Below are 52,860 nucleotides of genomic sequence, written 5' to 3'. Positions count from 1 at the left end.
TGAGGGAGGACTTGAGTAGAGGTCCAATGTCCATGTGCTACCTTAATACTTAACATATAAATATATGTACATAGATCTATTTCCCTATCATTATATATAAATATATTCGCATATGTAAATGCCTGTATTTAGACCTTTATAAATGGCCTTTGCCTCTTCATTCTTTCTTCTATTTCCTTTTACTTTCCTCTTGTCCTGCCATCCTGTTCAGCCTTCATTTGGGTTTCAATAATTCCTCTAGGTTACATTGCCCTTGATCAAGCCCTACCAGGCATCCTACGCCCTCCTCACCATCGATTTTAGATCACTTGCTGTTCCCTTGTCCCTGGGTTTATTAACACCCACTTCCTTTGCCCTGCCTCCTCCTTTTCCATGTCCCCCTGGAACCATCGATCCTATTGTTTTCTCCTCTGAATTATTTATCCAGTCTCTTTTTTTTTCTTGTAATCCAGCCAATCTTATCTAGATAGACATGCAGAGACAATAATAAGCACAAAAACAAGACAAAGCAAAACACAACAACAACAACAAAACAACAGTAAATACCAATGACAAAAACAAAAAGCCTATACATAGTTCCAGGTTTGTTTGTTGACCTTTAGGAGTGTTTTCCAGTGGAATCAGATGGGGTGCCACGCCCTGGCCCCACAGTCTATTTTTGGTATTCCATGGGGACTTCATTGCTTTGCTCCCCTTGCTGCCCTGTTGCATGCCATTAGCATTTCGCCCCAGTGTGGTGGGGCCATCGGCCACAATTCCTGCACTGTGCCTCCTCCGGTGCTGTCCCTCATGGCGCTATGGGTCAGGAAGCTATTGTTTCTAAACCTCTAGTTCTATACACTTCTTTTTTTATATCTATAACAGGTTTCTTAGCACATAAATTACATATCATACAATTCAATGGTTCGATCATTCAACCATATCAAGAATTGTACAAGCATTACCATATCAATTTTAGAACATTCCCTCATTGCCCCCACCCCACCCCTTGGTTAAATTGCAATCATGGTCAGGTCGAGTGCTCCCTCCCCACTCCTGCCTTCATTTTTTTATTCCTAAATTTCCTTTTCCCTCCCATGTAAGTTTTCCCATGGAAATTCTCATGAAACAGCCCTTGTTACCACAGCTACCAATAGGCAGGTAGTGATGGAAAAGCAGTCCTCTGTGAACATTTATGGCTTTTATCTCATCAAGAGAGTTTAAAATTATCTGAGAACCTCACAATAAGCCTTTAAGTAACTCTGTCAAGATCACCCCTTAAGAATCATGAAAACCAAAACTGTTGCCGACACTTCTGACCGGACCCTTTTGCCTTGAATTGAACTGGTCCCACAGATCCCCTAGGAAACCACTGTTTCAATTGGACCTGTTTGGGTTGAAGGTGCCCTACCTAATGTGACCCAGAGAACTCGTCCACAGCCGTGTACTGATCAGATTGAAGTACACCTTGTAGGGAATATACCTGCGTGCCTGTGCTGGACCCCTAGCAGCAATACTCTGGACTTACCTGCATATTTTGAACATGAGGCATGTCATTATATGTGAATTGCACCTCAAGAAAATTGATCCTGAAAAAAAATGTTTTTTAAGGAGAAGAATTGGGCATAAGCGCTTTTCCCCTCAGCCCTGTCTGTTCTCTTCTTTGACTAAAACAAACTTACAAACACTCTTAGGTGCCTAAGAAGAACAGATGTAATTTAATTTATACCTATCGAGGACACTGCTGGCTGCTGCTCCATATACTCAAATAGGCATGCAGCAGTTTTCCCCAAAACACAGCGTGAACAGGCAGGTTTTCATAACCACACAGTCAGCGGTTCAAAGCTACCAGCCGCTCCACAAAAGAAAGCGAGGCTTTCCATTTCAGTAAAGAGTTACAGTGTCAGAAAACCGTAGGGGCAGTTTTAGCCTATCCTATGGAGCTGCTGTGAGTTGGAATAGACTAGGGGACAGTGAGTTTGGGGATTGAAGGGAGCCCCTAACCCACATTCCTTTCAGTAAGGGAAGTGATAAAAATAAAAGCAACATCAACTGACATCTTGACACTGGGTTGACAGTTGGCGAGGGAGAGAGGAAGGAGAAAGAACAGGAAGGGCTTAGTGGTACATGAAGGGTCTCCCTCGTTTCTCACTTCTTCCTTCTCTATCAAAGGTCTCATCTAACTCTCTAGAAAAGAATTCTGGTTTCTAGGTCACTGAGGTAGGAGCCGCCTTTCCTGTGCAATGAATCGTGGGAAATCCGCACAGGCCCTGACTTGACGAGTTCACATCTCTCCAGTGCTGCGGAGGAGACAAGGCAACACGTTCAATGTTGCTGCTACCGCCCTCTGGGCTTCTCTTGTGGCCAAGTCCAGAAAGGTAGAAAAGAGGCAGAAGAGCAATCGACATTTTCAAACAATTTAGAATTCCCAAGACAGAATCTAGTAAAGGACTGTCAGCATGACCGCAGAAACCTTCACAAAGGACGCGACTGTCTCCCCCAGTCCATCCCACAATGCTCGCGCTGAGCAAATCGTGCAAACCATCTTTGTGAGACTTTTTACTTTAAATGTGTTTTCCACGTTAATCATTTTTACTTCGCAAGAAATTGCTGTGTTAAAATGGGAAAGGAGGAGATGACCATGCGCCTTCAATTACGGAACTACAAATCCCCTGCCATGCAGAACTTCTGAGGTTCTAAATCATTGTATTAGACAGATACCCTCAACTTCCTCCCACTCAGCTGACCCAGCACCACCACCAGAGTGCCTTATTTTTAAACAAAAATTTAAAAACGCATTGCCATCAGTCTAGTTTGACTCATAGCAACCCTTTATTGGCTTTGGCATTCACAAAACCCAAACTCATTGCCATTCTGACTCAGCACGCCTGTAATACAGGAAACCCCTGTGGGTTGCTAAGGCTGTAACTCGTTATGGGAATAGAAAGCCTCATCTTTCTCCCAGGGAGCAGTTGGTGGTTTTGAACTGTTGACCTTGTGTTTACCAGCCCAACTTGTAACCACTACCCCACCAGAGCTGCTGTAATCTAGTGTCCATTAAATGCCACGTATTCTACTTGATAATCTCTACACCATTTCCATTTCATAAATTAAGCAGTCAGATGAGAAATTGAGGCTTAGAGAGCTTATCCAAGCCCAAAGTCACTTCCATGGAGTAACTTCAGATTTACAGTGCCCTACCCAGGGTTCCTGAGACCGTAACTCTCTACAGAAACAGCAGCTTCATCTTTCTCTCCTGCAACCATCAGTGGGTTTGATCCACTGCTCTTGCATTTAGCTGATCAGCACCTAACCCACAGGGCCACCAGGGCTCTTTAGAGAACTTCTAATACTTTCCAAATGTTACACCACTGTGGACGAAACCCAACAAGTGAACTTATGTGTGCTCAGCTCTAAAACACAAGCTTCTTCCTTCTTAAGATGATCTCCCCTTAAGTCTAAACTCCACAAAAACCTATCTCCTTATGTGGTAGTTACATAAATTTCACGTCCACTTGATAAGTCTTGGGCTGAAGTCTATCTTAGAAATCAAGTCACAGCCTGATGATGTCTCCTTGTGGGCCTGGCCTTCTCATGGGGATGCTGGGAGCTCCCTCTCTTTCGCCCTGGAAGTGGGCTACACTCTCTCTCTGCTTCACCTTCCTGTGAGGAGCCACGTGGAGACCCTCTCCTGCACTGAGAGGCTTCCACTGCCCCTGGATACCCCTGACTTTTCACCCACCGGCCTGTGATCTTCCTGTATTTGGCATCATTGCATGTGCTGCAGGAGTGTGAAGAGGAATTTATGGACTAGGATCAGACATATAGGCTAATATTATACTTATGGACTTGATCTGGACGGGGCTGGGATGTTTTCTTAATATAAAATCACTCTTTTATATGAAGCTCTCTCTTATACACACATGCGTGCCGCTGGATTTGTTCCTACTTGTCAACCCGGACAATGACACTTTAAAACTAAACTACATAGAAGGCTGAAATTCAAAATAAGAGGGAAGGTGGTCTGTCTAGGTGGAAAGAGCAAATATTTAAAGGAAATGAAGCGCTTCTCTTCAGAAAAGCTGGTCAAAATTCAGTCCAAGTTCAGCAAATCCCAAAGGCTACAGAGAGGAACGCATGTCTGGCACAGGGGTGCCTGGGCTTGGGGCTCTCTGCCTAGTGTTGGGCGCACACTTATATGAGAGCATAACTCTCAAAAGAGCCCCCATAAAGCTCTTCTCATATTTCAGCACATAGACCACAACCCGAGGAAACCCACTTTCTGCAAATTGTCCCAGTCCAACTGGCGAATGTTCCTGAAGGCAAAACCCAAGTTTCCTTGACTTTCCCCAGACTTGATCATGCTTCATAAAGACCCTTAAAGATTGTTGGGACTCGTGGGAGGTTGGCGGGAATGTGTCAGGACTATTCTTTCCATGGAGAGGGGAAGAACGCAACAAGACCACAAAGTCGTGCCTGACTGCTGTTTACCAGCTAGCTCTAGCTTGGGGATCATGGCAACGGGAAGTGACTGGGAAGTGGCAAGAGAGACGAAAGAGAGGGGACATTCGGAGGTCTGGATTTGCTCCCCTGCATCTGATGACTATAGGTAAGAATTAATCTATGCGTCTAGCAGGGTTCGTTTTAGTCTGTGACTCCACAGCCAGTGCTCAGTGATGCGGGTGAGGTAGAGCGGCGCCCGGCGCGGTCTCCACACTCAGGAGACTTCAGAGCAACTAGAGACTCTGTGCTCTCCTGTCTGACCTCGAGGGTTCGAGGACTCGTCCACATCTAGCTTACAAGTGCAAAGACGGAAGTCAGTGGGGCTGGAATGGTGTCGCCCCACAAGCGGAATTTAAAAGAGGAATGGGATTTGCAAAGGACAGAAAGAGAGTGTGGTCGGCACCCCCATCCTAGTTCCCAGAAACTGTGCGTGTGCCATCGCACAGGGTAAAGGGGATTTGGAAGATGTCATTAGATGAAGGATTTTGAGATGGATAAATTATCTGGATATGCACAAGCTAATCACAGGGGCCTCTCAGAGAAGAAGCAGAGTGCGTAGCAGGAAGCAATGTGATGAGAGAAGCAAAAGGTGGAAGGACGCTGTGGGCCAAGGAATGCAAGAAACCTCTAGGCACTGCAAAAGACAAGGAAATATGGTCTCCCTTAGCGCCTCCTGGCAGAAGCAGCACTGACTTTGACCCAGAGAGCCTGATTTGGGACCTCCGACACCCAGAACTGTAAAATGAATGCCAGGTTAAGCCATTCCACTTGTGGTGATTTGTGACCGCGGCAATAGGAGACTACCACACCAGGATGCTCCACTTGAAAAGACACCAAGGTCAACAACCCAAAAGGACAGTGACTCTCCTAAGTGATGACAAATCCACAGCCTGATGCTGGAGAGAAGACAGTTGGAAAATGTGCTGCCATGGGAAAAATGAGAATTTAAGTTTTCCAACACCACCTTGTCCTGGCGCTTCCCTGATACACTAGACGGATGAAGTTTGTAAACGGCACAGAAGAAAGGACATGACCTTCAAGGACTCACTGCTCAAAAGGAGGTCTGTGACAGACGAGGGGGGATTAGATTTCTCATGGCTTCAGGACTGAGGCCAGACACCCAGACTTGGGACAGAGGTTGTGCTGGCTTGGAGGGCACCACTTCAGAGGCATGCCTCGTGTTGTGTGCCGACTCACAGCTGTCCTGTGGGACGGAGTGACACTGCAGTGGTGGCCAAGGGCTGAAGCAGGGGACCATTCTGGAGCCTCAAGGGCACAGTCTAGCTCCTCAGAAGTGGTTTGTGTTTCCTGCAAATCTGCCTTTTACCCAGATTTTGATTCTCTGCTTTATTTGAATGACGTGTGTCCTGCAGAGGTGATTGGATGTGAGCCCTTGGCTATTATCAATAGCTTCTTCTGGAAGTGAATACACAGAACAGCAGAAAACATTGCCCACACAGATGGAACCACTGCCCTGGACCCAAGGCTGACTCCTACGACCCGATGGAGCAGCAGTTCTCAACCTTCCTAAGGCTGCGACCCTTTCATACAGTTCCTCATGTTGTGGTGCCCCCAATCATAAAATTATTTTCGTGACTACTTCATCACTGTCATGTTGCTGCTGTGATGAATCGGGGGGCCCCTGTGAAAGGGCCATTTGATACCCAAAGGGGTCGCGACCCGCAGGTTGAGAACCACTGCAGTATGGAGGGTTTCCAAGGTTGTCAATCTTTACAGGAGCAGATAGCTTCTTCTTTCTCCTGTGGGTGCCTGGGGGTTCGAACTGTCAACCTCACAGTTAGCAGGCCGATGCTTACCTGACAGCGCCACTAGGGCTCCTTCGAGAGGGCGCAGAGTTATAAAATAGCTCAAACGCAGTGGAAGACATAGACCCTCAGGAAGGATGGCAGCATGGATACACAGTAATCTTTGGGGCTCGTTTCAAAGACTTTAATAAGTTGTCCTAGCATGGGTCAGTGCTCTAGGAGGGAAGGGTCAGGCAATGACCCTTGTCACTCATGACCCAGGGTCAGCCCAACAATCGTCTTCACCCCCTCCTCCCCCTGCTTCCTGGCTCTATGTGTTCTTTGTAGGGGAGTCAAAATGATATCCTTACCGGTGTGATCACAGGCATGTTACATCTCTGAGGCTCACTTTCTTGATCTGTAAAGTGGGAATAATTTGGTGCCTAACCTACAAGGCTAATGTGGAGATTAGATTATGTTCTACCTGCAAAGCACATAGAACAATGCCTAGCTTATAGGAAGCAATATTTGGTACTTGTTATTATTATTTGGGGAGGTTGAAAATTAAGGCTAAAGAGGGAGGCAAAGGTCAACAGAAAAGTGGGTGAAGGGAGACATTGGACAGTATAAGATATGACAAAATAATAATCACTTGTAAATTATCAAGGGTTCATGATGGAGGGAGAAACAGGGAGGGAGGGGAAAAAATGAGGAGCTGATGGGGGGGGCTCAAGTGGCAAGCAGATGTTTTGAGAATGATGATGTCAACAAATGTGCAAACGTGCTTGACACAATGGATGGATGGATGGATTGTGATAACCGTTGTATGAGCCCCAATAAAATGATTATAAAAACAAAAGAGGAAGGCAAAGACTGGATTGTGAAAGGATTTTGAACACAACATTTCCGGGCCTCCTTAAATCCCTAAAGGTGCTGTGATTTGCATTTTAGACCTGCTCAGTCACTTAGCAACGCAGCTTTATTTGCACAGGAAATACTCCACTTCTCTGTACTCAAGGAGACCACTGGACCTGCTTGTGTGACATTTTGCCACCAAACCAAAGAAGAACCTAAGAGAAACCTGGTCATCTCCCACAGCGTTACCCCGGGGCTGGGGCATGGGGGGAGGGGGCGCAGGATGGACCCTGGTGAGGGCCCAGGTCAGGCTGTAGATGAGTTCATCTCTCTGTGCACGTTTTCTCATCTTGGGGGCAAAGGAGCCGAGCTGCAATCATGGCTTTAAAAGTTTGGGCTGGTTCTTAACACACTGTGACTCTTCCCAACTTTCCTTAAAGTGACAGGTTTTCACATTGATCAATGACTTACATTGGGGTTACACTTTTACCTTTCCTGTTAGGAGCTGCTAACTGCAAGAGCAGCAGCGCCCAGCCACCAGGCGCAGGAGAAGGAAGAGGCTCTCTGTGCCTCCGAAGAGCCACAGCCCTGGAAACTCAAAGGAGCCGGCCTGCTCCGTCCGACAGGGTCTTTCTGAGTCCGCATGGACTCAACGGCAGTACGGGTTCTGATTTTTATACCGACTGGGATGCACATTACAATCCTTAAAGGAATGATGAAAACTCACTCATGAACTGGGGTCTTCAGGGTCGCTCTCTTTTTTTTTTCTAAATCATTTTATTGGGCGTTCATACAGCTCTTAGCACAATACATCCATGCATCCATTGTGTCAAGCACATTTATACATTCATTGCCCTCATCATTCTCAAAACATTTGCTCTCCACTTAAGCCCCTGGCATCAGGTCCTCATTTCCCCTCTCTCCCATTCCCCACTCCCTCATGAACCCTTGGTAATTTATAAATTGTTATTTTGTCATAGCTTGCACTGTCCAATGTCTCGCTTCACCCACTTTTCTGTTGTCTGTCCCCCAGGGAGGAGGTTATATGTAGATCCTTGTAATTGGTTCCCCCTTTCCCACCTACCCTACCTCCGCCCTCCCGATATCACCATTTCTCACCACTGGTTCTGAAGGGATCATCCACCTGTGTTTCCAGTTCCTATCTGTACCAGTGTACATCCTCTGGCCTAGCCGCATTTGTAAGGTAGACTTGGGATCATGATAGCGGGGTGGGGGGAGGAAGCATTTAGGAATTAAAGGAAAGTTGTATGTTTCATTGTTGCTACATCGCACCCTGACTGGCTTGTCTCCTCCCCACAACCCTTCCATAGGGAATGTCTAGTTGCCTACAGATGGGCTTTGGGTCCTCACTCCACTCCCCCCTCATTCACAATGATATGATTTTTTGTTCTGATGATGCCTGATACCTATCCCTTCGACACCTCGTGATCGCACAGGTTGGTGTGCTTCTTCCATGTGGGCTTTGTTGCTTGTGAGCTAGATGGCCTCTTGTTTACCTTCAATCCTTTAAGACCCCAGACGCTATCTCTTTTGATAGCCGGGAAACAGCTTTCTTCACCACATTTGCTTATGCACCCGCTTTGTCTTCAGCAATCGTATTGGAGAGGTGAGCACACAATGATATGATTGTTTTGTTCTTTGATGCTTCAGGCTCTCTCTTCAGTGCTCAGTGAGCCTCACCCCAACGCCTACCTCTGTAGCTGCAGCACTCCAGGGTAGACGGAGGTGAGACACAGGCCTGGGCAATGGCGGGGGAGCCCTGGTGGCATAGTGCTTTCACAGTGGCCTGTGATCTGAAAGGTTCACAGTTCAAAATCATCAGCCACGGGGCTTTCTACTCCTGTGAAAAGTTACAGTCTCAGAAAGTCACACGGTAGTTTTCCAGTGTCCTATAGGCTGACTATGAGTCAGCGTTGACTCAATGGCCGTGGGCTTTTTTGTTGTTATTTGGGCGACTGTGGGCTCTATGGCTCTTGCCCTGTCGTTTTTGTTTTGCAGATTTTGTTGGTTATAAAAGAAACCAAATCTACCAAAGCTTCCTCTCGGGTGCTCAAGTTGCGCTCTGCCAGGGTCACTCTGAGGTAACACAGGCAGCTGACAGCTGGCCTTTTGGGGAGATGTTTGCTGCTTCCTCCCTGATGGAAGACTTTGTGTGAGGCAGGCCCATACCCATCTGTTCTTTCAGAGTTTGGGCACGTGTGTCAGCTCCTTTAGGCACTGTAATCTCAGCCTCATTCAGGTTCCCTGCATCTGATGAGAGGCTGATTCGCTGTCTCCAGGTTTTGCGGAGACTTCCTAAGCCTCCACATCTCCTGTCAGGACTTGTCAGGCTTCTTGAATGCCGGGACGCCTCCATAAACCAGTGGCTTCTGAGTTGATTCAGACTTGTGGCGACCTCCTGTGTCCCAGAGAAGAACTGTGCCCCACGGGCTTTCCGTGGCTGGTGTCTCAGACCTCAATCACCAGCCTGCCTTCTGCTGAGGCCCCTCGAGGTGAACTTGAGCCCCAAACCTTTCACTTGTCAGCCCACTGCCTTAAACAGCTGAGCCACCCAGTAAATCTGAAGACTTCAGAGCCCCCCCCAAATAAAAACAAAACCAACCACTGTCATAGAGTGGATGCCAATTCATATGGGCCTGTGAGGACCCAGGAGACCTGCCCCACAGGGTTCCCCAGGCTGCACATCTTTAAAGAAGCAACGTGCCCCATCTTTCCCTCAGAACAGCGGATGGGTCCACCCTGCCAGCCTCTTAACCTGCAATTGACAGTGGAACACTCAACCTCTGTGCCAGCAGGACACCTGCAGACTCCATAGCTCTCACGAAAACAGTTGAGTCTGGGCAAATGTCTTTAGGAGCTGCTTTCTCAGTCCTGCATTTACATGAGGAGTGGCAGGTGAGCCCACAGCAGGGAGAAGCTCCTCACACACAGAGCCCACCCCCCACCCCAGGCTGCTCCTAGGGAGGAGAGCAAATGTCCACGACCCTCAAGTGTAAGTCCAGTGCAACTGAAGGAAGTGCACGGTACACTTCAAACAGGAGGCTTATTGGTGATGGAAGCCATACCTAATTGGATCGGCGTGGTGCTGCCCCTTCTGACGAGGCTCCCCTCCTAATGGGTTTTGGGTGTGGCCCCCACCCCTTCGCCCTGCTCAGCCCGTCCACCCTCCAGCCTGTCCATCGCTGAGAGAAGGGAGACCGCACCACTATTGGAGACTGAGAGAAATAAGACATGGTCACCAAGACTTAACAGTTATTCTGTCCAGAGACTAGGCTTTCACACAATTTTTCTTCTCTTCTTCATGCTTCTACATACTGTCTGATCTTTGGTACAATGGGCATATATTCGTTTTCAGGAAAAGCAATAATGTGGTTTTCATTTGGGGAAAAGAAAAGAGAGATGTTAAGACCACTCTTTTTTTTTTTTTAAGACCACTCTTTAAGAAGAGATCTACTGACAGGGACTCTTTCTGGTGCATTGGCAGGCCTTTTCATTTCGAGGGAAAGTCTGTTTTCTCATCAGTACCTTCTGTCTGGAAGCACACTACCTCTAAGCGGTGGAGAGCTAAGCCATTCTCAGGCGGAAGCAGTAGCCTAAGAACACAACTTCAGTAGCCTGCAGGAACGCATTCATGGTTATTTGGAGGCAAATTTCTGAAATTTGAGACAGGCTGTCACTTTGATTTGTCCTTATAAACAGGAGATCCGAATATCAAATGAGAATATCCTCATGATATCATAAAATTGATCAATAATCTAGCAAACCTTTTAAATGTATTCATTTAAAAAAAGAACACCCTACCCCCAGTACTTGAAATACATGTAAGGAGTTTATATTTTGCACACTAATTTTAAATTTTAAAATAAATGTATATTTAATTAAAGATAGACCCACCAACAAAGCAAATGCACAAAATGAAAAGTCACAATTTGACTCAACTTCCTGCTGAACTTTCACTTTAAGAATAAAACGCTTCTCCTTGGTCTCCAACTCTCTGAGCGGGTGCTCTCTGGAAGCTGCTGAGTCTTCCGGAGAACTGAACCAAGGACCTCAGCAAATACTGTGGGAAGGTTCGAGCAGGTTGGTCCAGAAATGAAAAAGGCCTGGTTCCTATATTCTAAGAGTTTTCTTTCTAGTCTCTCGTAACTGAATTGATTGATCTGATCTGTAGGAAACAAACTTTAAAACAACAGTGGCATGGACTCAAAACAGAGAAGTAAATACCTAACTAATAAAGCACAATTAAATAAAAGATTTTTTTTATCTAAAAGGACTTTGGGGTCTTAGTGTTTGGGGGATATTTATTGAATCTGTTCTCTGATTGGCAAATGACATAGTAGTGGAATGGGTCCCAATGATACACTTCCAGGAAATTGTAGGATATTTCTTTTCAAGCAACCATTAACTTGCCTAGTGAAACTGCCTATTAGATTAGAAATGGATATTTACTGACAGATAGGGAAAATTTAAGATTCAGCCTTAGTTACATTCCTGCCCTATGAATCTTCTTTGCAGGAGAATGAAATTACAAACCACATGGATTCTCAAATCCCTTAAACCTGCATTCCCCACAATGGAGATATTTGCAGCATCACGTGGTCAGAGACACTAAAAATGATCCTGAGCCAGGCAGGTCCTGGCAGGGCCTTGAGAAGCCTGGGGAGAAAGGTACCCCATCCGGTCCCTGCAAGCCGGCGGGGATGGAGGGCGGGCTGAGAGAAATCACTGCGCAATAGTCTCTCAGTTCTCAGAAATCGCCCCCTGATTCCACGCAGTTCACAGCTGATAAGTATCAAGTTGCCTGAAGATGACCACTGAAGCATGAACTCAGGCAGGGACAACAAAAGAAAGAAAGAAAATGGGGAACAAAGTGCCCCCGAGTTATCCCTGGCGATGAACATTGCCTTTAGAGAAAACGAGAAGGTCTGAGAGGAGAAAATGGAGAAGGCCTGTTACAGCAGAGAGAGAAAGGAAACAAGAGAATACGGCATTGTGGGAAGAGAGTAAGTCCGGCGGTGATTGAGGGGAGAAATAACAGTTGACTTCAATGGCACGCGGGCCCATCTGAGTTATTGGACACTAGAGAATGGTGCCCCTCACTAGTCTGAAACGTTTTCCTTTCTGGGCGTTTCCTTCAATTGCCTTCCTGTGCCATTCACTTTGTTTGAGAACCTATCTGAGGTAGTTTATTGTGCCAACCTGGCCGATAAACACATGTGTGGTTAAATGGTAAATGGCTCTGGGAGTGTTGCCGTTAGAGTTCTTGGGTCTCTTGCTTTGTGATGGTCAGACCAAGGTGCAGCTGCCTTAGCCAGTTCCCTGCTTCAGCTGGCAAGGCTCACTTCCTGCAGGACATCCCTGAGGAGAAGTCGCATGGACCTACCCGGATGCAGCCCTGGATGTTGGAGCAGCCATGTGGAGACCCCTGCCAGCGCTGAGATGCTTACACGTTCACTGACTCAGCTTTCCTCCTGCAGTCAGTGTCATTGCATCTGCTTTGTGAGACAGAGGAGGACTTTGTGGATTGGTGTTGGACATATGGGTTAATGAGTTAATGTTGGACTTGTGGGCTTGGGCAGCACTGGGTTGGGATGTTTTCTTGATGCCCACTTAATCTTTACATAAAACTCTGATACATGAGTTTCTGTGGATTTGTTTCTCTAATGTACTCAGACTAACACATTACCACACCTGATAGAAGCCAACCTAATCCAGTTCAAACCCTATGTGCTTGGGTCCTGAATGGTAGAATGTAGCATAAAGATTTAGGGGTTGACACTTGTCTGCTCTACACGTTTGCCAGTACTTCTGGTGCCATCTAATCAGTCATGATCCACTGGACTCTGTGCTCCACAATGGCTGGTTCTCCAGAAGGAGATCACCAGGCCTGTCTTCTGGTTGCCTCTGGGTAGACTTGAACCATTGACCTTTAGTTTGGCAGCAAGTGCATTCACCATTTATACCACTCTCCAGGGAGGCTCTCCCATCTCCATATGGGTGTGTGTGTGCACACCTATATATAAAGGTGAGTGGGTATACACCCACTCATATAAAGTCTAGCGTTGCAATAGGGAGCGCAGCTATACCACTTAATATCAACCCGTGTTTGTTTTGTCTTTAAGCACCTGGGGTGTACATTGCACTAAGCTGGACATTGGAAGAGACAGGGTGACACATTTTAGATCCTTGGGGAAACACCACCTTCGATCTAATGGGTAATAGGGTGGAGGGCTATGCCCAAGTTTGTTCTTCCCAATGGGTTGAAACTAAGCTGGCCTAGTACCCAAACTGGCCGAGAGTACAGCCTTTCAGACTCGATTCAGTTTAAATTCTAGAAGTGTCCAACACTGTTGGAAGGGAATTCCCAGCAGTGGAAGATCTGTGAGACTTCAGCATTGAGGCTCTGCCTACAGTGGGTGGATCATGAGAAGAAGCTGGAATAAAGGGGGAATCTAGTGCCAGAGGAAAAGACAAAGTACCAGAGACCCAGGCAGAAGAAAGGAGGGGTGCAGGGTATAGATAGTAAAAGTGGCCTCGCGATGCTGGACAGGCTACGAAGAGAAGGAAAGGGGCCTCGGCCAGAAACACAACTTAAGACGGAGCCAACAGGACGAGAAGGGAGAAGTGTGAGAAAGGAAATCTACTGCCCCTAGTGGCCATTAGACTACCTTGAGCATTCAGAGAGCACCCAGGAGCTTACCATGGAACTGGGCCATTGGCTTCTGGGCATGGGGCACAGTTCCCGGGGGGCATAGGGGAACCACAAGGAAGGGCCACCCCTGTGCGCTTTGTCATCTGGTTTCTCACAGTCAAGAGGAAGCCTGACACCAGAGCATCGTTGCAATCCAGAGCCCAGCTAGGACTGCATCCACCATCCCTTTACCACCCAGACTCTTCAGTAGAGCATCCTCCCCTACGCCAGCCCCTCCTTTCGTGCGAGGGCATGGTGCCCCAGTGTCTTTTGTGAGCCCTGTGGACGTCTGTTCTTCTTCCCCTTAACTTCAGGCTGCGGAAGCAGCTGCACGCCCTGGACCTTTGTGATACATTCAGGAGGAAGGGCTCCTTAGTGCCGCAGACCACATCTCAACTGCCTCACTCTCCGCTCTCTGGAGCTTGGCAGGTAAAGGAAGGACACTTGGGGCCAGCACCAGCTCTCTCTCCCTCCGGATGCAGGGTGTTTACCTGCAGAAGTCAACTCCTCCGACAAGTAACGTAACAAGTCACCTTGCTGGCAGCTTTTGAAACACTTCATATCTTTTTTTTTCTTTCCTACCTGTAGGTGCCTGGGGCAAACGTTTTCTGTTTAAATTGAATCTCACTTTCAGGTGTGCCTTTACCTGCCTCACTCATCGGCACCTGTGCCTCCAGCCACAGACCTCAAATCCCGGTAAGTCTCATCTTCGCTTACTGTCAACTTGGCATTTTATGGATTAAATGGAAGTATTTGCAAGTTGGGATTTTGTTGAGTATGTTGAAAGCCTTCAGACCGTACAAAGGAATAGATGAGACTGTGGGATATAGGCATTACCTTACTCACTCACTTACTCACATCAGGTCAATTCCGACTCATCTAGACCCTACAGGGCAGAGTTGAAGGGCCCTGTGGGTTTCTGAGACTGTAGCTCTTTACGGAAGGAGAAAGTCTCATCTTTCTCCCAGGAAGCATCACCTTAGGGGAACAATAAATAATCAGATGACACTTTGTATAAATGCTCACGGCCGTGGCTGTATAATATGCTCTGCTTGTTGCATTGGTGAGGGGCAGGCAATGTTTTGAGCCTCTGAATACTGTCAAGAAAACTATCAATGTAGTGTTCAAAGGAATAATCTGACATTGTGTATTAAATGAATGCTTAGGTTCAGTCTATAATTTATGATCATTTTAGAAAAGGTCCAGATTCTATAGGAAGACCACCCATATCTTCAAAATGTGTAAATACAGCATTCAGTTGCTGTTTCCACCCACCCCACCCCTCCCCTTGGGGCAGGGAGAGAGCATGATGCATGATGTCATTTCTTAAAATTAAACTTTATAGCTTTGCATTCTGCATTCTCACTGCAGTGTCACATCGGTGAGATATAGTGGGAAGATCTAATGTTTACAGATGCAGTGGGAAGCAATAAGTATTACACAAAAGAGGGAAAGTTAAAACACAAGACTTCTATTGAACATTATCCTTTAGATGCATAAAGCTGTCCATTTCACGGAAGCGTATCAAAAGAGAATTCAGGACAAACATGAAAATTGCACTTTATATGTGCTATGAATGACAGAAGAGCGCCGTGGGTGATGCATTGGGCTGCTAAGCACAAGGTCAGCGATTCAGATGCACCAGCACTCCTTAGGAGAAAGAGGAAGCAGTCTGTGTTCTGAGGGAGCCGCTCTCCTCTGCCTTATAGAATCACTGTGCCCTACAGAGTCACTGTACCCCCATAGAGTCACTGTACCCCATAGAGTCACTGTATGTACCCCATAGAGTCACTAGTACACGTGATGGCAGTGGATTTGATTTTTTTTTTTTTGGTTCATCGTCAAACAGCACTTCTTTAACAACTACCAGAATGCATCCAGTGCCTTTGTGCATACTTTTGCACGCCTTTCATCCAAAGAAGAGATCATATTAAAAAGAGAAAGAGAGACAATATTGTGTTTCCAAGTCCTAATGAGCTTTAAACACACCAACTCAAATTCACCAAGGAATTTAGTAAGGGAAAAAAAACTCAGCCCCAGTGAGACTTCTCAAACGTCAACTCTGTGAAACCAACCGGAAAATGAGTGCAGCGACTGTGTTCATAGCCTGACAAAGGACAGGCGTGGGTAAGATTACCCGGGTTTCTGAAGCGGTGGTCATAGTCACCGCTGTGGGTTCTCTAATGCCTGGGTAGGTGATCTCTAGTCACAAAGCTTCAGAAGCTAGCAGGCTTCATAAAAAGCTCATCGAGCTTAAGCTTACCTCGCAGCAAGTGTGAAATAGCAGCTGGGAAGGAAGGGCGGAGGTCAGCCACCTGTGGAGATTATGGGGGGATCAGATCCAGACACCTGCCTTGGAAGAAGGACGGGGCTGGAAGACTCGCTGCAGACAAGGATGGTGAGACTTTGTCTCACGCACTTTGGGCGAGTTGTCAGGAGAGACCAGCTCCTGGAGCAGGACATCGTGTTTGGTGAGGAGGGGCCGTGACAAAGAGGAAGACCCTCGACGAGATGGAGTGATGGGGTGGCTACAGCAATGGGCTCAACCATAAGAGCGCTTGTGAGCATGGCTCAGGGCAGGGACCTGCTTCTTCCGGTGGTAACTAGGGTCCTTGTGAGTCAGAGCTGACTCAATGGCACCTAACAGCAGCAGCAGTTCGGGTGATGGCTCAGGGCCTTCAAGCCACTTACAGAGTTTCTCAAAGTCACAAGCTTGGGTATTTTGAAGGGGATGATTCTTCGGGGGTGGTGTGTGTGTGTGTGTGTGTGTGTGTGTGTGTGTGTGTGTGTGTGTGTGTGTGCGTGCAAGCATGACCCTTGAGGGCACAGGAGAATTGTGCCATAGGGTTTCTGAGACAGCAGCAGACAGCCTCAACGTTCTCCCATGGAGCTAGTGTTGTTTTGAACTACCAACTTCATGGTGACCCGTGTAGTGCTTAATCAACTGTGCCACCAGGGTTACATGTCCTGTGCCTTGTAGAACGCTCATTTAGCAGTTCTTGGCCTCTACCCACTCGATGCCAGCAGCATGCTTTCCCGCTATGTAGCAACCCAAAGCCTCTAACAAAAGGTTCACTCACGAACCCCCCTGTAGCAGTAGACAGCAGGAGGAGGCCTCAGTATTTTCAAAATAGATGCAGAGATCAGCCATAATCCATCTTCTCTGAGACCCGCCAGGTGGTGGAATGGTAGGAGGGGGTACACAAGGAACTCCTTGGTCACTGGGAAGCCCAGAGTTCCTTTGCAAGATAACATAGACAAGTGAGAAAATCAGGGAGGGCTTATGTCCCTTTCGCACATTATGCTGGGTCCCGTTCAGAGAATATTCTTAGCAGCCCAAAGTAACCAGAATGAGCTCACATTTCATGGCTGTCCTCAGAGATTTCAGCCCGGTGGAGACAGCCAGGCTCAGGGATTTTAAACCTCAGGGCTGGCATTCTGTGGGGCCACACTCATTAGGTGAGAAGAGGAAATTGAAGCCAGGCATCAAAGCCTGTTTTCCACCCAGCATTCCACTGGGCCTACCGATCCCCATAGTGGAAATACTTTAGACCAGGGGTCCTCAAAGTACGGCCCGCAGGCCGGGCCACATGCGGCCCACCGAGGACATTTATCCAGCCCGCCGGGTGTTTTTGCCACCGCTGCCTGCTTAGCAGCCCACTTGTCCAGTGTGCATAGGAATGTGTTCATCGTTTTTTAAAAACTATAGTCCGGCCCTCCAGCAGTCTAAGGGGCAGTGAACTGGCCCCCTGTTTGAAAAGTGTGAGGACCCTGCTTTAGACCACCAGTCAGTTCTTCCGGCCTGAGCAATGTCAGTCCTTCACACCACGTGGGTCAGAATGGGCTTGTTTCTCATCAGATCATTTTAAGAACAGTTCTAAAAGGAGACAAGGGCCTAGAATGAATGCCCTTCAGAGTTTTCAGCGTTGTTTCCCCTCAGTTATAATGTAAGACATTTCAAGACTGGCTAAAGGGAGTACATCTATCATTCTCCTGGCCTACCAGTGCTTCTTACACTACTGAACTCTTCCGCTCACAAACAGCCCTCGTTCCCCTTCGGGGCTGTGAAAGGTAAAGAAAATGGGGATGAGGACGAAGCCATTGAACATAAAAGCAAGGAAAAGACAACCGTCGACTAGGCTGTGGGCAACTAGCAGAAAGGGCCAGCGCCAGGGTGAGCAGTCCTACCTGTTGGAGACAAGGATCTCCCTGGGGGAAGAGACGCCTCCGCAGGGAGGAGCCACTGCAGGGCACAGCCACCTTCAAGTGCGGGCAGGTGAGGTGCAATAGTGAGCATTTAAAGTCACGGAAGTTCAGTGCGGGACACCAAGCTCCAAGGTCACCTTCTTATGAATCCATGACTGGTTTTTATGGTTCTCTAAGTACTTCCGAAGAGCAAAGGATGGCTCCCTGCTTCCACGTGTTGCCAATCTGGGAGAGAGGGTTAGACACATTCATGGTTTAAATTTTCTTTAAAAGAGGTAAAATGTTTCTTGCAAACTAATTTTTCCTAACAGTAGAAGAAGCAACCCCAATGCCCAACAGCAATCAATAAAGAAACCGTGGTATATCCAGGACCGTGATCCGGCCCTAAGAAGCTATGACACGGGGGAAAGGTGCAAACATGTGTAATGAAAGCAGACCGCCCGAAGAGCACAGAGCATACCTGTGTGCAGAGGAATGTCCAGACAGGGAAACCCAGGGACAGGAAGACACTCGTGGTGGCTTAGAAGAGGCCACGACAGAGGAGGACAGCTGAAAGGTGGGGGTATCTTTCTGGATACTCTAAAGTGAGGTAGGGATGGCGGCTGCCCCTTCTATAGCTATACTACCAACCACTTTAAGGATGAATTTTCAACTATGTGAATTGTATCTCAATAAAGCTGTGGGGGGGGGTTGTTCATTTGGGTTTTTTTGTTTTTTAAAGCATGTAGAAACTGTCCAATGGGTGTGTTCTGCTCTATATATTCTCAACAATAGCATAAAGTGGCATATGTCATTTAAAAAAAGAGAGAGAGTGGGTGCGCACAGAGTGTGCCCAAAGCCCTAAGCAGCAAGGACAGCTGACGGGGTGGGCAAATGCAACCCAAAAGAGGAGAGCGTTCCCAGGAAGGACCTCAGGCTAGATAGAAAGGAAAGAGTCTTTTGGCTGTTTTTCCCTCGAACTTTTTATCATCAATAGAAAAGGTTTCTATTTAACTGGGAACTCAGTTTTGAACACTGAGGGGCTAGCAAAAGAAGCCCCCCACCCCAAATAAGCTAGGACAAGTAGGTGCTTTCAAAGGGCCATGTGGAGCTTTGGCTTCTGCCTCCAAGGGTCCCGAGGACTTGCTGCTCCACCTGACAGTCTGAGGATTTCACATCTCAGGGGCACAGCCTCTCTGCTCTGTCTCGGGAGGTGTGTGTGTGTGTGGTGGTGGGGGGGGTTGTCCTATGCTGTGTCCCGTGATCTCTGTGCTATAGTCGCTGGTCTGCGTCTCATTGAGGCAGACATCTCCAACATCCTCTGTTCCTGGGTCTAGTCCTTTGATGGTTCTGCGATTTCCCTCTGTTCCTGCTTCTGTGGCGGCTCTCTTATACCTAGAAGAAAGGCAAACCCAACTGGCTACTCCCTCTATGCGTGTTTTACACCCCTGATTTGCATGGTCCCACCCAAGCATTATTACGAAATCTCACTTCCCCACAGCAACTGACAGAACTGTGTGTCTGAGAATAGGTAACTAGGGAGCACTACTGAAAAAGAGGGCTGAGCCGACGGGGATTGCACCTTCCTGGAGTTCCACCCTGGGTGTGCCTGGAGGCCTCCACAAAGTTTCCAATCCTTTGGGTTTCTGAGACTGTGAATCTTTATGAGAGTAGAAAGCCCCTGTCTTTCTCCCTGGAGCAACTGTTGGTTTCAAACTGCTGACCTTGTAGTTGGCAGTTCAATGCATAGCCTACTACGCCATCAGCTAGTGAGAGTACTGCTCAGCGTGTCCTTTTCTTAAGACACTGGATTTCCGATACGGACACTGGACTGCGTAAAGAGCTTGAATCCCAACACGGGAAATGTTCTAAACGCAGGCATTTCAAATCATTCCAAAATATTTCACACAGACGCTGGCTTTGGGTTTAGGAGAGTGGAGTTCAAGGCAGCCAACGACTCACCCCCAGCATGAGGAGAGTATTCAGAGAACAGGAAATAGTGCACTAAGGTGGGAGGGCGGGGATATGGCATGAGGGATTTTGATATGGCATGAGAGGGATAAATGAAGAATTCAGTAGGAAAGGTCTGGAAAAAGAGAATATAAAAGTTAACTGACTTGTAAATGCATAATAAATAACACTCCCTGCTATTCAAATAAAAACAAGGATGAAGTATCTACTTGTTCTTGTAAACTGCCAAAATATTTTAAATTCATAATACACGGCATTGATGGGCATTCAGGTCTACCACGGTCCTCAAAGGCAAGCATATACATTGATTGAGTCAAACCCTCCACATGGCCGTGTGACAATATGCACCTTTGTCCCCAATTCACGATGCCATGTGTTTCAGGGTAGAGTGTGTGACTTCGGAAATAGTTCACCAAGGCTTTCTTTGGGCACATTTAGATGACTTCAAACCACCAGCCCTTGGGTTCATACTTGGTTGGGTTCTTTTGGTTTCTGGTTGGTGCAAATGGGTGGTGCTGGACTACTTTTAGGTACTGGACTACCTAAAAGGTGCCCTGGCCATACTGTGGTTAAAGTACTCAACTGCTAACTGAAAGGTGGGCAGTTCAAACCCACAAGCTGCTCCCCCGGAGAACTACAAGCAGTCGCTTCTGTAAGAATTTACAGCACTCGCAACCCTCTGGAGCAGTGCTACTGTGTCCTTACAGGGCCACGGTGCGCCCGGAGAGCCTCAGAGGCAGTGTGTTTGGCTCTGAGGGGTTGGGTGGCACCGTGGGATAGGGTTTGGAATGCTAACCATCAGATCAGCAGTTAACAGCAATCAGCCATTCTATGGAAGAATAGCAAGAGTCAGCTTTATAAAGATTTTTAACCTTGAACCTGATCATTACTAGAATCAACTCCACAGCAGCATGCTCATTTTCCCTGGTTGACTAACCAAAGTTTGGCAGCTCAGTCCTCCCCAGCAGCTCCGGGCTGAGCAGCATGCTTGGTTTGGGTTTCTATGTGTCTATGCATAGACACATAGATATCTGTGTGGGGCTTGGCTGTGTATGTGGCGGGGTGTGGGGTGTGCATGTGTGCATGTATGAGTACATGCGAGGGACCTTACACAAGTTCATGGAAAAGTGGAATGAAAAGTAGAGATTTCCACAAGCCTTTTGAAAGCTGGTTGGCACAAACAGAGAAGTGCTTAACTACTAGTTAAAAAGTTGACGGTTTAAATTCACCCGCAAGTGCCTCAGAAGACAAGCTGGCGATCTGTTTCTAAACGATCACAGCCTTGAAAAATCCTGGGGAGTTCTATGCACATGGAGTCGCCATGAGTTGGAATCAACTTGATGGCAGCTAACAACTGTGTGTGTATATATATCATATTTATATACATATATCATGTTATATATATGCCAAGCACAGCCATCAAGTTGATGCCAACTCATAACAACCCTATAGGGGAAGATAGAACTGTCCCTGTGGGTTTCTGAGACTATCATTCTTGTTTTTTATGTTTAATTTTGTTTTATTGATAATGCAAAGGTATCAATGGTGGGGATCATGATAGCCTTGAGAAGAATGTACTCATTGACTTGTGTGGAACTTGCACATGAATCAAGAGGCAGTTGTACAAACAGCACAAGGGGGTGCTGCATGGTTGCAAATCAGGAAAGGTGCGTGTGATGGATGCTTCCTCTCACCATACTTATTCAATCCGTGTGCCGTGCCAATCATCAGAGAAGCTGGGCTGTATGAAGAAAAATGCAGAACAGGATCGAAGGAAGGTTTATTAACAGATGACATACCTTGCTTGCTGAAAGTGAGGAGGACTTGAAGCACTTGCTGATGAAGATCGAAGATTACAGCCTTCAGTATGGATTACAACTCAGTGTAAGAATACAAACAGTTGGATCAACAAGTAACATCATAATAAATGGAGAAAAGTTGTCAAGGATTTCATCTTGCTTAGATCCACACACAACAATGCTCATGGAAGCAGCAGTCCAGCGTGCAAGGGCAGTGAATTCTTTATTGTGGCTCTTGTAGTCAAAGTTTAACTCCCATCAACTAACCTTTCCCTGATTGTCTGAGACTAATTTTTTAAATCGTTTTATTAGGGGCTCATACAACTCTTATCACAATCCATATATACATCAATTGTGTCAAGCACATTTGTACATTCATTGCTGTCATCATTCTCAAAACATTTGCTCTCCACCCAAGCCCCTGGTATCAGAGACTGCAATTCTTTACAGGGGTGTGTTAGTCTGGGTTGACTAGAGAAACCAATCCATTGACATGTATATATGTATATAAGAAAGAGCTTTATATCAAATAACTGTACATTGAGAGAACATCCCAGCCCAGTTCAGATCAAGTCCATAAATCCAATATTAGCCCATATATCTAAGACCAGTCTATAAATTCCTCTTCAGACTCATGCAGCAGATGCAATGATGCCAAATGCAGGAAGATCACAGGTCAGTGGGTGGAAAGTCTTGTGGGTCCAGTGGCAGTGGAGGCATATTAGCGCTGGTGTGGGTCTCCACGTGGCTCCCCCAGCTCCAGGGCTCTGGCCTCATCAGTGCAGCTCTATGTGTCTTGTCAGCAGGAATGTCTCACAAAGAGTGTGTGTCCTACCTCCAGGGAAGAAGACAGGAGTTCCCAGAATCCTAAAGCATGCCCACACAGAGGTTTCATTGGCTGTGACCTAGTTGACAGGCTAGACTCCACCCCTTCACAAGTTCACAGATTATGTCACTGCCACAATGGGTATAGAAAGCTCATCTTTCTTTGAGCAGCTGGTGGTTTTGAACTGGTGACCTTCTGGATCACACTGACAACCTTCCAGATCACAGCCCAATATGCAACCACTATGCTACCAGGGATATATGATTTCCATTCTGTTTTCCATCTTATCCTAGGAGATCATTAACAATATATATTTACACAGATGTAACCAAGATATTTATCACAGAAAATATTAGAAACAAAATAATGAGGGATTCTTGAGATGAATTCTGGTTGCTGGACTCAAAGAAATACTATTCAATAGTTAAGAACCTTAGTGTAGAAAAGCAATTTATCTTCTTCTTTCCCAAACCCACCGCAGAGAATACTCTCCTATATCAAGGCTCCCCTCAGTGACTGGGGCGGGACGGACGGCCAAAACCACAAAGGGAAGAGGTGCAGGCTTGACCTGGAGCAGCCCCAGGCAACGCTGATGCCCTTCCCTAGTGGGAAATCACTGCTCTAGGGCATTTGTGCAGAAAGATACGTGATTAAAAGGTTCATGTAAAAAGGTTCCATTATCTTTTCATTCCATTTTACCATGATTTTTTCTTGGAAATCCTCTTTATCTATTAACCAATATACAGTCTGATAACATTTTTGAAAAATATGTATCTGTAAGAAAAAAAAAGGTTAAAAAAACAAAGGAAAAAATGGTATGGAAAGCACTCAGCAAGACAGTAGTAACCCCTGCCCCCCGTCAAGCTGTCAAACTATGGAGGGATGTCGTCATCATTCGCCTGGCTAAAATGTCTCTACCATGAGTACATATCAATCATGCGATTTTTTTTTTTAGGAAAAACTTAATGATGATAAAGATGGGTGAAAAAGTGGGTGAAGAGTAAATTATTGGGAGGTTTGATTAGCAGTTTAAACTGTTAAATACAAAGCTGATGATCTATAATGTAAACCCCCACCTAATTTATAGTAAGTTATTTAAAATACGTAAAAATGAATTAAGATAGGTTAAAGATATTACATTTGTTTTATACTATTTCCCCCAAAACATTGACAAATTTTGCATTTTTGAAAACTTGTGTTTTAAGGAATAGAATAAGAACCATCAGACACATGTGAGGGCTGATAAACACTGTGTGTTGATAGCAGTCATTACCTCTACCAGTAGCTGACTTTGACATATTTTTTAGCCTAGCAAAATTGAAATGAACCATTTCCTGACAAAGAAATGTGGTTTCAACTGACCTTTTGTTGCACGTTGGTGAGTATTATATTAATTGTCAAAATTCATTTTCTGTCTGTGTTAAATTATCTCAGAAGATTTAGTAGAAGCAATTTTAAAATAGAACCCAATTTTAAAAAAATCATTTGACTGGGGATTCTTACAGCTCTTATCACAATCCATCCATCCATTGTATCAAGCACATTTGTACATATGTTGCCATCATTAGTCTCAAAACATTTGCTTTCTACTTGAGCCCTTGGTATCAGCTCATTTGTTTCCCCCTTCTCTCATGAACCCTTGGTAACTTATAATTTTTTTTTCATGTCTTACTCTGGCCACTGTCTCTCTTCACCCACTTTTCTGTTATTCGTCCCCCTGGGTGGGGGGGTTATATGGCGATCAATTTTTTTTAAATATAATGTCATATGCCTTTAAAGGAGCCCTGGTGGTTTTGGGGTTAAGTGCTCAGCTATTAACCGAGAGGTTCATGGTTCAACCCACTCACCACTCCACCAGAGAAAGATGTAGCGATCTGTTCCTGTTAGAGATCTTTTGGGGGAGAGACAGACCTGGGTCCTTGGCTCCACTCTAGAAAGAATTCACACTGTAGCCTGGCTTGTGATCCAAGTGAGTTTTATGAAAGTTAGAAGTTTCAGGTTTACACAGGGCCCCTCAGGGCCCCTCACCCCTTCCGCCTAACTTGATAAAGTCATGCAGTCCGCTCTGGGATCCTGCCCTTATCAATTATTCCATGGGAGGCGTGGTTGAAGACCCTGGTCAACCCCATTGGCTGAATTGAATTCACCTGGCCCAGGTGGGCCAATCCAGGTGCAGCGCCCACCCAGGCTGTACCTCCCCTTCCTGCCCGGAAGCCTGAAGCTCTGCTCACGGGCACTGTGCTAACTACCTAACTCTTCCATGAAGATTACACCTTGGAAGCCCAAGGGGCAGTTCTCCCCTGCCCTAGAGGGTCATTGTGTCAGAGGCCAGTCTCTAGCAAGAAGTGGATATCTCTGCATGGCGGTTCTGTTGAATCAGGAGCCCTGGGGATGTTGGCCAAGATCTGCATAGTCGGCAGCTTGGAATCAGCAACACCTACGGACATCGACGGAATATCTGGGGAGACGCACGGTAATGTAGTTATTGTTATGAGTTGCTATCAAATCAGCTCCGGTTTATGGTAACCCCACACAGAACGAACGGCACCTGCTGCCCAGTCAGGCACCATCTTCATGGCCACTGACACTGGAAACCACGGGAGCAGCCACGCTGAATCAGAACGTCTTCCAACCTTGGTGGCTCATCTTCCAGCGCCAGTGTCGGACGATGCTCTGTGGCGGCCCAGAGGGTTTTCATGGGCTAGTTTTCAGAAGGATGTGACAGGACTTTCTTCCTCGTCTGTCTTAGGCTGGAAGCTCTGCTCAAAATCTCCCTCCCTGATGGTATTCGAAATACCAGTGGCATAGCCTCCAACCTCCTAGCGATGTCCAGGCCACTGAATTGTGACAAACTGACAGACAAGTGGTGGATGGCTGAGGGACCAATTCACCCAATTATGCTCCACACCCTGGGACTGTGGTATGGATGGGGATTAATGCAAACTTCCATTGACCTAAACTTCTGAAGTACCAACCAGAAAATGCCCAAACTTAGGTACAGTGTGGAATATATGTAACATGTATACATGAGCGCACACACATATCTTTATATGTTACTCACTGCAATTGAGATGATGCCATATAGTAAATATATGCATGCATGTTAAAAATATTGGGGTCTATTTAAGTCATGCATTTTGACTGAGGGAGTTAAAGACAAAGAAGCCTAGCAAGGGCATTAGTCCATGGGCTTGAGGGACTGGCGGAGCGTGCACGCCTTATCTGGCCCACATGCTTTGTACCTTGTCTCATCCATAATAATGTGATGGGTGTGAGCGCAAAAATGCACAGGTGTGCTGACATTCTCTAACACACTGAAGGGAGCGCTACCATAGGTGAAAACATCTCACATGTTTTGAAAATGTAATCGTAAACTCTTCGAGAAATTAGGAAATAATAGTTAGTTCTGCCAAGCGACCCTTCGCTTTCTTTCCTCTGTGTTTTAGGCCAGGACTCCTAGGTTCATTTCTAATAAGGTTCTCTCCGATGATTTTTTGAGGAAAGCAATGATTGTCGGAAAACAGAAACAACTCTATTCCCTGAACCAATTCCAACCTGTTGGTAAAGTGATGGCTGTTGAAAACTTCTGCCCAGAAAGAATTTTGCTGAATCAATGTTCAGGCATGAAAGTTACACTACTTATATGCCTGGACACTTTCAGCCAGGTATTTTATACGCTAAAAGAAATTCATATTTTCACATGTGATACTATAATACAGAATCATTTGATTTCTCTGAGTCCTGGAGTAGTTCTATTTTTGAAAAGTGCACATCTGATCAGAACAAGTCTGGCCAAGTCAAGTTAAGAAAACATGTTAAATCTCTAAGCCAACCACAGCTGCAACCCCATCACGCAGGATGAAACTTGTCTAAAAGAATAAATCACTGCAAAGGAAGTGCTAGTGACTCCACATGCCCCGTCAGCAGAGCATCCAAAGAAAGGACCTAGTTTTCCCAAATGTATTGTCCTCAACATCCCTTTAAAAAGTTTTTCTCCTTGTGGTAAAAATATCTTTATAAAAAGACATCATCTTAAAAATTCTTTTTTTTAAATCATTTTATTGAGGACTCGTACAACTCTTATCACAATCCATACCTCCATCCATTGTGTCAAGCACTTTTGTACATTTGTTTCCATCACCATTCTCAAAACAATTGCTTTCTACTTGAGCCCTTGATATCAGCTCTTCATTTTTCCCCTCCCTTCCCACCACCCCATCCTTAATGAACCCTTGATAATTTATAAATTATTATTTTGTCCTGTCTTACACTGACATCTCCCTTCACCCACTTTTCTACTGTCTGCCCCCCCAGGAAGGAGGTTATATGTAGATCCTTGTAATCGGTTCCCCCTTTCCACCCCACCCTCCCTCCACCCTCCTGGTATCGCCACTCTCAGCAATGGTCCTGAAGGGATCATCTGTCCTGGATTCCCTGTGTTTCCAGTTCCTATCCGTATCAGTGTACATCCTCTGGTCTAGCTGGATTGTAAGGAAGAATTGGAATTATGATAGTTGGGGAAAGGAAGCATTTAATAAGGACTAGAGGAAAGCTTTATGTTTCATCATTACTACACTGTACCCTAATGGCTCATCTCCTCTCTGTGGCCCTTCTGTAAGGGGATGTCCAGTTGCCTACAGATGGGTTGTGGGGCCCCAATCTGCGCTCCCCACCTCATTCACAATGATATGATTTTTGGTTCTGATGATTCCTGATACCTGATCCCTTTGACACCTCATGATCACACAGGCTAGTGTGCTTCCTCCATGTGGGCTCTGTTGCTTCTGAGCTAGATGGCCGCTTGTTTACCTTCAAGCCTTTAAGACCCCAGACAGTGTATCTTTTAACAGCCGGGCACCATCAGCTTTCTTCACATTTTCTTATGCACACCATCTTAACCATTCTTAAGTGCGCAACTCACTAGCACCATTATCTGTTTTCATCACCCTGACCAAACTGAGTGCCCTTTCAGCAATGACTGTTCTTTCTCTCCTCCATCCAGCCCCTTAACCCCCAATAAACTTTTGCCTCTTTACAATGGCATATTCTATATATATTTCTCCTATGGGGGATCATAAATATTTGTCCTTTTATGTTTATTTATTTCATTCACCATGACATTCCCAAGGTCATGGCCTAATGTGTATCAGAACTCCTCTTTATTTTGGACTTACTACTATTCTTTCATCTGGATGGGCAAATGTTATTTATCCATTTGTCTGTTGAAGGACACTGGGCATTTCCCACTTGGGCTATTGTGAGCAGAGCTGCAGTGATCTTTGGTGTACAAGTCTCTGTTTGAGTTCCTGCTTTCAAGACTTGTGGGGAGACACAAGTAGAATTGCTGAGTCATAATAAAAATCCCTAGGCTTCACTGTGAGAGGAACATCCAAAAGGCGTCTCACAGAAACTGCAACGTCTTACTGACCCACCAGCAAGGCATAAGGGTTACAATCTTTTCCACATTCAGCATTAAAAAAATTTTTTTTGGAGGGCACAGATGGGAGGTGCTCCAGGTATCCACACTAAATGGAATCTTAATGGCCAACGGACAAACAAACAAAACCCACTGTCCTGGAGTCAATTCCAGGTCAGAGCAACCCTATCGAACTACTCCAAAGGTTTCCAAGGCTTGAATCTTTACAGAAGCAGACTGCCTCGTCCTCCTCCGCCGGATCATTGGTGGGTTTGAACCGCTGAACCCAATGTTTAACCCACTGCACCATTTGGGTTCCTTAATGAACAATAAGATGGGTATTGAAAATAAGCAGACTGCTATCTGAACCAAGTGCTTCTTCGGACCTTGTGCTGCCTTAGGCTGCCTTGCATGTGACTCCTCCTACTGTGTTCCAGGGTTGCTCGGTGACTCACAAGCTCGAGATGACTGCAACCAGGGTGCCTGTCACCCTACTGATGGTGACCTCCTGGAGGGCCGTGGTGCTCAGCTAACAGCTTCCTCTATTTGTGGGCTGAGAGGAGCCCAGAAATATTATATCCTCAGTTACCTAGAGGTGGGTTGGTCTTTTGTTTCCTTGTTGGGACATTAGTTCATCGGTGATGTCTTTTTGTATGTGTACGGGGGCCACTCAGATAACCCCAAAGAAAGAGGCAACACTCCTTGCTAGAGAAAGGAGACACGGGAGTCGTTGTTTAGGCTTTTAGCCAGGAAAGCATGACTAGTCAATGTGGAAGGGATAGCTGCTTAATGTAGGTTTCTGATTGGCTCTATAATTGAGTTCAGTCTGCATGAATTATTATACAAGCTACTGATCTATTTAGCGATCGTCTCCCTCACTCCCATGGAGTCGATTCTGACTCACAGCGACCCTCTAGAGCAGGACAGAACGGACTCTGTAGGCGTCTGAGAGTATCACCGTTTCTGGGCGTAGAAAACCTCATCTTTCTCCCAAAGTTCAAGGGGTGATTTTAAATTACTGACCTTGCGGTTAGAAGCCCAATGAATAACCACCATGCCACCAGGGCTCCTTCATGGCTGTCTTAGAACAGCATAATTGACTCTTTCCCCCAAGACTAAAGAGGATCCTTGCTAGTGTAGTAGGTTCTGCATTGAACTATTAACAGCAAGGCCAGCAGTTCAAAACCACCAGCTGCTCTGGGGTGCAGAGATGAAGTTTCCTATTCCCATAAAGAGATACAGTCTTGGAAAGCCACAGGGGCAGTTCTGTCCTATCCTGTAGGGACACTCTGAGATGGGATCAAGGGCATGGCAGTAAATGAGTCATCTAGTGAAGATTCAAGATTCCTCAGGGCCTCAAGGCTCTACTATGCTGAATTGAGTTCTCTATGGTCTGAATTGAGTTCTCTATGGTCTGCCTTAGAGAGAAAGAGAGGATGGGGCACTTTGACTTCTTGGCACATCAATCCTACATTGCCTCTTGAAAATTGTATTGTCCACAAATCATAAAAATCCCAATGTGTACATTTTTGTGTTACTCATCTTTTTCTCTTAAACAACAGTTTACTACAAGAACCAGTAGCTTTATGGTTTCTTTGTTTGTTTATGGGTTCTTTTTAGTCGTTTTTGTTGTTGGTTTGGTTTGGTTTTCTCTCTTTTTTCTCTCGCTCACTCACTTTGTGATACAGGAGCATCTGAGGTCATCTGAGTACCTTACCTGCTGAAAAGTCTGAGGCAATGACGTCAGTCACTTAACCGAGAGGATGTAAAGGAAGGAAGTTGGACATAAGCCTAATGTTAGGGCTCAGGCTCTTCCATGAATTGTTCACTTAAGGCAATTTGTCCGGGTCCCTGGGAAAGGCGCTGTACCCTAATTGATGCATGGTAAAGCACGATGGTTATAAGGAAGTGGAGACAATACGGGGGTGGCTAGCACTGTTCTAAATTTGGGAAGTGCCTATGTAAGAAAGCAGATTCTATGCCTGTACTGGGAAATGACACAGTGGAAGTTTTGCTCAATTCAAGGCCAAGTGGGGCGGATGGCCCTTCAAGGGACTTTACTAAGTCCTTGTCTAGACAAGGAAGTAGCCCCTTACCTCCAACAATAGAAACTTTCCAACACAAGCACTACCCATCGTGTGCTTGCACCGCTGTTGCCAGGAGACAAGATCCTCTGACAATAATTAGAGACTATTGTGTCTATCTCTTAACTTTAGATCCCACCCGCCCCCCGCCCCAAAATGGACATAAATAAACCTGATGAGATTTTGTTAGTCTAGAAAATAAGGTAAACCATAAATTTTAGGGCTGGAAAGAGCTTCAAAATATCATGACACTCACAAAATACTACAGGTGGGCCTATAAGTACTGAATAAATATTCATTAGGCAGGGGGAATGGATTTCCTCCCCCAAGCTATTGTCCAACAAATTGCTACCAAGCAAAAGATTTTCTTCAACATTGCCTTATAGTGCTAGCCAAGTTGGGACAGCCCACAAGGAGGAATCTTCTCCAGCCATCCTCAACAAGACGATGCTGCAAAATTGTTTACAGAATAGGAGGCTGAATTTTAACCCATTACAAGATGATAAAGGGGAATGAGGTAGCTGAGCCTGCAACTGCAGCAGGGCCTGGCTCGGGAGATGGGCTAGCAGCACTGAGGTTAACGTCATCTGGGCCATGAGTGAGTTGAATTGGTGGGTACAGTGAACCTTAGGGCCATACAAAGCAAGATGGTTGTGCAAGAGAGGCAATTTGCGTACAAGCCAAGAGTGACATAGTTGTAGCCCACAGACCTGAAGGAACAAAGGTGGTTGTGCTGCTAACGGACAACAGGGTGCTAATGATCGCCAGCAAGCTATCAAAGACTGTACCGCTATGACAAGCTCTGGCCAGCTACATCACTCGTCTCAGAATATTCAGGAAGAGGAACTTCAGCATCTACAACATCAGTGTCTGGCAGGTTCTCAGAAATCATGTAAGACGCTGATGTTGGGGGTGCGAGATTAACATCAACCTTATGAACAGTCATAATTGTGGGAAGGTGGATGACAGTTCCTTGAAAAGAGATGGAAGACCAGGAAAAACCAGCTGGAAGAGCTACAACTGGAAGCACGCTCACTATTGCCTCTCAAACCTTCATGGCTTCCTTTGCCACATCCCGGTCATAGTGCTGGTGGTGTGGTAGTTACGCATTGGACTACTAACCGTAAGGTCAGCCACTCAAAACCACTAGCCACTCCTTGAGAGAGAAACAGGGACTTCTGCTCCCATAAAGAGTCACAGTCTCAGAAACTCCCGGGGGCAGTTCTACCCTGACCTATAGTCAGCATCCTCTTGATGGTCTTGAGTTTGGTTTTTCCGTTTTAGTTGCAACTAGCCATAGTTTTGATGGGAGTTAAAAGATACAGATGAAGACTTTAAACAAGAGCTTCAAAGTCTGTTTCCATTCCTGGTTGGCTCTGAAATTTTGGTAGAAAGGAGACAAACGGAGCTAAAGTTACTTATAGAGCTCTGGCAGAAGGCTTTGAGACTTACATTAAGTTACCAAGGAAAATGCGCCCCACATCCGAAGTCGATGCTTCAGGGAAAAACTGAAACTAATAAACTTGCTGCAGTAGCAGGAGCAAAAGATATCCATAGCAGAACTATGGAGCAGAAATGCAGTGGGGACAAGCCTTACAGTGCATCTTCCAATCTGGAGGGAGAATACTTGGATCTCACGGATATAGCAATTAAACAATATCATTGTGTTTTTTTAAGGGTGGTGGGAATAAGTTCTGCCCTAGTTATCAAGACAAGCTTGAGACAGAAATCAAAGAAAGTTTTATCAAGCATATTGATGGCAAAAACATCTTCCAAAGTGCTCCTGCACACCACTAGCTCTGCATGTAATCACCAGGACTGACTGGGTTCATTGGCCTCGCCTTTCTGTAACCATCTGTGTGGCCTCATCCTGCGGTGAGTCCTGACGACTCCTTTGTGTGCGTCTGTGTTTCATACACGGGGCAGTTCAGAGAAGCTGGAAAAATGATTAATCAGTTGGTTGCAACACCATGGAGACAGATAAGCTCCTAGGTGATCATTTCAGGAGAGAAAACAGAAAGCCATCCGGGGCAACGTCTATTAAAGCAGGTCTCCCTGACCAGCCTCACCATGGCAGAGGAGACAGACAGACTTCATCTCTTAATGGACTCTGCTCTCGTTTTCTCATGCTTGCTGCACAATGAGAACACAGAGAAAAACAAACCAGTGTCTACCATAAGACAACTAAATGTCTATGGAAAGGAGATCAGCAAGCCCTGAAGTTTAATTAAGCATTTCCTCAATGACCCATAGTACTATTAGGAAAAAAACTTTAATATAGAGACATAACTTGTGCTGTTCTTTTTGGGTGGGGCTGTGGTTGGTTGGGTCTGGGGCAAGCGGACCCTTTGCTCCTTAATTTCCAAGGGAAACTTTGGTTTTCTTCAACTGAAGAGCCATAGAGGTCCATGATTCTAAAATGAGCTATATATATAAACCTTGAATGGCTGGTTTACTTACACGAACTGTATTGATTGACGAAACCATTAAAACCATCATGCACTCACCTAACCAATTTTATAGATCACCTAGTATGCACGAGGTACTACTCTGAGTACTGGGAATACAACAACTCACTGCCATCGAGTCGATTCTGATTCATAGCAACCATACAGGACAGGGTAGAATTGCCCCGTGGGTTTCCAAGACTGTCACTCTTCACGGGAGTAGGAAGTCTTGTCTTTGGTGATTTGAACTGCTGACTTTGCGGTTAGCAGCCCAATGCATAACCACTACTCCACCAAGGCTCCTGGATGGGGATACGACAACAAACAACACTAAGTCCATGCCCTCGTTCATCTTAGAGTCTAATGACGTAGGCAGGCAACAAATAACACACATGTAAATCAGGGCCAGGGGACAGAAAGTGGCAGGAGGCCGTGGGGTTGAGGAAGTGGTAGCAGTGTGGAAGGGGGGGTCATTTAAATGGAGAAACTGAAGAGAGAAACGGGAGATCAAAGCATCAGGGCCTACAAATAGTATTGCTAATATCTTAAGGCAAGAGGGGTCTCGGTGGGCCCAGGTAACAACAAGGAGCAAGTGTTGTGAATGAGGAGAAGACAGGCAGAAGTAAAGGCCAAGAGACGGCTTAGGCCAGCTCAAGGTGCAACTTCTAAACCAAGGTTAAAGAGAGTCAGCCCACATCCACCATGTCCCCGGCAGCACAGTAAGCCATGGTAGGCCACTTCCATCACCAACCCCAAACCTCATTGCCTGTGGGTAAAATCCCAACTCACAGAGACCCAAGAGGACCCAGCAGAGCTGAGAAGTCATAGGACTTCCCAGGCTGTAAATATTGATGACAGCTAACGGCCTCATGTTTCTCCTACCAAGCAACTAAGGGGTTTGAAACACTGACTTTTTGGTTAGCAGCTGTGCTTAGTTAAACACAACCCCACCAGGGAGCTCTCCTTGGCAGTACAGGGAATTGTGATACATGGCCCCGGCTCGTATTTGCTTGAACCACTGTGCAAGCTCCTGGTGGAGCTTTGGAGACCTCCTTAGGCATCTTCAGTGCAGTTTTTAATGTGTGCAGTCAATTAAGCAAGCTCAAAGGTCAGGGGTTTGTAACCTTGAAAACCCCATCCTCGACAAAGTCGTTTGGCAATTAGGCTGTGAGAGAAGAGGAGAAGCCGCCCGTCTATCCGTTTAATTTAAAAAAAAAAAACTTAGCTAAATCTCTATGTGAGGTTTTCTACCAAATCTTTGTAAAATCTGAGATAGAAAAGGATGGTGGTTGGAGATAACCTATTGTCATTTTTTAAAAGTAATTTCTTGCAAAATATTTTTGTTGACTTAAGGAAGTAATTGTAACTCAAAAAACCCTGATTATTTCTCTACAGATTAAATTCATAATCAGATCATCTAGATTTTTATCACCTGCACGAGAAAAAAAATCAGCTCCCTATACGTTTATATTTTCAGCCTAAATATGTACATTTTTTAAATGTCTAGGTCATATTTAAATCTAGTTTGCTGTTGTATTTAAGCACCTGTTGATGTGCTTGGGGTAGGGACAGAGAGTGATGTCTTGTTATTTCCTCTGATTTTTATTTTTAGCCAGATTGAAAGACAAATGTAGTTAAGTACAGCTTGTTTTTCAATTGAGATTAACAATACGTAATTACAAACCTTTATTTTTAAACTATAGTGTTTTCCAAAGGAAACAAAAATGCTTCATCTGTGATTCCAGATTTCCATGGGATCCATATTCCCATCCCAACAGCCACCCCATTGAGAACGTAATTACACATTTTGAACCAGATGGAGAAAGGAAATGCTGACAATCTGAAAATGGTATGATGAACATTTCTTCCAAGTTTTTTTTAAATCTCTTTGGATTTTATTGAATAAAGCACCTTTCTGTGTTATGGTTTGGGTAGCTTTCTGGGGTGGTGTACCTCAGTTCTTGCTTCACAATGCTGAGGGAATTCATGGGACACAGGACTTTTGTAATCCACGTGACTTTTGTGAGGGAAAGGAAGCTTTCAGGTGTTATAGTCGCCAAAAGTACACACTATCTACACAGGAGCGCAAGCCACGCGGGCTGAACTAGGAAATCCCCTGAGACCAAGAAAGCAGGCACCCACAGATGTGCTGCCAGCACCTGGGAGGACTTCCCTCCCTCCAGGACAGAGAGGGGGGTCTGGGCCTGCTGCAGCTGGCTTTTATCCCCACTGGCTGGGGAGACGTGTTAGGGGGGAAGGGGGTGGCCGGGGGGTGTTGGCCTTAGCCTGCACATGCTCAGTTTGGATTTTTCCTTAGGTGCCTAATGGGTGCCTGGTTTCCCTTCCTTATTGTGGCTTGAGGCAACCCCACCTGTGTCCCCATTCTGGCTACCCAGCAGTTTTAATAATGCCCCCACAAGAATTTCTATTGGATTGAAACAAGACGGTAGATTCCCTCTGGGAACAAAAGTTGTTTTTAGTATTGTAAACATGAATAGATTGTTTTAGAGAAATCAAGGTGCATTTTACACCCATAGACCAGAGTGGTAAGTGCAGAAATAGAGGTATTTTTAGTGTGCTATGATATGGAATCGACAGTGTGAGTGTGAGTCAGGGTTTGAATTCTGCAGACACACTTGTGTGAAGATTTTTTTCTTCTGAAAAAAACTGCTGAACTTGAGGTTGTTATTTATTTCTGTGAGCTCAAATGTTTAGCGTATCCCCTAAAAATGTCAAGTAATGGTAATCCTCTCTACTTGGGTAGTGCATCCGCCCAGTTACGGGTGGTGGAAAGGCGAGGGGCTAGCAGTTACTGGCATGGGCCTGGGAGCTCAAATCTGGGTTGATCAAGAGTGAACTGTAAACTCCACTCAGATTTGTAATTATGTGGGCGGTTGGCACCACCCCTCTACCCTCCCACCCCTGGAGTGGTCAAGGGGCAGTGGTTCGAAGACGATGCAAAAACTTTATGGAAAAAGAAAATTAGAAGATAGATTTTTTTCACAAATGCTTTGAAGCCCTTTTATAGTTTGCTTATTTTTAGTGGCAATATACACAGCCAAACATGCATCCCCAGACTATAGGAACATTGGACAGTATTGATTGTCCGCCTTCACCTTGGATCACCAGTCTCCTGAGCTCTCCAAAGTTCTGTCATCGTCAGTGGTAGGCTCCCTAGTCCTCAGCGTTCTCGTCTGTGCTTGAGATGAACCGTCGTCAGGTTAAGGTCAAAATGCCGATTCCTTTTGGATCCTACCTCTGGATCTCTAGTTGGACTCTCTTTAACGAGCACCGGCTGCATTCTGTGATCGTCTGTCTTCAGTGAGGAGCAGTGTCCATTTTCGTTCCACAGTTGTTTTCACCCACACACCCAGCATCTGCTCCGCATCTCCTCGGGAAGCATATACCCATGTCAGAGCCAGTTTTGTCAAACAAGGGGCCTCTAACGCACTCTCCAGAGAAAGGAGAGTAGACTTCCTGGGGAAGAGGTCGACAGCCCCTGACAGACCTGGAATGAGATGGCGCTCCCACGCAAAGGCCCTTCTCCCACGGGTTCGGCCTAGAACGCTAAGTTGATCCCCAATTGATGGCAGCCCAGTTACTGTGCTTTAGAAACACTCCATCCAATTTGACAGCCCCAAACCACCTGTAGTGAATGAGCGAGCGTGTGCAATGTGGATTGAGATGTGCCAAAAGCATCAATACATCCTGGAGTCTTCGTTTATAGGGGTGGAGGGGAGCATAAAAGAGGAACTATTAAATTTTACATGTATTGCAATGGTAATGGTTTGGGGGTAAATGTTTCGTTAAAATTCGTGTCACCTGCTCCTTTTTACTTTGTAAAAGGTGCCTGCTATGGAATGGAAGCATCTGTGTGTGAGTCCTTGCATTTCCATTGGACATTGTTTGCTCTAGAGAGAATCAGGATGCCGCCCCACCACACCCACCATTGACTTGATTCTGACTCATAGTTCAATAGGATAGAGTAGAACTTCCCCCTTTGGATTTCTAGGGCTATAAATCATTTGTTTTTCCCTTTTTTTGTCAACAGTTTTATTGGCACACAGTTTACATATACAATTGAATAGTTTGACTGGTCCTCCATATCAAGGGGAATTGTACAATCAGTACCACACCTATCTTACAGCATCCCGCCCACCCCCACCCCCACTCCCTGGTTAAATCTCCTTTAAAGTGAGTTGTGCAGTAGCAGAAAGCCATTCTCATTCTTGCAAGGAGTGGAGTTGAACTGCTGAACTTGAGGTTAGCAGCCCAGTATATGTAACCCATCAAGGATAACTTTACAGCTAAGTCCCACTCACTCACTGATTGCCATTGGGTCACTGTCAACTCATAGTGACCCTATAGGACAGGGTCTTAACAGGATTGTAACTCTTTGTGGGAGTAGAAAGTCCCATCTTTTTCCTGCAGAGTGACTGATGGTTTTGAACTGCCGACCTGGTGGTTAGCGTTCAATGAGTAACTACCACACCACGGGTAACTAGCTCAGTAACAAAATCCTGTTCTGCACACTTCTGTCTTGTCCTCAGCCCACACATCCCCACCCCAAAGGGGAGAGTCCAAACTGTCTTATGCCCAGACAGTAGACCTCTTGTTCAAATATCTGTTAGTGGCTGTTGGCAGACAAGGGCGTGTCGGTTTGCATCATGCTGAGGCTTGATAGCTCCTGTCTGTGCATCCTTGTAACTTGCCTACGGGAAACTGAGTTGTCTCTTACCATCCACGGAGAATACGCTGGTACTCCCTTGCTGGGATGTCATGCTGCCACACCGTGGCCGTGTGTGTTACCACCGGAATGTCGTGTGGGCACCTCAGGAGAAATCCTGCCTTGCCCTCTCATAGCTCTTCACCTGGGCACGAAGTGACCAGCAGACTGGGACACGGTGCTGATCACCTGCCATAGGATTTCAAAAAGATTGTATTTCCTGCCAGCGGCAGGGGGCCACGATGTATTAACATGACAAGCAGGGTCTCTCAAAGCTACTGATTCTCTTCTTTCTGGGTTTTGGGGTTTTTTAGGTCTTGATCACATCAGCATCCCACTGGACCTGGAGGCGTTATTTCAGTTCAGCCATCTTATACTGACCTTTAAGGTACTGATGGCCAGGCCTGCACCCTTGTCCACTTACAACACAGTCACTGTTGGCCTGGCCAGACACTTCCGTGTGGAAAACAAAAGGTTGTGTCGATTCCTATGTGAGCTTCATCATCTGGCTTTTTGTCCTTGGATTGAAAACAAACAAACCTGCTTGTTAATCAGAAAAGCAAAATAAGAACAACAGAAATACGGACTGCAGTGAAAAGGAAAACCGAAAACCCTGGGAAATTAGGGGCACAGACAAGAGGGCAGGAAGGGAAATTCCTTAGGGAAATATGGGCAGATTGGGATCTGGAGAAGAAGCACTTAAAGGCCTTTACTACCGGTGCTCAGTTGCCAGCGCAAACCACCAGGCCCTTCATTATCAGTACTAATGTTGATGTCGGCCTGCAAACGGGCACACGCACACACATACACTCTTTGCCCTGAAAAAGCTCACAGGCCAGAGATGGCTTCAAAACAAAACTCACTGCCAACGAGTCACATAAGAGAAGAGAATCCAGAGTGGTAAGTGCAGAAATAGAGGTATAATTAGAATCCTGTGACATGAAATTGACAGTACGAGTGTGAGGGATGGGTACAAAACTTCCAAATGGGGCATTATAAGCCAGGGGGGCGGGTGCAGCAATAGAGGCATAATGAGAAACGTCAGCGGTGAAATCACAGGGGATACAAACAAAACCAGTTGCCACTGAGTCAATTCCCACTCCTGGCCACCCTGGCCTATGCGTCAGTTGGACTGAACTCCGTAGGTTTCCGAGGGCTCATCTCTCAGAAGTCACTGGATCACCAGGTCTTTCTGCCAAGGTGCCCCTCAGTGGACCTGAACCTCCAACTCAAGTTAGCAGCTGGGCTCCTTAGCTGCTCGTACCAACTGAGAACCAAAAGAGAATCACACGGAAACTGCTATAAGATATCAATTACATTTCCTCTTTTATTTATCTACTTTCTCTTTTCCCATCTTTCTGCAACTTATTATTCACAGAAGCATAAAAATATTAAAGTGAAATTAAACTTTGAGCATAAAAGTATGTACTTGTAAGTACATGCACGAAAGAGTTCTTGGTGTCTTTGTTGTATAATATTTTTTTAAAATAAAATTAAAATTTTGAATATAAACTTTCAATCTAAAGGGTAAGAAGAAAATCCTACCTTTGGGAGTCATCACAAGTGTAACTCACTTTTTCATAGACCTTTCGGCCCGCGGCGACGCTAATCGAACGGTCCAGGGACTATGGACACACCTGGAAAGTGTTCAAATATTTTGCTGAAGACTGTGCCGCCTCCTTTCCCAACATCCCATCTGGCAAGCCCAGGCAGTGAGTGACCTTGTCTGTGACTCCAAATATTCTGATGTCGGACCTCCACTGGTGGTGAGGTAGCATGTCCTTCCTTGGATTTCTTTTATATTAATACAACTCTTTTTTTAAAATCTGGTTAATTTCAATTGTTTTATAGTAGAGAAGTTTTATTGCAAGGTGACTCATGCTATTGGGTTTATTTTAAAGAATGAAAAACATCTAAATTGAAATGAGCCTGAATCCATCTCACACCAGGTAAACAACAAAGGCATGATAGAAAAGAAACCTACACTAGCGGGCCTGCCTGGGCTACAGCCCGGGCTCCACACACAGCTGGGCCCCCCGGCCCGGGCCCCCAGCACTAACCTTCGCAAAAGGGCCACCCAGGCTCTGGGCAGTGCTGCATTTGTCATCTCATCTCCAGGATCATCTCACAGAGAGACACTGCCACAAAGAACTCTCTGAGCAGAGCTGGTGACTGAAAGAGGGTTCGCATGAGATTCGGGTTAAGCCAAATCTAACCATCGAGTCTATTCTGACAGTTAAAAGAGTAGAACTACCCCATTTGGCTATCCAAGGCTGTAACGCTTAATGGGAGCAGACAACCTGAACTTTCTCCCATGGAGCAGCTGGTGGTTTCGAACTGATGACCTTGTGGTTCGCAGCCCAACCCGTAATACACTACACCAGTAGCACTCCAAGAATGGGGTTAGGGAGACTCTTTCCTCAGGTAGAGCAGAAGAGTTGGTGGCAGAGCAACTCCCGAAACCCCTGCCAGATCCAACTTGATGAGGACCTGCTGAACTGTGACTCCGCTTTCCACCCGCAGCCAGCTCAGGAGCTCTTTCCACCACTTCTGTCTCTATGGGGCAGCTGTTCCCACGGAACCAAAAGATGGCTTCTTAACAGCTTCATTCGTACTCCTTTTTGATTCTTGTTCTCATGTTCGCCCAAATGGTAATCAGTATCCTACACGTGGTAGGGCGCCCTGGTGGCATAGTGGGTTGCAAGTTGGGCTATTAGCAACAAGGTCAGTGGTTTGAACCCACAAGTGACTTCTGGGGGTGGGAGAGGAATAGGCAGTTCTGCTCAGGTAAAGAGCTAGCTCCTAGGAGCCCAAAGGGACAGTTCTACTCTGTCCTACAGGATCATAAGGTGTCGGAATCAACTCAATGGCAGGGAGGGAGGGAGGAAGGGATTTTGAGTGAGTGAGTGAGTGACTGAGTGACTGACTGACTGACTGACTGACTGACTGACTGACTGACTGACTGACACAGCTAGGATGCAGCGGTTCCATCTTCCAATAAGGTCAGGGTCTCTTCACTTTGACTATTTTTGACCAACTTGTTTTTTAGTAGAATACTGTGAATTTACCTACATTTGTTCCACAGGTTGTTTCAAGGTTTTGGATCCCAGCTTTGAAACAGAAAACCCTTACAGCCCCTCCATCCAGGGTATGAATTGCTTAATATTTTTCATACTACCTCCTGGGTAAGAATTCCATAGTAAAAGCATGCATTCCTTTTATCCCATTTCTGCCACCCTTCCGTGGGATCCGTGAGCACATGGCACCTCAGTGCTCTTTCATTCATCCTTGTCCTTTCTCTAGATCTGGTGACAGATACTAACAAACCTGAGGATAAACTTTACCAAACTCCATGCCCTTGGGGATACTTTGCTTGGAAGGAGGCAATATGTTTCCCTTGATAAGTAGTACTATGCGCTGTACAGGATGGCCATTCCGGGCGGCTGCTTTTGCAAAGGCCATGCTAGTGAATGTGACCCCGTGCCGAAGGTGCGGGGAGATGTGTCCAGCCTTCCTGGAATGGTGAGTTATGAATCCAAGAGGAGGCAGATTTCCTGTTTGCCTTTCCCTATCCCGGTGCCGAAGTGTGTTTACTGAGCATGCATAGGCCTCTCTCCCCCACAACCATAAACCATATGAGGGCAGATCAGAAGGGGCCGCGTAAGTCTTGGGACAGGCAGTATGTAGCCGGACCTGACTGGCCCCTAGGGGAATTCTGGTTCTCTCCACAGAGGTGTCTGTGCATTCTCCCACATAGTAGGAGCCTCAGTGAATGAATGACCACGTCTGGTTTCTTCATTCCTTCTCTTGCCTCCTGTTTGTGTTCTAGGGAATGGAGATTTGTTGGGGAAGAACTATCATTTCACATTTGTTCCCTCACAGAAATTAAATGAAGGCTTGTTTTGTATTACAGTAATGTGTGGTATGAGGGCAACGGCCAGTCTGAATAACCAGGTCACCCTCCACATTTATCGTCACAATGCAGATATCTCTTATTCTTGAGGCTCATCTTAAAAGATTCAGGGGGTAGAAGAATTACATTTCTATGCAGAGGCCTGGGGATATGGCTGCTCATGCTTTTAAACGACATATTAGTCATAGGAGTCTTATTGGGAAGATTATTATTGTACCTTCACCTTAGCTACCCTGGAAACAGTCTCGCCCACTACAAAGTGCCCTGCTGAAGGCAGTGTGTGATAACCCTCAAGAATCACACTCCCAGCTCCAGAATTCTTCCCTTTTCTAACTCCCTACTTTCTCTTATTCTCCTACATTACTACACACACACACACACACACACACACACGCACACACACACCATGCTCCCAACCCCCTCCTTTCCTATCCTGGGGTTCAATGCCCTACCCAGAACCTAAACTTCAGAAAAGCCAAACTATGTATAACAAATGTTCACTGAATGTTCTTAAGAATTCAAAAGGTAGTTCAGCCAACCATAAAATTAGTCAAGCTGCTAACAAACATACGGGAAACTAAGACCCCCAGACCCTGTGCCCATATTTCGTTTTCCTTTAGAGAATTCTAAAGTCCTCCAAGATGACCTCTCTTGTTTATTGATCGCCAATGCAGGTTCACGGTCAGTGTGTCTTCCAGCACATACAGACGGCCCGAACTGTGAGAGATGCAAGGACTTCTTCCAGGACGCTCCTTGGAGGCCAGCTGAAGCCCCCGAGTCAGCACTTGCAGAGGTGGGTAACGGTGAATTCTTAGCACAGGTGGGGCGTGCTCAATGTCCCCTCCTTTGAAGAACATTCCGTCCATGTCTGTGGGCTTGCAGGCAACAAAAGTGGTACTCCCATGGCTCCCAGTTCCCTTTTTGTGACACTCTAGTTCAGGTTCCCAGGTGCGTAGACACTGAACCTATTAACCTGAAGGCTGGTGGTTCAAGCCCACCAGTAGTAGTGTGGATGCAAAAACCTGGTAATCTGCTTCTAGGCATTTCTTATGTTTAAAGATATCAGAAGCCAAACCTATTGCCTTTGAGTTGATTCTGAATCATGGCCACCTTCTGACTCACCACAGCTATAGTTGCTATGGAGACAGACTGCTGTATCTTTCTTCCCCAGAGCTACTGGTGGGTTTGGGTGGCAGCTGGGTGCTCAACCACAGTCACGCCTGTGCATATTACAGCCCCCAAATCCAGTGACACAGTTCTCTTAGATAGCAGACAGGGTTTCCGTGAGAGAATGGACTTGATAGCAGCCAACACAATCTACAATTATTCCAGAACACCAATGTCACTGCCGTCGAGTCGGTCCAACTCCTAGCATCCAGCTCGGACGGAGGAGAACTTTCCCTGTGGGTTTCCAAACCTCTAACTCTTCACGGGAGTAGAACATCTCATCTTTCTGCCTGCTGATGTTAGGAGTCCAATCTGCAACCACTGTGCCACCAGGGCGCCTGACCTTTCATTGTGACCCATGAGAGAAACACAAGCTTTTCAAATCCTTGTATGAAAAACTAGCTTTAAAAATGAATGTACAAGATGAGTGGGACGTGTTGGGGGTGGGGGGATGTCAGCATTGTAATGACAATATGAGCAAGGATGGGGAGCCTTTAGGATTTTAGGGAACCCAAGATTTAGGACTTAGATCCCTACTATTTCCCTGAGTACTCAGTCAGCGCTCTGTGAGCCTGGCCTTAAAAACCATTGATCACCTTTGAAATGAGCTATGTAATCACAGTTCATTGTAGTGCCCTCTCCCCCCCTTCCGCCTTCATTATTTACTCCTGAAATCCCCTATCACCCACCCACCCCCACCCTTGTATTCTCTGTAATCCCTTGTGTCAGTTATTCCCATTTCGTAGCCATTTCCCCCATGCTTCATAGCTGGGAGACCCAACAGAAAACAATAAAAACAAAATCACACTAAACATGGTGGGGCTGCTCTGAGATGGACGTGGTGGTGATTATACAATGCCCCTTGATATGATTGAATGATTGAATTGTATATGTAAATTATGTGTCAATCAAACTGTTGGGGTGGGGGAATCCCATATAATAGGATAGAAATGGGGTCTGTGATTGAGTTTTGCAGGCTTTTATATTTGGTATAAAAATTTTCACTAATCATGTGGTTTGCTTTTTAATAGTGCCTTTGATGCCTCCAAATTTCCAAACTTGTTATCGAATATATTTTCCTAAATTTGGGAAAAGTAAGTATTGAGGGACTACTCATACCAAAAAAGAAAACTTAAAAACCACCCATCCATTTGAGTTACAGTCTCCCCAACAAAACAGTAAGAGCTTAAACTCTTTACAGCAGCAGACATGACCCCTTTGGGGGTCGAACGACCTGTCACAGGGGTCATCTAAGACCACCAGAAAACGTATTCCGATGATCTTAGGAGCCAAGACACTGCTCCTCTATCTGTCTCCAGGCAGGTCTGCCCACATGCAGCTAGGTCCACAGACAAGTACCCAGCGTGAAGACTGTTACCCATGCTACACCATGCTGGAGGACAAAATTTCATATATTTGTCATTAGAAATAAATATTTCACAATATATAATTACATATTGTTTTTGTGATTCATCACTATGCTTTAATATATTTAATTTGTAACAATGAAAATGCATCCTACATATCAGACATTTACATGATGATTCATTACAGTAGCAAAATGACAGTGATGAAGGAGCGAGGAAGATAATGCTATGGTTGGGGGCTCACCACCACATGAGGACCTGTCTGAAAGCGTCTAGTCGCAGCTTGAGGAAGGTTGAGCGCCACTGCTTTACAGGGACAAACCAAGGACACCAACAGCGAGGCATCTTTCTCTCCCTCCCTCTGCTGAGCTCAGATGGGATGGAACAGGCATGCTGCCCCCTTCAAGCCCTCAGGCCCCTAAATTAAGGAACCCAGATTTTCCCCAGGCTCCACAGGGCTCTCCTCCCACCCCCTGCTTCCAAGTCTGTAAATCATGAGGGGATTCAAAAAGCGATGCCTGCGCCAGTGTTTTGCCAGTCCCAGTCTTAGCTGAGAATTCCAGGAGTACAGCCCCCCCCTTCCCAAATCTATGTGCTGGAGTCCTAACCTCTAACCCTGAAGGCAGAGTTGCAGATAGGTTTCCTTTGTTGTGTTGATCAGATCATACCTGAGCAGGGTGGGTTCTGTACCTAATCTCTTCTGAGTGTTACAGAGCGAGCGTAGATTAGACAGGGAAGTATGAGGGTGGGAGAGGACAAAGGGATTAATGGCATGTGAAGTTACCATGGTACTGAAGACCCAAGAGTTTAAGGCCACCAGGAACTTCCCCAAAAGCCTACAGAGAGAGCCCCCCACCCTAGAGCCGGTGCTCTGAATTCAGACTCCTGAACTGTGAGAAAGTACAATTCTGTTCCCTAATGCCCCCCACTCGTGATATTTCTATAAGGGCAGCACTAAGACACCACCACACAGAAAATTTGATGCAAACATTTTTTCAAACTCAGAGACCATAAACCAGTAGGAGTATTCTTTACCAAATCACAGAAATACTGCACTGTGGGATTGAGGACCTGAGGTGACCCAAGCCATTTGTGATGGCGCCGAGATGGTTATTGCGAAGATGTTTGATTTTTAATCTGTGGGCTTGCAGTCGATTCCAACCCCTATCAACTTAATGGGACAGAGAACTATTGCCCAGAGTTTCCACAGAAGCAGACTACCGCGTCTTCTCCCATGGAGCGACTTTTGGTTAGCAGCTGAGTGCCTAATCTCTGCGCCACTAGGGCTCCTTCTGTAAAGAGCAAAGCCCAGAAATCCCGATGGAGCAGCTGTGTTCTGCCCACGAGGCCACTGTGGGCTGGAACGGATCCCAGGGGCACTGAGAACAACACACCAGGCATTTCAGGAGCACATTTTTACGGAGAGCCAATGAACAGAATCATAATGCGGAAGGTCTTTGGAAGGAAGCTGTTTGAACCCTTTGCTTACGTGGTGGAAGGAATCCTCAGGCAAGGGGTGACAAGTTGGAGTGCTAACTGCAGGTGCACAGTTTGAGCCTCTAGTGGCCAAGACCCCAAAAGGAAGCTTTCTACCCCACCAAGATTCACAGCCTTGGAAACCCGAAGGGACAGGTCCCCTCTGTCCTGCACGGTCGCTGGGAACAGGACTGGATGGGATGGTAGTGGGTTTGGGTTGGTTCTACGTGAAGTGTCCACAGGAACCCTGGAGTGTAGTGGGCACACTTTGGGCTGCAGTCCACATGGTCAGCAGTTCAAACCCACCAGCAACTCTTCAGCAGAAAGACTGGGATTTCTACTCCTGTAAACAGTTACAGTCCCCAGAAACCCACTAGGAGTCAGCACTGACTTGATGTCAGTGAGTGCTGATGTGTCTGTAAAACTAAGCCAAAGTTCCACTGATGAAAGGGGTGGGGCTGGGTGGGGCGGGGAGGACAAGATAGAAGCTTCCATATCTCCCACTTTGGAGATGGCCAAAGGGAGGGAGGGGTCTAGGAAGGGGAGCTAAAGCTGACTAGGTGAATGAAAGATTGTGGTCTACAAGAAGAGACATCAAGGAGCCAGTGTTGGGGCGGGGCAAGGGGCCTTGTAAGTAATTTAAACTGTTGAATACAACCTTGATGTATTGGTGGATACCTAATGTACAGAAATGGAGAGAGAGACAGAGACAGAGAAAACGAACAAATTGGCAAGGATTAGGAAGCTCGGTATGTTTTGTACCTCGACTCACCCCCCAGTGTCCCCCAGTAACTCTCACCTCTTTTTGCCCAGCGTGCATCTGTAACGGCCACTCAGACCGCTGTCACTTCAACTGGACCTTGTACCTGGCGAGCAGTGGCCTCAGCGGGGTGTGTGTGACGTCTGCCGGCACCACACGGAGGGGCAGCACTGCGAGCGCTGCACACCCCTCTTCTACAGGGACCCCGCAAGCCCGTCTCGGATCCCTACGCGTGCATCCGTGAGTCCCCAGCGTGGGTCCTTCCTCTCCGCCCAGGTCAGACCAAACCAACCCACCGCCAGACAGTCGGTCTGACTCATAGCGACCATCCTATAGGGTGCCTATGGGTTCCCGGGACGATAACTATTGATGGGAGTAGAAAGCCTCCCCTGTCTCCCTCTCGGCAGCCGGTGATTTTGAACTGCTGACTTTGCGGTCAGACGGGCTACCAGCCCTCACGGCATCTCCAAGTTGCTCAGACATTGGGTGGATTCTAACCCACGTGGCCCCAGGTGTCACAAACTGCACCACGGGCTGTGATCTTGACAGAAAGCAGTTAGGGGAGTGGCCATGAACTTGCCCCGCCACCCCCATAGGGACCTTATATAAACCGACGGAACCGGCCCGATCCTGCGCAGTGGCGGCATGTTTGAGCCCATTGTTGCCGCCACCCTGGCGATCCGTTTTGTCATGGCTTTTCCTCCTTTCCGCTGCCTCTCTAAATAAACCACGACCCCAAAACTTCAATTTTAAGAGCTTTTCTTTCCTCAAATAAATTGGACCATTCGCTCCTGGTAGTCCTTTAGCAGGGGTTGATCTTGGTGAAGGAGAAAACAATCGTGGATTCACCCAAGAGGCCGCAGTGCTTGGAAGAGATGCCTAATGCCCTCAGACGGTGGAGGTCAGCTTAGGGGAGTGGCTAATGGAATGGAACTGGTCCACACGTCTGATTGGTGGTAGACAATTCTATTTCCCCTGCTTATTTCTTCTCTGTTGTTTATAAACCTTAAAACTATTTTATCTTTTATCTCAATCTTTTAATGCAATCTTCCAAGCGTGCAAGAATAGAGGAAAACATATTCTCTGTTCTTGCGGGTTTGTGAGAATTCATTTCATAAGGGTGCTTAGCATCATCTTTAAGGATTGATGTCCCAGCTGTACTTCTGCCCCATCTGTCTGTCTACCTTCCTCCCCTGGAGAAACTCTCTCCCTTATTTGACAGTTGGCCTTCCACTGCTTTGATGGACCTGCCCACTGACAAGCTTTCCAATGGCTAGTAAACACCTGCATACCTGGAGTGCTTTCATTCAACATTATATTTTTGAGGTTTGTCCCTGTGTGGTCGCATCAGTTCTTCAGTTTTAATTTGTGGATGGAGTTCTTTCCGGTAAATATAAAAGTGTCATTGTCCATTCTTCTTTCGATGCTGCAATTAAGATTCTTGTCTGTCTGGCCAGTACACAGGCCCAAAGCCCGTCCCTCTGATAAATAACTGGGAGTGGAATTGTTGAGCTGGAGGCTAGATCATCCTGAATTGTTCCCTGAGTCACAGGACCAGTTAATACTTTTACCACGCATGTGTGAGGGGCTCCCACAGGTTCATGGGAAAATTCCATTATCCTTTCGTTTCATTTTTCCACCAAGTTATAGAGTCCCCTCAATGAGAGTTGTTTGCAAACAAAGAAGTACACCTGCCATTTCTTTCCTGGATGCTAATGGAAGACATGCAACTCCTGGGCGAAAGACAAAGGACCTTATTACTCACAACACAGCAAGCAACAAGAGGTTTCCCTTTGCTCCCCACACCCCAAGTCCTGTGGGGGTGACATACAGGATCCCAAGTGGATTGTGCACCTCCGGTGAGCTGGTATCCCCCTGAGAGCGCACTGCTTCTCTAGAAGTGGAAGTCAACCTGCGGCTGGAGAAGAGGTCACCCCATCCCTCGAGGGGGCTTTCGGCAAGCACAGCCCTGGCACATCTGCCGAGCAACTGGCCCCCAGGGCCTTGAGGTCAAGGCACCCTTGCAGGAAGGTGTGGGACACGCAGAACCTGCAGAACGTTCGAAGTCCTACTCCTGAGGCTGCACGGTGACACACACCAAAGTTACGGCGTGTGGGGTGGGCAGAGGGGTAGGCAACTGTGACTTCACACTTTACACCATCACAAAACATAAAACAAAGTCTTATACAGAAACCATCATTAGCCTCCAGAATAGATCATACAGAACATATCACGTCCTATGTTTCACTATTATGTAGAAAAACATGAAAGGTGGTTTTTGTGAACATTCCTCTACAGACACCTGATTGCATAAAGTTTTCCAATGTCAAAAACCAGAACAAAGAACTGGAATCTCGCCGCCACCACCACCTCAAAAAAAAAGAGAAACATTTTAAAGCCATCTTTTTTTAAAAGAATCATTTTATTGGGAGCTCATAGAGCTCTTATCACAAGCCATCCATCCATCCATTGTGTCAAGCACATTTGTACATTGTTGCCATCATCATTCTCAAAACATTTTCTTTCTACTTGAGCCCTTGATATCAGCTCCTCATTTTTCCCCTCCCTTCTTAAAGCAGTCTTCAAAGTAATTTCTAACTGTCCTAAAGTTTTACCCAAACTTGTAATTTTATACACACAAACAATGTTTACTAATGTTTTTAAAGTTATATATTTATAAAAGAAAATAATTACTTTTCTTGTGGGTGGAATGAAAAAAACGCAGTGTTTTAAGTCAATCATCCAGAAACTTGGAAGGAGGTCTGGAAATAACAGACAAAACATTTTCAAATACATCAGTCAGGCTGATTTGTTTAAGAGCCACTTGGTATTAACCTTGGTTTTGAAGAAAACCAAGGACATAGAATTAGCACCCCATCATGGCATTTGAAAGTGAGCAAGGAGTTTTCCCATGAAAAGATGAGGTGTCTGTAACTCCCATAGCTAGACTCCCCAGATTCTCCCAGTTCCTCTAAACACACGTTGGTGTGTATATACACATGTAAACAGATTATGTTTATTAAGAAGACCAATTAACATTCTCATATAAATTTTCTCTAAATTATCCTTATTTGAATCTAAATATTTATATAAATAGATTCCAGACATAAGAGTTGGCTAATTTTAAGTCTTCTATGATTAAAACACTAATAGGACAAAAAAAACAAAAACATGATGGTCTCAGTCAAGGAAAATAAAGGTTACTGGACGTAAATCCTGTGATGCGAGGAGATTCAGGATTTCTATGCTGAATGCTAAGGAGCCCTGATGACATAGTGGCTTCTGCATTGGCTGCGAACCACAAGATCAGCAGTTCAAAACCACATGGGAGAAAGATGAAACTTAGTGCCCCCCGGAAGAAGCCCGCAGGGGCGGTGTTCTGCTCTGTCCTGCAGGACTGCTGTGTGTTAGAATCAATTTGACAACAGGGGGGCATCCAAACGGCTTTAAGAGAGGCTTATTTCAAAGTAAAGTTAGAATGCACTCACCCATATCCCTGTCTGCACAATTAGATCATACTCTGGACCACATGCTGAACCTTTGGCATCTCTCCCAAAGAGAGCTGAGCTTTTGCCTCTTGGTTACTTCTAAAATGATCCAGTTTTCCTCTAGTTCTCTACAAACAACTGGCCTGAATTAGAAGGAAACTGTGGCTTTCCAAAACTAGTCAGAACCCAACACTGCTCTGTGGAAGCCCAGCAGTGGGACAGCTTTCCCAAACAGAAACCTGTTTGTTCCGTTTAGGAGACCAGGGGTCTGGATTCAGAGTGGGCTCCACAGGAAGGTTTTCTTTAAACTCTGTCAGCACTCAAGGAAGTCCCTAGTCTCTTTAGCTTCTGCTTCCTGCTCCCTGAGAGATCTCCGTGCATTATTTTTACCCCAGTCTGTTGTGTTCAGGGTCTCCTCTGCTCACTTGTCTAATCTCTTTGACATCTTAAAAAAGATTGACTCAAGATAGAGCCTACACTAATCCTGCCTCACTAATCTAGCAAAGATAGCCCACACTCAACCAGGTTAGACCAGAAGCATAGATGTAAGGACGGACACCACTTGCATCGAGGAAAGGGGGCATAATGCAATTCGCAACCATGAAGAAGGACCGATTAATTGTCTGTGTTTCAAAACTGTGCTGGGCATTCTATATGGTTTTGTGTGTGTGAGTGTGTTTTCTCTTTCTTTTTCATGGCCCTTGACACACACACACACACAATCTTGTTGGTTGCAGTGATGCTGGTGCTGCATTGGTTAAGTACTCGCTTGCTACTTGGGAAAAGACCAGTGATTTAAACTTACCAGCCCCTCTTTGGGAGCAAGAGCTGGCAGTCTGCTTCCATGAAAGTAGATAGGCTTGCACACCCTAAGGGGAGGTTCCACTCTGCCCTTCTGGAGTCGCTGAAGTCACAGCAGATGGATGGCAATGGGGGTGAGTTGCCATCAGGTTAATTTGCACTCTCGTGACCCCCATGCATGGAGTAGAACTGGTTCCGTATCTTCATGATGCCAACCCCCCCCCCAAGTCTCTGCTACGCGGCTCCGGACCATCCCCTCGGAGCTCATCTTCCGCTTCACCACCTGTGCCACGTTTTAGTCCAGTTGTTTCACGCTTACCTGATGCTTGACCTTATTCCCATCTTTAGAGCTTTTGTGTATGTCTGTTTTGTTTTTCTGTTGTCAATATATACCTAGCAACACCCAATTTTTATAATAGCAGTCTTCTTCTGGGAGAAAGCCAGGGCCGCATCCTCACAATTGTTGTCCTGGGGCCCCTTGTCACAGCCACTGTGTCAGTCCAGCTCCTGGAGGGTCGTGGATCCTCTGCCAAGAGGGATGTCCTGTTCCAGGGACTGGTCTCTCCCGATCGCATGTCCGGAGTGTGTGAGATGAAGTCTTACCATCCTTGCTCCTAAGGAGCATGTCACTTCTTCCAAAATAGATATATTTATTCTTCTAGTAGCCCACGGTATTTTCAATATTCTTCCCCAACACCATAATTCAAACACATTAGTTCTTCTGCAGTTTGCTTCATTCACTGTCCGACCGTCACACATAAATGAAGCAATGGAAAATACTCCGGCTTGGCGCACCCTCGTCCTGAAATGACATCCTTGTGCTGCAGTACTTTAAAGCGGTTTGGGGCCTTTGGATTCATTTCTCCACTTCTCGTAATCTTGTATACTGGGCTAGTTGTGAGGCTTTCTGTTTGCTTCCTTCAGAATCTTTTCAAAATCTTCTCTTTTTCTCTAACCTAAGGCCAAGAAAAATCTGGGAGTCATTTCTGAACAGCTCTTGCCCATCGGTCTAATTATTTAAACAAGCCTAGCGGTTTAAACACGGTTTAAACAAAGTAAACTAATTATAGTGTGGGTCAAATCCTATGCCTGTACTTTGAGTTTCCCACCATTTGCAAATGACTAAGACAATGAACATGTATGTCTTTGTCCCCAGCTTGTGAATGTGACCCCGATGGGACCTTATCAGGTGGCATCTGTGTGAGCCACAGGGATCCTGCCTCGGGGTCTGTGGCTGGCCAATGCCTATGTAAGGAGAACGTGGAAGGAGCCAAGAGCGACCAGTGTAAGCCCAACCACCATGGACTGAATGCCAGTGACCCCGCGGCTGCCAGCGTAAGTCAGCGTGGGCTTGTCCGCTCACCCACATGCTTTTCAAAGCCTGGGGTGTTCTCCCACAATCCAGTCGTTGGAAAGACACAAGAGGCTGGCCAACCTCCACTCTACAATGCGATGGAAGTTTCGGCAAACCTTAGGGAGGCGGTGAACTTTGCTCCGTGGTTTGCTGAACGTATGATCATAAGCAGCCAACAGGGGACATTCATACCCCCCCCACTGGAGCAAAAGCCGAGGGAAATGCCAAAAAATGCAATGCCGAGTTGCACAATCTTTAGGACGATGTCCTCCACTAAGACTCTCCAGGGAGCTGTCTACAAGTGTGCTGCGTTACGTTGTACGTTTCTGCAGAGCTGACTGACCTCTTAGGCAATGGCCAAGTGCTGGGTTCTTTTGGCTTTTTAAAAGTCATTTCTCCTCACAGCCCTCAGAGCTCGCTGACAAAGAGAATTTAAGAATGAAAACGTCAAGGGTGGGGGAGACGTAAAGAACCCCCACGGTTTCCCCGGTCTAAACGGGCAGATTCTCAGCTGTGGGATCACAGGGGTTTGGAGATGCCTGAGGGCTGGCGGCACTTCCGATTCCTCCGGGAACCCTGGGTCAATCATGTCCACTGGTCTCAGTGGCAGGCTCCCTATTTTTTGCCCATAGAAGGAGTTGTGAGTATTTACATGTCCAAAGTGCTGCCTTCTGAATCAGTCAGTATTGAAATGCTGCTCCTTTTAAAATTTGCTTGCAAAATTGCATTTCATTATCATGAACTACAGTTGAGCCAATTACTCTCATACGTTTCTGGCACCCCCCAAGTTTCCTGTTTCACCTGATGTCCTCAGAGAGTACCCCAAATCCTGTTTTGTATTTCCTTTGGTTCCTTTGTTATAGCTTCATGAGATACAATTCACGTGCCTTGCGTCGCAGTCAGTTCCATGGTATTTAGTGTATGCACAGGGGTTTGTAACCACGGACACAATCGATTTTAGAATACAAGCATCTTCATGACCAGAAAAGAAGCTCTCTCTTCTTTAGTTATGCCTTCAAACCGCCAACTCACTCATAGCTCCAGGCGACCACTGAGCTAACTCTAGGCTCTATGGATTGCCTATTTTACATATTTTACATAAATACAATTACACAGTCTTTGGCCTTTTGTGTCTGGCCATTTCACTTGTCCTTGTGTTTTCAAGGTTCCCCATGTTGCAGCATGTCTCAGTATTTTATTGCCCGTTCTGTGATATCCCACATTTTGTCGATGGACTCATCAGTCAACAGGTGGTTGGATTGCTTCCATGAACATTGGTTTTTCCT

General features: G+C 46.0%; 1 pseudogene; it reads left to right on the top strand.

The window, feature by feature from the left end:
• Positions 1-30,669: 30,669 nt before the first annotated feature.
• LOC142457021 (atlastin-2 pseudogene) lies at positions 30,670-31,872 on the top strand (annotated as a pseudogene).
• Positions 31,873-52,860: the final 20,988 nt, after the last annotated feature.

The sequence above is a fragment of the Tenrec ecaudatus genome, chromosome 9 (assembly GCF_050624435.1).
Source record: "Tenrec ecaudatus isolate mTenEca1 chromosome 9, mTenEca1.hap1, whole genome shotgun sequence".
Classification (NCBI taxonomy): domain Eukaryota; kingdom Metazoa; phylum Chordata; class Mammalia; order Afrosoricida; family Tenrecidae; genus Tenrec; species Tenrec ecaudatus.
Note: the sequence above shows the minus strand (reverse complement) of the source record. Positions and strands in the feature narration are given on the sequence as shown.